The 72,089-nt window shown below is 46.6% G+C and overlaps 2 protein-coding genes across 2 annotated transcripts in view; one reads left to right on the top strand and one right to left on the bottom strand.

Annotated features, from left to right (window-relative positions):
* Nucleotides 1-29,358, top strand: part of LOC144168637 (secretin receptor-like) — a 223,913-nt gene extending 194,555 nt beyond the window's left edge. The window contains exons 7-14 of the mRNA XM_077697583.1: nt 3,849-4,005; nt 4,755-4,815; nt 4,904-4,973; nt 5,074-5,165; nt 5,739-5,880; nt 9,170-9,211; nt 9,880-10,216; nt 27,148-29,358. Of these exons, the coding sequence (XP_077553709.1) occupies nt 3,849-4,005; nt 4,755-4,815; nt 4,904-4,973; nt 5,074-5,165; nt 5,739-5,880; nt 9,170-9,211; nt 9,880-10,216; nt 27,148-27,167 (921 nt within the window). The 3' untranslated portion in view covers nt 27,168-29,358. The remainder of the gene's footprint in view (nt 1-3,848; nt 4,006-4,754; nt 4,816-4,903; nt 4,974-5,073; nt 5,166-5,738; nt 5,881-9,169; nt 9,212-9,879; nt 10,217-27,147) is intronic.
* Nucleotides 29,359-42,731: 13,373 nt separating this feature from the next.
* LOC144168636 (putative transporter YutK) lies at nt 42,732-61,030 on the bottom strand. Its single transcript, XM_077697582.1, has 6 exons — nt 60,892-61,030; nt 60,581-60,759; nt 47,839-48,060; nt 45,646-45,798; nt 43,767-43,947; nt 42,732-43,138 (listed from the first exon to the last, which is right to left on the bottom strand). The coding sequence occupies exons 1-6, from the start codon at nt 61,028-61,030 to the stop codon at nt 43,122-43,124; spliced, it is 891 nt and encodes a 296-aa protein (XP_077553708.1). The 3' UTR covers nt 42,732-43,121.
* Between the last annotated feature and the right edge of the window lie 11,059 nt (nt 61,031-72,089).

The raw sequence follows: 72,089 nt of genomic DNA, 5'->3' as shown, positions 1-72,089 counted from the left end.
ACGGTCAAAGCCGTTCAATGTGGAATGTTACTGGTTTCTTTATATCCTCGTTTACGCGTAGGCTGTGTGCGACGAGTGCGTGTTATTACAGATGAGCGCCTAATTGTATACAAACGATGATTCAGGACTCGCGCTACGCGTGGCTCTTTGTACTGTGGCTTTCGAAGGCGAATAATGTGGCTACTAATCAAAGCACTGTAGAGCCCAGTTGTTACGTTTCTCGGCACAGCGTCTTCGCAACAGCCCGCTTTTAAAAGCTTGGTTCCCCTGTAAATTCGTTTAAGTTTATTGCAATTCACGGTAATATGCTTCCCCGGGTGTTGGATCTAGTGGTTTTATATCGCAGTCACCTGAGAGACGTATCAAAGAGGCTCTAGTGTATTTCGACAGCGCTAGTGGGCACTCTCCTTATATTGGGAAACTCACGTCAGATAAAGTAACATTTTAAAGCAAAGCTTACTAGCTCTACCAGGCAACGGTTCTTTCGTTCCGTGCGGGACAACAAACTCCCAACGCGACGGAGGCGGCGGCGGGGGAAGCGGGGGAGGACGGAGGGTTTCACCCACGGAGCACACTAGAGATGGCGCTGCGAATTTACCCAGCGTTCCTCGCGCAGAAGGGCCTGCTCGCCGGCGGCAGCGTCGGTGGTACGGCTTTGTCGTCTGCTTTAGCGACGGTTTTTGGGGGCCTGTTTTTGTGCAGCTTCGCGTCCATTGCGCGGTGCCTTCGCACGGCTTGATTAACTTTTTCGACATCACCTACAGGGTAACCCACGCCCTACGTAATTAAGCGGTCGTACGGAAAACATACGTTACGGATTGGTTTGCAGGGCGGGAAAACAAAATGTACAAACCACATACAGACATCCGACCGCTAGAGAAACGCTACCTTTTGCGCACTGCTTGCCACGAATGGGTCTCCGTTTTCTAAATTGGTGAATGCCAATTCGTTTCTGTTTTAAGAGGTATTACAAAAAGCGAAAGTAGCAACTGGTTCTGACAAATAGTGATCATAAAAGTTCCCTCAGATTTCTCGCAATTCTCAAACTTACTAAACAAACTAGTTTAAATCACTATAAATCGGAATTACTAAGCTCACATGCCGAATTGTTTCGGTGTCTGCGCTTGTGTCGAGCGGTGGTGTAGCCCCAAGCTAGCCCCACATCGGCATGGCTAGGTTCCGCTGTCTCACCCTCCGAAAGACGCTCCTATCCGTTTTCTTTCTCCCGACTCACGGACGGGGTAGAGCGATGGCTTCCGCCGCTCTAGCCCGGCCTTGCCCGACACAGGTGCTGCGTTCGGGACGTCGCATGGACAATTGTTGGGATTTTGTTTTAAGCTTTGCTTTCCAGCCACCTTCACAGCACGGATTCTAGCCAATTTTTTTACGAGGACGCTACAAATTAAAGAATGGTAGACGACAAAATTTGGTAATTTTCTGGGCTCTCATGAGAGAGGCTGAGTGCCAAGGGAGAGGCATTGGGTCAGTTGAAGTTTCTGTAGGCTGTCTCACAATTATAAATTATCTTGTATCTAATTTTCGGTACTTCGAGCTGGCACAGCATCGGTAATTGGTGGTATGCTAACATATGCACGCTAATTTAAGCTGGCACATAAGCTTTCGCCTATGACTTTGCTCGCGAACAAGGTCACGGTGATCCTTGTCATGGTGATTGGTCACGGTGATTGGTGGCCTTGATTGCGTCGCACTCAAGCCAGACAGCGCTCGCGCTTCGCGCTCCTGCTGGTCGACAGTGCTATTTTTTTTAGTGCAATGCACTTCTTAAGCGACCCTGAACCTGCGTCCACCGGCGATGTCCGCGCAAGTGGAGATGGGCGCGCGCAGCCTGGCCGCTGACATGGCACATACCCACGTGGGGGATTGGCCAGGAATCTCCTCGTATTCCTTGGCAACGGGGGGAGATGGGCGCGCGCTGCCTGGCCGCTGACATGGCACATACCCACGTGGGGGATTCGCCAAGAATCGGGCGTGAGAAGGGCTAATGCACCTGCTTAAAGGAGTACTGACACGAAATTTCAAAGCTGAGATCCGCTCTAGCAATCAAGTACAACGACAACACAAATAGGTGTCTGTGAATAAATGCATCTTTCTTTCTTTGTAGTTGTGTGTATGTGTGTGATCTCTCTTTCGCGAACATTACCGAACCGCGCAAATTCAACTCGTGCATTCGCACTTTCACATTCTTCCCCTCGGGGAAATGCGGGGAATTTTTCTTTTTCTGCAGACCATCACGCCAGGATAAACCTGGATAAAATTTTCCCCTCCTCTACGCGTGATTGGCCACCCCGAAGTCGTTTTAGCGAGGTTACTCAACTTAAGGCCCCTATAATCCGCGCAGACGTCATGCAGTAAAAATTACCACGGGCGGAATACGTGAGCGAAGTGGTTAGCGGAAGGGCAACAGCAGAACTTCTGGAGTCCCTCGGGTGTGGACCCGAACGTAAACTGCAAGTTGAAAACGTCCCGTTTCGATGTCTGAACTCCTGTTTTTGACAATGTGGTGTCATAATTTTTTTTCCGAGCACCTTATCCAAGGAAACGACGAGATAAATGTCGTCAGGGGTGTAAAATACAGCCTTTTCCTCTCAGTTCTATCCCACCCTGATAATCACCTGAATACAAGATTAATTGGCAAATATTTCTTTTTCACAGAAAAAGGAGAGAGAGACAGAGAAAGGGAGCGAGAAATGAAGAGAGGGAAGGAGAAAGGGAAATTTTTGATTGACCCGATTGATTCGATGGATTATGGGGTTTAACGCACCGACGCTGTACAGGCGATGAGGCACGCCGTAGTGGAGGGCTCCGGATTAATTTTGACCACCTGGGGATCTTTAACACACACCGAAATCTTGAACACGCGGGCGCTTTTGCTTTTTGCCTCCATCAGAAAAGGCCTCCGCGTCGGGGATCGAATTCGCGACCACGTATTTTATAAAGGCTGCGAACCCCTACATCAGGTGAGTCGAAGTTTGGGGAAACGGAAAGGGAGTGTGGATGAAAGGGTGGGCTGAGTGTAGAGCCTTGCCACAGGTAATGTCCTGGGGACGTGCATTAGGAGCATTTTGGACACTTAGGGAGATCGAGAAGAGTTTGGACGTAGTGGCGCAAGAGATAGGTCTGTATAGAGTTGGTTCCCAGAACCCCGGAGAATGGTACTATTTCTTCGCAATAGGGCAGACGGAGAACAGAGAATGAGGATGGCGTTTTCGCGGAGTCCTTAGAGACAAAACTCTCCTTGCGTACCTGTTCTCTTATTCTCCGGGGTCATACTCAGACAGCTATAAAGACGTAAGAGCTGGAATATTATTCACGCAGCTGAGCTGGTGAGCTCGTACGCTTTCCTTTATGCCCTGACGTGCGTGTATCGGCTACATGGTAATATGGGGGAACGGGTGGGAGCCTACAAGTTTGAAGTACCGGTTATCCGTTTATCCCGCTGCCAATGTTACATACTATTTGTAGAGCTGGATTAAGGGACTGTATTTATAACATTTTGTCAGGCCGCCGTCATCCTCTACTGCAATGCTCTACGGTGACGTTACTCCTTATGTAAGGTTTTACATTGAAATTATACAACACAGTGTGGCACACAGAGGCGGGAAGGAATGAAGACGGCGCAAATCTACTGAGTTGAGAACCAGCGCCAGTGGTGCATTACGTCCCTCTGCGCCGTTCGCGTTACAGCATGTACATTGCTGTTGCAAGCATTATTCCCATTACACATTACCTTCAACAAACAAGAGTTTTCCTTCTAACACTGCACAGAACTAAAGGAACTTCGCTGGTGTTTCCCTAACCACCTCGCCTGTGTTCTCTCGTGCGTGCAGAACGTGGACTGCAAGGTGTTCACGAGCTTCTGGCACTACGTGCTCATGGCCAACTACTGCTGGATCCTGATGGAGGGCCTCTACCTGCACAGCCTCGTCTTTCTCGCCTTCTTCACCGACAGCTCCAGCATACTGAGATACGTCGCGCTCGGATGGGGTACGCGGATCGACGTGTACTTTCGTATTGCACCGGCTCTCCTTTTCTTGGTTCATCATTTAGTATTGGTTAGAGTTGGCTCACGTTATTTCGTTATCTGCTGCTCGCTTTTACATCGAAATCAATGGTGTCTGTATTTACCATCAGTCTGTTTGACTTTGTTTTAGTTTTTAAATAAATTTGTGTACGCCTGTTGCTTCCCCAAAGCTTAGCCTTCCCAAACTTTATTTTCTTTTCATCGTTATCCTCTGCGTGACATCTCACCGACTTAGTCCGTTTGTTGTATTATGCTTTCTGATTCCCATTCTTTTAGCGCGAGTTATTACCAAGTTTTTTTACCTTTATGTTGTTTCTACATGTCCGATTTTTTAACATCAGCCGAGATTCAAACATTAGTATGCAGTTTGAGTTTCCCTGAACTGGAAAATACTAGGGTCAACGCTTGCAGTCAACGAGTGGTGGGAAGTTTGAGTCTTTGAAGAGTTCGAAGCGAAATTCCTTGTGCTTTACTGAAGCATAATAAACTAATACCAAAGCTTACACGTTTGCAAGATTTCAGTCATAACTGAAGCATTTAATCTGTGAAAACTATAGCCTAAAACTACTGCATAACAACGTTCCTGATCGTACGCATCTTTTCGTTGCTCTAAGTTGAACGTAAAAACCGCCAGCTTCCGCATGTGCTGCTGTAATGTAGTGCATCAATAATCACCCTAACGGAGCGAATGTTTTTCTCATTCGCTTTTCAGGTCTTCCGATTCTTTTCCTTGTACCATGGGTTGTCGTGAGAGCGACTCTTGAAGACATATTGTAAGCGTGCCTCAGCTACTCTTGCACCATTTTCATATCAAAGCGCGTGCCGTAATTATTGAGTGATACAAAAATTTTATTTTTTAAGGTGCTGGACAACAAACGACACAAAGTCGTACTTTTGGATCATCCGCGGACCAATAACCGTCTCCATTGTCGTGAGTAACGCCTTTTTATTCAATGAGAGTGGTCCAACACAGTAATTTTTATAAGGCGGAAGAACAGGCACGCTATGTAACAATGCTTCCTCCTTTTCAGGTTAACTTTGTTCTCTTCATTAACATCACGCGAGTTTTGTTTGTCAAGTTATTTACGACTCAGACTCAGCAGGCTCGCAAGTACCGTTACAGGTGAGTCATCATCGGTGCTCCTTTGTGGGTACACAGAAAAACAGATGGTAGTGACTGTCGACCAGCGTCGAACAATGGAACAAGAAATTTAGCGTACTTTTAGAAACAATTAGATTCAGGATATGAAGTTCGCATTGCCTGGATTACACAGTGTGCTTCGGCTAAGTGGAGCAGAGAGTTTTAAATCTGCATTGATGATATACTTTTGCTGTACTTGTAGGTATTCGTCAGTCCACCATTGTGCTTCATTTCTTGCCATTTCAAGTGTTGATCTCAGTTTTATAGCTTGCCTGGGAAAAGCGGATCTTGAATTTCGTTTTATTTGCGAGATGCTTTTAATGCGATTAAGCAGGAGAAAGTGAAATTGCAGTACAATTAATAATATACACTCCAATTCCTCACAGATTGCCATGTTTAAGTTATGTCAGGGAAAAAAATGTCCATATTGTCAGCAGTAGCAATACGTAAGGCCAGCTCACAAAGAAAACTTTTGTTGCGCTGTTAAGCGGAGTAAGCTTGGTTACATGACCGAATACAAGACTTTTTTTTATTTCTTTGGCACTGCACATCCAGGAAGTGGTTCAAATCTACGCTGGTGCTGGTTCCTCTGTTCGGCGCACACTACGCCTTCTTGCTCGGCATGTCGCTGGCCGCGGCAGGAGACATGCTCGAACTGGTCTGGCTCTACATTGACCAACTCTTCTCATCTTTCCAAGTAAGTATTAACGCTCCCCCTCCACAGACTACCGATGCATTACTACAAGGTAACAAAGGCAGGCAAGGGCCACTAGATCGCTGTTACCGGGCCAAGGGGAACCTAGCGCCGCTTGGTTTATCCTGGGTACGCTGATTTTTAGTTTTTTTTAAAACCATTTTATGGGTGGGGCAATACCCATAGGAGCTTCTGTTTGGGTGCCTGTCCGCGGCTCCTTCTTCCATCCTCTTTGAATGTCCTTTCTAAAGTTCGAGCAATTCTTTTTTCTGTCAGGCGGCTCGGTTTTTATGTCGTTGCAAGAGCTTCTGTGTTCTAAACACCCTTCCTCTTGTACTGATCTTCTTATAGCAAGCTCTTTTGCTGCACAACAATGCCTCACAGGCAAAGCACGCTTTAAAGGCGGTTGGATGGAACGGGATTGGAAGCTCGTAGGTGAAACACATAATAAAGAAAGGGAAGAAAAATCCAATTCCGGTGTTTTACGCGCTGAAGATGCACATGTGGCAGGAGGAACGTTTCATTTGAGGACTACGAAACAATTTAAACCACCTGCATGGATCTAGAATATGCTGTTGTGTCGGTACACAAGCATTTTTGTTTTAAAGACGATATTCTTTGGACTAGCTAAACGCGCAAATGACGCTGTTCAAGTATTCCGGAGTTCAAATATCGCGACACATAAGTTAGATGCTTAAAATACTGCTATCAATATACCTTTCATTCTAGCGGGTTGGAATTTTTCATTGATATTTTTTGCAGATACAGTAAAAAGTATTCCGGATTGCAAATAAAAGATGCACATACCGATACTGGTATACTTTTGTAAGATTTCAGCAGCTTCGTCTTCTCTGAGTACATTTTCCTGTCGGGTTAAGCATTTGAAACCAAATACATGACGCGGAATTTATTTACTGTTACAAGAGAATCGTCAACAGCAGTAAACGACTCCATTTCACACACAACGAAGTGCCCCTAATTGAATCTAAGTGAAACCAGCATCTCAAAAGGCTTTGCAGACTGTGCGGGTCATCATGTTTGGCGCCTGCATTGACATTTGGCCTTTCGGCGGTTTATTTCGGAGTATGAGTCGGCTCCGATAAACTCGGCCGAGTGGAAGAAGCGTGTGTCTTCTTTAATTTCTTGGCAACTCAGCATGCACACCAGCGTCTTATGGAAAAATGATCCGCGGGGAAGCCTCACTGATCCCTGGTTAGCCTAAAAATTAAGGCCTCCCGGCATAGGGAATTCAGCTTGTGTAAAATAAAAGGGAATAGCTACGCAGAACGCAAAGAAAAAAAACAAGAAAAAACGGAAGTCCTTTTTTCTGCGAAAAATAAATCGCGGCTAAAATACAAAAATTGTACCGCGATATATTCAATACGCCTTAGTAGTATCTGACTAGTCGGGTGCAAATGCATCTCGATACATCTAAGTGCATCTCGATACAGAAACAGCAAAACTCAAAAGTATTCCTTAGATACTAACGCGCTATCCCAGTATCGCAATACTGTCCAGCGCTGTTCCGAACTAATAAAAGTGCTGGCACGCCTCATTAACGTATGAAAACATGACGCATGCTTGAGACAAAATATAAGTGCATAACTAAAACTAGCAGTTTTTTTTAAATTAAAAACGATGTGGTCTGGCTATTCCAACACAAACAAAAAAACCGGCTAAAATAGTGTCGAAATAAGGCGTGATATACTAAAAAAATGAAAAAGTTTGAGTTTGAGCACCAGGCGCTTCAAGGCCCACAATTGCGGGAAAATTGAATAGAGAAAATCTCCATCGCGTATCATGTGAGGAGCGAGAAAGGAGGGTAAGATCGTGCAGGGTGGGAGGAGAGAGAGAGGAGAGGGCGTTACGTGCTGGCGCGTGGGTGTGATCTTACAAAGTTTCCAACTGGCAAGTGCATTTTAGATGCAGAGCATCTGATTCACTCGCCTTGTCCCTCCGGCGTCGTCGTCGTCGTCGGCGGCGTTGTCCGCCCCTCCCCCATTCTCCTCGCCGCGCCAGCTGCGCTCTCCGCCGCTCACCCCCTCTCCTCGCCGATAGCGAATACTCTCTCGCGTAGGGCATTGGATTGGATTCGATTGGATTGGCTTGGATTGGATTGGATTGGATTGGCTTGGCTTGGATTTAATTGGATTGGATTTGATTGGATTAAAGTGGATTGTGTTGCGTCATAGCCGCGGCACGTTGCGTCATAGCCGCGGCAGACGCGCTGGGGCCGGCGCATGTGCAGTACTCTCTCTTACGCGGTTTCCTCTCCTTCGGGCGCGCTGCGCATATAACCGGTGTGCCGTTCTCCGGCGAAGCAACATCCACGCTTGGCTCAAACGCCTAGAGTCCACGCCGCTTTACAAGTACGCCAACGTCGTCATCGACTGGGACCGGCTTACGCAGTCCCCTCAACGTTATGCGCGCTATAAAACGAGGTCCCTTCGCCGCTCCGCCTATGCGTCGCATCTACACAGGGGTTCCCGCGAGGGGAGGTGGGAGTTTTTTTTTGCTTTCTAGACCTGTGGTCGTCCCCGCATACATCGCGACACCGGTAAAAGACACATACGGATGCACACAAGGTGGCAGACACAAGTCAACAAAAACACTTCCTATAATAAACTATAGACATCCGCTACTGTAAACAAAGGTCACCCTCTGTGAAGCTGTCGTATTCTGCAGCTGTTAAAGTTAAAAAACAGGGAAAAGGTAACGGATAACTGGAGAGAACAATCGTAGATACAGGCGGCGTTGTGTGTGAAATCTGGTGACCTTAGAAATTCAAAGCACAGTGTTCTCACCCATGTATTGATTGTCTGCTTCGCTATTCTTTTAACTGAGAACGGTTTGTTTGAGTCCGTGCCGCCTGCAGAGGTCTAATATTTGTCGTGCATGTCTCAGCCGCAGCATGGGTATTCCAGGCTGAATATCAGCTGTAAAACCAGAATTATTTTTTTATGTTGTATGCTGCCTTTCCTCTATCTTCAAAAATATAATCTGGAGACATCCCACGGGGGTTAAAATCAATCAAGCCGGGGTATACATCACGTCAGCAATGTCAACGCTTCTATGAGAGGTGTACGTTTGGTATGGTTGGCTTATGGGGCATTGTTTTGTGCGAGATCTTGGAAATGCCGTTCAAGTGGAGCGGTGGGGCGATGAAATCCAACGAGGAAGTAAAGTTAACTAACAAGCAACATTGATGTGCCCTATATTTTGTGTAAAGGTAGCGTTAACACTATGGTCATTTCATTGCATAGCGTAAAGATTTGATTGCATTCCTTTTCAGGGCTTTCTCGTGGCGACACTGTACTGCTTTCTCAACGCTGAGGTGAGCAAGGCACATTTGGAATTTTGTCCTATACAGCATTTCGATTAGGTTGTACGATGCCCTAGCGGCCGACATAAAACAAAGCTATTTTAAACCTACATTGCAGGACGTTGCGCGACACGACTGCTGTACATTCGGACTACGTGTGCCGGTCTGCCAATCATTCCTTCTCTGTTTTATTGTTTAGTTTTTAACTCTCTAACTTCACTAAATCCGTCCGATTGGTTTTGTTCGTTCATAAGAGAAAAAAAAAAAAAAACACACGACAGCATTGAGGTGCGGGTCGTTCATTTTGACGCGCCGCATTGATACTGCCGTTGTTTTGGCCGTAACACGGAAATCCGTAGCTTTTTTTTTTGTTTCAAAACAGCATTTTTACATATTTGTAACTAACATTCCAATGTGCAATAAGTGTCGGAATTCTTGCCGTCAAGGAGGGGACATTCATTATCAAAATGATTAACGTCGGAACAATTTATAACAGGTAAGCTCCAGTGGAGACGGAACCAGTCGGTTTCATTCAGATTATGCCGTAGAGCGTACTTGCGCAAATTAAAAAAAAAAAAAAACAAAGGTCAGCTTCATGCTGGCCTATATTTAGCCCCCAGCAGCCAAATGACCTTACTGTTCGAGCGGTGCCTTACAACTCCCCACGGCTTGCCTTGCAGGTCGGCACCGAGGCCCGGTCCATCGTGGAGCGACTGCGTGACGCGGTTCCCTGTCTGGCCGAGAGATACGACGGCGCCAACGGAGACGGCGGCTCGTCTCGGCGCTCCTTCCCGCGCCACCAGGAGCGGTACGGCAGCCAGCGGCGGACCAAGCGCGGCAGCCGATGGTGCCCGGCGTGCCTGCACTGCCGGCGCCAGGAGGTGCGGCCCCTGCACCCGTCCCCGACGGACCAGCCCAGGGCGTCGCGCGGCCGCCTCTCCTTCCTGGCGCGCTCCATCACGCTCATCACGCGCGTGGACGACCGGCCTCTGCAGCGCAAGGACGACTTCGACCTCGGTGGGTAAACGTGGCGGAGCTCGTGCATGCTTGCTCCCACACTGATCAAACCTAGTGCTGCGCCGGGGTGGTTTAGGGTGACGCTGGATATCAGCGTGAGCTATGCAGCTTTTGGGAAAATGCGCTGTTGGTTTTATTGTCCTCTTAGCGGTATTTATCGCCACTGCCCTTAATGGGATAACCGATTTGAAAAAAGAAACGGTATTTAAAAGCCCTGCATAAGATACTTGAAAAAACCAATTGCGCTGTTTTAGGAGACAAAAACGCACCAAAAATCGAAGAACATGAAAGCAATATAGTCGTTCTTTTTTTGCTCCTAAAACCACGCAAAGCTGTTTAGCAAATCGCAAATTTTCGTGTCCGCAGTTAAAAATACCACGAAATTGCCGAGCGCGCGCACGCGATCGCGGTCTTCGCGGCGACTACCCGGCCGTTAACAAAATTAAGAAAATGCCTAGAGCTCGTGTGTGCGTGCCTCGCGACGACCGTCCAGCGTCCCTGGCGCATGTTTGTCAACCCAAGCCGACTAAATTAGGGAGATGGGCCAAGTTTGGCGAACAAAACAATGTTCTTCATAATGGTGGCAATACTTGCTTGGAATGAGAATGATTGATTTATTGATTGATTGCAGGGTTTGTTGAATTGATTGTAGGGTTTAACGCGCCGACGCAGCCCAGGCGATGAGGCACGCTTTAGGGTATGGGTCCGGATTAATTTTGACCACCCTGGGATCTTTACCGTGCGACGAAATCTCGTGATTGTAGGGTTTAACGCGCTGACGCAACGCAGGCGATCAGGCGCACCGTTGTGCAGGGTTCCGGATTAATTTTTTACCACCTGGGGATCTTTAACGTGCGCCGAAATGTCGCATACACGAGCGTTGTTGCTTTTCGTCAACGAAAAAGACTCCGTAATCCGTAATCATGTTCTCCGTAATCATGGTAACACTTGCTCGGAACGAGAAAGAAACGCCATCGCGTACGCCCGTCCAAGGTGATGTCCAATGATTATCACTTCCGAAAAAAATGAAGGAAGCTCATTCCTATAGCAGCGGTGATGGAGTAAAGGCCGTTGCGGCAACGAAGAAGATGCAAATCGGCTGCAATCGTGGACTTAAACCTTTGTAATGGTCGTGAAGGTTGCGTACAGCTTCGCTACGTTCAATTATTAACCGTTAGTGTGAGCTTCATTAATTCTTTCTTCAAATAAGGGACGCCAACCAGCCTCAGTTCTAGGTATGCTCTAAATTAATTACGACCGATGATCTCACCATATATAATGTGCCCATCAATGCAAATATGTCGAATCTACCGCACCTTGTAGCACGATTGGCTTGATAATTATTTTATTTTTCTGACTTTTTTTAAATTAATGAATTGGGTGGGCACCCTATTCTCCTCACATTCAAAATATTCCTACCAAGCCTATACACTCACCTCCCCAGAAATAACACAAAGTGTCCCCGTCACATGACGACCTCCTCCGTCCTCCCTTCCTCGTGTGGTCAGCTTTTGTCCGTTTCTGCGGTGTGACGGAATCTGTATACTTGCCTGTTTGAATTACCGGGAAGATGTTTTTAAAAAAAATATACATTCATTGTCGTAAATAAGATTTCAAACTGTTTATACCACTATTGATCCTACGCAGGAAGCAGGAAGGGAAATATACACTGGCAGGGTCTCCGATGCACTGCATGGGGCTGACTAGGAGAAAAGAAAATATAGAGTCAACTTTTAAATGCGCGTTTTGTGAATCCTCTTGCGCAGGCACAACCCGCGCCGTTTGCCGGTTACTTTTTCAGCTCGTGCCCGGGGGTGGCGTGTTTCCAAACGCTTCGCTGCACAGAGCACCCACGTGACATGTGTGACGTCACTGCGAGTGCTACCCTTTTGAACACCTGCTAAAAGAAGCCCACCGTTCGGGCTCTGCGGCCTCGATGTAGAATACTAAGTTCTCGCGCTGACGGCTTGAGTTTGAGACCCAGCAGGTGCAACGTCTAGTTTTCTTTTATTGCTTACTTGTTTTTTAAATTAACTTTTTTTTTATTTACACAAATGTACGTGTTGTTTTTGTTAATAATAGTGATTTGGTATGTTTTAGGTCGCTTTAGGTTTGGGGCTCACCCAATTACGACATTTAATTAAATTTCCGCATCGAGCAAACAGATATGTCACGTGGGTGTGCTGTGCAGCGAAGCGTTTGGAAATACGCGCCCGGATGCTTCGGGCGGTGTGCCACCGGCCGGCGGTTTGCCCGTGATCAGTAGCTGGCTGTCCACGTGTGCAAGGCGTGGCATTGAATCTAGTCGTCGGTAATTCGCTTGGGATTCTCGCGGGAGGGCAGCTGGGAGGCGCGTTGCTGCGCTTTTCTTAGAGTTTTACTCCTGAGGCACCAGTTGGCTATCTTGACTGTCCCTGCCTGGGCCCTAAAAGAGTGCCCTCGTGTGGCGAGTTCGAAACAAAGTTTAGCTGGAAGTGAATGCTTTTGTACGCGTCTCTCAACTAATGTTATTTTGCGGGGATGAATGTCATGGCACAAGGACTTCATTAACATAGACACGGTGGATTTGGTACCAACTTTCAAGTTGTTTTGGCGACTTCGCTCTTGCTCTGCCTGATGCCAGTTCTTACCCTCTAACTGGCTGACCAAAATATGTGATGGAATTGGGCGTTCCAACCCTTCCATTTCCCCCCCACTTCCGTAGGGGAATAGGCAGTTCATAAAGAGCATCATTCTTTTCCTTGTCCGTAATGTGAAGTAAAAATAGCAAAGGAGTGAGAGGCGAGCCCTGCGGTATTTCTGGAATTATTTTGGCGACGGAAGGTGCAGTTGAATAGGTACAAAAACTGAGATTGGTTCTAAAGACAAATAAGAACTCCCCTACTACTACTGGTTTAAAACTAATATTTAAACTGATACTTTAGAATTGTTCCCGCTTTTGTGAGATTAGGGCTAAGTATTATTGTGGCTTATGCGCGGAATTGCTGGTCTGACACACCCAAACAAATTTCGGGGAGGGACGTAGGTTTGAATCAAACATCTTCTTGTGCGAGTTGGTTCATGATTATAAAACACCCACCCAGTCTTTTCATCTTCTGATCATCCTCGTCGTAACTGCACTAAACCTTATTTCACAATGTAGATTTGCCGTTTGCAGGTGTGCTCTGGGATGTTGACAACGAAACATGTAGTTCAAGAATCTATAAACCGGCCGGTGTTCGCTAAACGCTGCCTCCTTGCATATACCCAAGTACACAGAACTGGTGAGAACTAGGGCGCTCAGAACTGGTACAGAACCCAAGTACTGATATGCTAAACAATGTTTACGGTTCTTTTCTCGTTGTTCTGGATGTCTGTTGCGCGAGGCAAGAAAAAAAAGCTGCAGGTTATTAAGGGAGATGAAAGCCCCATGCACCGTTTGTGGGGAGGCGGGCTAGACACTGGACTCGTGTTTTGGGTTGACGAAGTTTCCGAAACTACACTTCGCTTTTCTTCATTCTGTGATGTGCGACGTTATTTATGCACGCGTAGACGCGAACTAACTCAGGGGAACTTAATTAAAAACGCGAAAGCGGGAGTTGTGCCGCGAAGTATGAGAACGGAAATTATTAGACAGGCTCTACGACTGACACTGTTTCGCACTGCGTAAGAAGTGAAATATTCTTAGGCAAAAGAAAATGGCTATCAAAACTTATTGCCCATTTGCATACGGAAGTGGGGGAACATGGAAGGGTTGGAACGCCCAACACATTCACATTTTATTTTCAGCCAGTTAGAGGGTAAGAACTGGCATCAGGCAGAGCAAGAGCAAAGTCGTTCAAACAACTTGAAAGTCGGTACCATATCCACCGTGTGGACGTTAATGAAGTCCTTGTATAATAACATCCATCCCCTCAAAATAACATTAGTTGGAACCCGCGCGCAAAAGCAATAACTTTCAGCTAAGTTTGTTTCGAACTCACCATACGAGGGCACTCTTTTAGGGCCAAGACAGGGACAGTCAAGTGGAATGAGTTCAGAGAATACCAACTAAATAACTCCCTAATAGGCGGGAAGTCCTATCAGTAAGGTGGTGGGTATTATAGTGCGCATAAAAAAAACCCATTCAGATGATAGTAATGGCACAACAAACAGCGTATGTGGGTGCCAATCTATTGTAGATGTGGGAAACGAGGAGTGCCCGCACAATGACATAGAAAAGATGGAGGCAGCTATGAGCTCCGTAAAAAAACGAATAATGTCAAAAGGACGGCAGCGGAACGCACTATTATTGTATTGCTACGATGCGAGGATGCCGTAGAAAAATGTATTTGTCGTATTTACAAGACCAGCGGCTGGGCGCCCCTAGCACACAGAGAGGAATCGGTTGGTTGTTTGGTTGGCTGGTTGGTCGCCTCACAGTGTGGCACATACCCACGCCGGGGATTGGACATGAAGCTTTTCACCTAATCAGGGTGTGACCCGTAATATTTTTGATGCCAAAATTAGAAAAGAAAATAAAGAGCAGAAAGTATTATTTTGAATGTTAAGGTAGAGTCAAGAAGAAAAATTAAACAAATGCGAACGCTAAGCTGACTAGCAGAGAAACCGGCCTGTAGCCGCAACATAAGAGGGAAGGGCGGACACAACACCCCTGTGGCAGACTCCTAGGGCGGAAGCGCCTAGTGACAGAACAGCGGAAGGTGGAGCCGATGATAAGTTGGCTCCAGATGCATGCATCGCATTTGGTAGAAGATGCGGTAATTAAAAAGAAAATGCTTTATATTTACCGGTTCATCGCGGAAAGGGCATTGATGAGGTGGAGTCAGATTAGATTTATGAAGAAAAAAATTTAATGGAGGAATTTCGCATCGAAGTTTATTTATTGCTACCTCGCATATCTTTGATTCACAAGACATCGGTTTCAATAAATGGCGAAGATGGTTATAAACTCTAGAAGAGGGAAGGGCGTCTTGCCGATTAGTCTGGAGTAGTTGTAAACGTCTAAATCTCGCCGCCAATAGAAAGCTATCATTTGGACATTGTAAGACCACAGGACCACCAAGAGACACACTGGCTAATTGATCGGCCGTTTCATTGTATGAGATTCCTGCATGTACTGGAGCCAACACTATCCTAACCTCACGATGCTGATGCGGAACGAATGACCGGAATGTACGGATAATTGAAGAATCTTTTTCCGAATGTTAATGGGGTACCCAAAGAGAGGGGAGTCAGAGAGACTAACAACATCCGATATTCTATGATGAAGCTTTTTAAGAGCCAAAATCATTGCCAATAATTCCGCCTGGAAGATAGGAGTACAAGCAGGGAACCTAATTAAAATGGGTCAATCGAGGGACTAAGAGAATATTCCGACCCCAGCATTCTCGCCACTGAGGCATGGGTAGCAATGCCGATATGCAAGTGAAGGGTGGTCAAAGGATCCTCTAACGAACCACTGAGGAATCGGGCTGGCAATATCTTTGCATTCGGGGAGAAGATATTATCAACATTATTTTCTAGAGATGACCCACTATTGCAAAAAGGGGGGAGCCAAAAAGATCTGCATGAAGTTAGTGAAGTCATGACTGTACGATATCCAACTGAAGGCGCTGGAAACGGGACCACTGAATGCTTTAAAAAAGGTCAGGCCTCAGATGGAAAAAGAACTGTACGTCGTGCAATGGGGACTCTCAAACAATTTGAGAAAGGTTAATATGGTCAATCATTGAAATCTGTACTTAAGTGGAGAAAATCGTGCTTCAAATTGTAAGATGAAGCCAGCGAAATATTTTGGTAATCTCAAGCATAATCGCAAAGCCATTACCTGAACCAGAAATACGGGATGCAATTTATACGGTGCACAACCAGGAAATAGGACAAAGCCAAACTGTAGTACCGGGCGAATATAACACCAATAAATGATTGAGTGTGGTCGCTACGCAACCCGAATTTGTGCTTACTTAGCCTACAGAGCAGGCCTGCACCTCTTTCTTCTTTAGCAGCAATATGTTTTTCATGAGGGCGCTATGTAAGGTTGTCATTTACCCCGAAATATTTATGTAACCTGAGGGATGGATTGTTGTCAGTACAAAATGCATAAAGATATGGAGATCGTAACCGGAAATACTAGAACAGCGAATTTCCGAACATTAGAGGGGCCATTTTGTTCATTCAAAAGGTTGTCTCATTAGAATCATGATGACACCCTTTTGAACGTAAACTTCACTCAAATAAGCTCAAAAATTGGGAAAAATGGGAATGGCCATGTGACCCGCTAGCTCATTTCCCTCCACAGAACCTATGATGTCATACCAGCCTGCTCTGCGTTTGGAGGAGGCCGGAAAAAGCAAACGCGCATTAGGCAGAACTTATGAGCTTGGCGAACGAGCTATTTGCGCTTAAATTTAGGGAACAGACTTTTTATATCAGTAAGAATGATGGGACAAACAGTGGAAGTTACGAAAGCACACGTAAACATAGAAGTACCGATGCGTACTGCTGTTGGTACTCCGTGCACTATGCTTCGTTTAGATGCACAGCACTGCGGGGCTTTGGGGTTGTCTCAGACGGCACTGGCCGGCCGATTGACGCACGTGACGGTGGCTTACGTGACCATATTTGTCGAGCGAGCCCCATGTTTCACGCAACGATTATTTTCTCCATAAAAAAAAAGCCAGGTTTAAATACGGTCACAAGCAAACCAAAGACAGAAACCGGCTTGCCGCGGTGGGGTGACGCCATCTAGGTTGACTGACGGTAAGCAAGTCTCCGCTACACGCCAAGTTTAGCTGAAAGACCTGTTCTTATGATGTAATTGCAAACGTCATTCAAACACACGTTTTGGCCCGAGAATAATAATTTTAGTTTTAATTGATTGATTTCGCAGGGAATAAAGCATCGTTTGCTTCCAGACAAGCGTCGGGGGCACAATAGAACACGCAATCTTTCGAATACAACAAACTTGTATTAAATGCAGAGCATTTCTTTAACTCGCGATGTCACCCGGCGTTGTCGGCGTGCCTCGGCGTCCGCAACAGCCGTCCCAGGGGCGCCCTCTCCCCCACTCCTCCTCTGCCGCATCACGCTACCCTCCTCTCTCTCAACAACAGGTTCGCACCCCTCCCCCTACGCTATATAAAAAAACAATACTTACCGGCGCCTGGTTTCGATCTCACGACCCTGCGGGCGGAACGCAAGGTACATGGTGCTCTACCCACTGCGCCACAAAGCCGACACAGAATGGAAGGCTACGAACGCGCCTTATATCCTTGACTTATTCAAACTACGTCAAGAAGCTGCTGATACAACGCATTCACTACCTGTGGGCGGAACGCGAAGTACATGGTGCTCTTCCCACTGCGCCACAAAACCGACACAGAATGAAAGGGTACGAACGCGCCTTATATTCTTGACTCATTCAAACTACGTCAAGAAGCTGCTGATACAACGCATTCACTACCACCAACTCCCCAAACACTAAACGTTAACGCAATACACCCACCCCCTATGCGACGCATTTACTCGAGTCCCCCTCGCGGGGAGATGTGCCCTTTTTTTATCTTCAAGGCCCCTTTAAGCGATAAATGAAGCCTGCATTATCCAGGGCGACCAGATTGCTGTCTAATCGTTGACACAAGTCAGAATGCCTATGCCCGAAAAATAAAAATTGCGCCCACCTCTCCGCGAGAGGAACCCTGTGTAGATGCGACGCATCGTGAGGTTCACTTGGTGTTTCCGTTGGATTGATTCTGAAATCGCGTGAAACGTGTCGGGAACGCGTATGATTATTATGTTTTATGATTATTATTATGTTTTATTGGCCAATCTTGGTCAATCTCTCTAAGTGGTATGCTTGGGGCTTCGCTGTCGCAACGACCTTTACTCCATCATTGTTGCTGTAAGTGGGAGCTTCTTTTCTTTTATTACAAGTCTTAATCATTGCCCCATCATGCGTTGTATCAGTAGCATCTTGACGTAGTTTGAATGAGTAAAGGATATAAGGCGCGTTTGTAGTATTTGAATCTGTCTCGGTTTTGTGGCGCAGTGGGAAGAGCACCATGTACCTCGCGTTCCGCCCACAGTGTCGTGGGATCGAAACCTGGCGCCGCTAAATATTTTTTTTTATAGTGTAGGGGAGGGGTGCGGACGACGCCATATGGAGGGACAAGGCGAGTGAATGAGATGCGTCGCATCTAAAAGCAATATCATCTGCATAAACGTAAGTTTATATGCTATTCATAATCAGAATTGATCTCCGAAGAATGTAAAAAAGAAACCGACAAAGGACTGACCCCTGAGATACTCCACGAAATTGTTGATATTGCGAAGATGATTAGCCATCTTTGGAACAAAAGAGTGTCCTTCCAATTAAACGCATCCAGGACTGAATGCATACGGGCATGTCGTTGTAGTCTAGATGTGACATTATGGTTTTATACCCTACGCTGTCGTAGGCCTTCGTTATATCCAGAGTAACATGTGCGCCGAAGTGTTTTAGGTGACGGGATAGTTTAACGCGGCTCTTGATGTTAACATGAGCCTTCCAAATAGAATTTCCACGTCTGAAGCCGATTTAGGCGCGGCTTAAAATGCTATTACTCTTTAGGAAACGCACAGGGCTCCCATGTAGTATCGTCTCGATCAGCTTTACCAAGTTGCTAGGTAAGGAAATCGGTGTGATGTTACCTCGGATATACCTAAAAATTCATTTTTTAGCAATTGCACTATCTCAGAAAGTTTCTATTCCGTCCGGCGGTAGCCAGCTATTTTTCAGGGACGTGTTTACTGTGTTGAGTAAGCCTTTAGGGGATTTCTTAAATACAAACGTAACATTGGCAGAGTAATGGCGTCTGGCCCCGGGGCAGCCACAGACAGCTGTGAAACAACGTCAGCCAATTCCGACATTGTCAAAGACTTGAAGCAAACTTGACTGGAGCGGAAGAAACAGAATCATAGCGGGATCGAAGTTTTTGTGCAATTTGTTGGAGACTCCTGTGTTGATTGAATCACTTAATATATTCATATGAATCACTGAACTTAACTTTTATATCGCAATTACCTATTCTTCGGCTTTGAGAAAGCGGCAAACTTCAGGGTATTACGGGCTTCTTTCGCTTTAGACACTCCATTTGAATATGGCGGCTGCAAATTTGTAATTGGTCCAGTTAGGCGGGCATTGCTTTCCAATAAGAGCTTCTTTCCAAGCCGCTTGCCTTTGATTATACGTTAGTTCGTAATCTTCATTCCGCCGCAAGATATTCCCATCTTTCTGGAAGATACAGTGAATTAAGAAGTCTTAGCAGAACCGGAAAGGACGAATGTAGCTTGAACTGCCCTGTGTTCATCATTACCGGATAGAAGTGACTGAAGTGCTACGTTTACTTTGTTTTGCATACGGTGTAAGTTGGTATGCCGAACCATACGAGCTCGTTGGGACGTAGAGGGGCACACAATATCAAATACAATGGGAATGTGGTCACTACTCCTAGCGAGACCCAAGTAGACCATGAAGAGATAATGCCGGCGTTAGAAAAAGCAAAGTCTAGGACTGAACTAGTCCTCCAACAAAAAAAGTGTTGCCGAACCGGACTTATAACTATGCATATTCTTATCATTCATCCAGACACGTAGCCGCCTACCACAGCAGTCTGTGCGGAACCTCTGTTGCATTCTGGAAGGCATCCCCGAGCTGCGCTCCGTCACCTCCGTCATGCGAGTGGTAGCGTGGGGAAGCGAGCGACCAGCCAATGTGGCTGCCTTGAAGATGACAACAAGAAGCCGAAGGCCAACCTAACTTGCTTACTGCATGGCGAGAGATGAGCCCAAGCAAGACAAGAACAATGCCTCGACGGGCGAGGTTACAGTACAGGACTCGAGCAGAGTGACAGCATTGAGTCACTGCTCCAACAAGAATGAATTTCATGGCCTAGGGGGTGGGGGGGATCATGTCTATACCCAAAGCACTAGCCGTCAAACAAGCGTTGCGTTCCCCCTAGTTTTTGCACAAGGCACGACATGGTACAGACACACACAACGCTCTTTCCAGAGTTCGTGAGGAGTCGGTAGTAGTGGCGCACGCTGAGTCCGAGAGAGGGGGAGGGAGGGTTTCTCTGCCGCGTCTTCCGCTTCCTCTGCATGCCTTGTCTCCCACCACCGAAGTTTGAATCCCACCGACAGCGATGTGCCAGCGATCCGGATTTCCCAGGCATGTAGCGGCACGTTGGGATCTGTTGGCTGCAAGCCAGAGTCACCGTCACAAAGGCGCCCACTCGAAAGGCGCACGTAGTGGAGGCTCGGCCAGACAGCCGAAGAATGCTGCACGAAGCTTGAAGCACAGCGGCGCGCTGATTCGTAACAGCTTCTCCAACGGGGGCCCGAGATCCCGATGGATAAGGGTATTCAACCGTTGCCCGGAGGAAATCTTTCGAAGAGGTGTGCTTGCCAGACACTCGACTCCAGGTCTGAGCTGTACAAAACCGTGCTGGAGCTTTACCGGGCTGGTCACTGGACGAATAGTGGCTTCCCAAGAACGTCTCTGGCTTGCTCAGGCAAGCAACACAACAACACAGGAAGACACAACCACATCGCCGGCAAGTGCGAAGACAAATCCACAGAAAAGGTCAAGCAGGATTTTAGCTGCGAAAAAAAAAAAACGCGAATAACTAACTATACTAGTTTTTGTTTTAGCCCAGCAGTACTTTAGCCAAGCACACAAACTTGAAAGGGGGCATTTCGTATGGTTGGAAATGTCCCACACAGAATGAAATGTAACCGTATCTGGCGAAGCCTGCCTTAGGAAAATTAATGCAAACGAGAAAAAAAAAAAGGCGTCTACAGGCTATTTCCCGCGGTGAGAGCTGCGATTTGAGGTCTCGTCATCGCCCTGAGCTTTTCCCTTCTCAATCGCACCTTAGGTGCGCCGGAAAAGGCGAACAATTGCTACTAGACCACTGCAATGACGTAATTACAGCGGTCGAAGAACACGAAGACCGGAAAAGAGTGAAACATTTTTTAGCAGGTTTCCAAGTTATCGGATGGACATAAAGATGTCATTTTTCCTGGGGTATTTTGCGGCCTTATAATCTAAGTAGTGGCTGTGTTGGTTCACTACGTTCTGCAAGCATTTGAGATTTAGAAAAAGGTTGAAAAAAGCGTTGCGGGGTCCCTTTACCGACAATCCATGCTCCCGTGCTCCGTAGTTTATGCAGCGCCCCATCTGACCGATGTAAGCACTCCCGCAAGCCAGGGAGATCTCGTTCACTTTTCCGGTATAGCATTTCACAAATGACCCAGCGTGTCTCTTTTCGTATGCACGCTTTCGCGCAGCAGAGATGCGGTGGGAAAGAAAGGATATCTTTTTTTCCGCTGCAAATACAACGGGGACACCGTGCCTTTTAGCTTCCTCCTCCATGTCGTGGCAAACTTCATGCACATAGGACACCATTTCAGACGTCATTTGGGACAAATTTGCCTTTTCGTTTCCGCCGCATCTCCTGTAGCAGTGTCTAGGATACCGCTGAAACTACCCTCCACGAAAAACCAGTGAAACGCAGCCTTTCCACCTGTTTTTGAAAAGCTTGCCGCATCGTGTGATGGCGCGACGTCGTGAAAGCCGATTCTAGGCACAAGAATCTGACTGCTTCGCCTTTCCCGAGTATGCGGACGTATTCGGGTATGTGGAGGGCTATGATGGGCGGAATATTCCATGGGTCTCGCATGTCGGCACAGCGTGCACAAGGATCCTCTATGGTTACTCTAAAGATCCCCTTCATCATTTTGTTTGGAGCCTCTGTATGCTGCCATGGTTGTCACGCAAATACGTCCGCTTCTTTTGCGTGTACTCTGTAGTTCACAGTAAAGAAAAACGGCTGTGACACGATAGCATCGGCTACGTCCTCTTCGATACAACAGCCTTGAAGACCAATCTAACAATTGTACGTGTTAACTGTTCACGCCCTTTTTGTACGCAAATATCGCTCACTTCACACTACGTTCTATTATAAGGCGGATAGGCACTTGAGTGCACTCTAATGTACTAACGTATAAGTTATGGCCGGCTGTACGCGCTCAACTTGTCTTTTTGTTACTGAAAAACTTTTCCAACGTGAATGCAATAATGTCAAGGCTGTTGAAAGGGGACATTTGGACGTGTACTTCTGTTACTGCGGGCCAGCTTCTTTTATTGCGACAAAAGGTCTATCCCCAAGCACGCAAGTCGGCCGGATGCGCAAAACAACTATCGGGATGGCCAAAAGGTACTCTTAGGAAGCCCACGTGTAAGCCCGTCGTCTGTAGCACTTGCATTTATCCAAGACTGCAGATTTACAAAGCCCAAGCATGACCTTTAGCCACTAAAGGAGATTTCAACGCGACTGCGCTTAATTAAACTACTTAATTATGTCAAGAAATTGCAAGTAAATTTCTCACACATACCGTGCAGAACGCCACGCTTAGGCTGTGTGGACGACGTTTACGCAAGAAAGGCCTTGCAGCTTTAACAAAGCCAGCTGCCATTATAGAAGGGTGGCGCCGACACCTATTTATCTCGCATCTCACTCGGATGTTAAAGAGCACCCTAACGTTTTTTTCACCTAGTTTTTTGCTGCTTTTTCGTCATATGCTATTGGGAGGAGGACCCGAACTAGCCACGCATTGGTTTTTCTTTCGTTGGGCTTGAAGTGACAAACAAGAAAGTGCATTAATTAGTTTCCTTACTTCCCTTTGTGGTGCAGCGAAGACCTGGTTCCTGAGAGCAGAATAGATAACAATGGGATGCTTTGTTTGTCCTCGTTACCCTGCTACATTCAGCACTAGCACTTGCTTCCCTGTTAAACATCGATGGTAAACATCGGAGCTGTTTGCTTTCGCTGTTACTTTTAGCCTCTACAAACAGGCCTGCGTGAGTTCCCAGCAAGGGTGCCCGAGGTGGGGAACCGCCTGCGAACGGAAATCGTGGTACGGACAGAAGGCGCGGCGAGAGGGTTGCATAGCACGAAGTGTTCCATGCCACGAGCTTGAACTGGGCGGTAGCGAGAGGTAGCCGTGCACCCTTGCACACCGCAGGTGATGGGAGCGGAAGAACATAGTCAAATGAGCCAACAGACAAGCAGAGAAATTAACCGTCGTCGCCAAGAAACGAGCCGTGGCTCAACGCGTAGAACACAGATACACGCCATTCTAAAGCGCTAAGGCGAATCGCATAAGCAGGGCGTCCCAGATGTCAATACTACTAAGCCCTTCGACAATGCGAGGTGATAGCAGTGCAACTCAGGCGTTCAACTGGACATGCATGCTGTCTCCTTCACAACGAACAACAAGGGCTCAGGTGTCCTCAGACTCTTTGTTTTGTGACTGTATGCGACCCAGTGAAACCGGGGCAGCTCCGCTATTTAATCCACAATAATTGAAACGTTCGGCCTTGAGTTCTTAAATTTTCCGCTGTGGTGAAATTTTATGGTTGTCCTACTTACTGACCTGGGTTTAATAAACAAAAATCGATCCCTAATTGGACACCACTACCTATGTACGAAACTACAAATCACCAGGCTTAGCACTTTCATATGGCCTCACTTTTTTTCGTTTCGGCTAAGCGCACGATAAAGGTATGCTATGTACATGGTGTTTAATTACCTGAATTTGCCTAAAAATTAAGAGGTAATCCATCTATTCAACGCATCTAGTAAGTGTACAGTCAAGTGTCCTGAAGTCACCGTAGTGAGCCGAACACTTCTTTGCACGCTACATTTGTGATTCGCTGCGCTGGCCCTAGGATCACCAGGCTGCTGGCTGAGCTCTCTCGGAAGCAGGACATGCTCAATAGCACTCTCTGTCTAATCGACTGCTGTCATCTTGAGGAATCTCCTCAGACTTCTTAATTTTCATCGTGACACAAGCCCTGAGTTGGAATAGCAGCTTCGTGAACACGGATAAGGTACTTTAAAGGTACGGGCGGCGTTGCTCGAATGAATACTCACTCCTTCTGAAACAGCTGGCGAGAATTGTTGCTTGGATGACGTTCATGTGGAGAACCACGTTTTTCAGCCTGGTGCGATCGCATAAATCTGGTGGGCTCAGATTTTGACGTAGCTTCTTTACAGCCCCTTACGTTGAAGAGAAGCTTGCCGGCCTGGAGGCCAGGGGGGGGGGGGAGTTTTTAGGAACTATACATGTACGTTTACCGAGTTATCACTCTAAACTACTCAGTACCCACATTTGAGCTTTGTTTCTGGCATTTGGATGGTTTCGTAAAATTAGAGTAATTGACCACCGCGTTGTCGTGCCCGCAGAGGGTCGTGCCCGCAGCTCGCACTGCCAATCTGTGGACTTCTTTTTCATGTCGGCGATACGCGGAGAAATCACGCCAGTTAGTTCTGTCTCGGTAGACTCAATGAGAAGAGGCTTTCTGTAAGAGTAACTTTTCCGCCGTACCCAGATACTCTTTGTGCCCTATTCGGAGTACTAGCTTCGAGCACTTTCCTCTCAACTCGTCCCTCAGTCCTCTTTAAGACGCAGTTTTGTGATGAAAGGCTACAGGTATGACGCTCCTAGACGAGCCTTATGTCTTTCTAGCTAGAGATTACCTCCGCACAACAGGTGGAATGTATCTAAAATTTTCCTACAAAAAAGCACTGACCAATATAATGCTCCCTAATGCAAAATTTGTGCGCAGCGCGAACTGCCGTATTCTCGGTCACGGCGCATATTTGCTGCGCCTCAGGAAGTGATCTCGTGTCAGCGAACGCACGGTGGCGCGCGCTACTCTGGCGTCATCTTGCAGCGCGTCCCCATCGCAGAATATGTTTTAAATGCAGAGCATTTCTCACATAACACACACGAGGTACATGGTGCTCTTCCCACTGCGCCACAAAACCGACACAGAATGAAATGCTACGAACGCGCCTCATATCCTTAACTTACATGTAGCGTCCGATGTCCGTCCGCAACAGCTCAGCGCGCAGGCGCGCCCTCTCCCCCACTCTTCCTCTCCCGCATCACGCTACCCTCCTCGCTCTCAACAACAGGTCCGCACCCCTCCCCCTACACTATATAAAAAATAATACTTACCGGCGCCACGTTTCGATCCCACGACCCTGCGGGCGGAACGCAAGGTGCATGGTGCTCTACCCACTGGGCCACAAAGCCGACACAGAATGGAAGGCTACGAACGCGCCTTATATCCTTGACTCATTCAAACTACGTCAAGAAGCTGCTGATACAACGCATTCACTACCTGTGGGCGGAACGCGAGGTACATGGTGCTCTTCCCACTGCGCCACAAAACCGACACAGAATGAAATGCTACGAACGCGCCTTATATCTTTGACTCATTCAAACTACGCCAAGAAGCTGCTGATACAACGCATTCACTACCACCAACTCCCCAAACACTAAACGTTAACGCAATACACCCACCCCCTATGCGACGCATTTACTCGAGTCCCCCTCGCGGGGAGATGGGCCCTTCTGCAAATCTTGTTTGAAGCTCCCGCGCAAATGTCCCGCGGTACGGATGAGCGACGAATAGAGGAGCGTCGGATGAAAGTGGGAGGCTAGGGCGCTCCTCGGCGTCGACCGGGGTGACGACGCATGTCGAAAGTGTGAGGGGGAGGCAGAGAGAGAGATGACGCCATAGCAGCGCGTGCCACCCTCCGCCTCACACTTCCGGACAGATCCTAACCTCTGGCGAAAGTGTGAGGGGGGGGGGGGTTGAACGAGGGGTTAATGGCGTCGGACGTGCTGACAGAAATTTAAAGCCGCCGCGGGCACCAAAGTGCTGCGCACTAAATTTCTAACAAATCCAAACCCACGTGAATGTACGAGGTCATTACACTGACAAGAAACGGTTCCACGCCTTATTTAGATTGATTGATCGTAGGGCTTAACGCACCGACGCAACGCAGGCGATGAGGCGCGCCGTAGTGGAGGGCTCCGGGTTAATTTTGACCACCTGAGGGTCTTTAACGTGCGCCGAAATCTCGTAAACACGGGCGTTTTTGCTTTTCGCCTCCCTCAGAAAAGCGGCCGCCGCGGCCGGGAATCGAACCCGCGACCTCGTGCTCAGCAGCGCAACGCCGTAGCCACTGAGCCACCGCGGCGGGTTCCACGCCTTATTTAGTTAGAGACTATAGGAAACTGTGTAGCGATGGCTGGATTGCTGTGTCCCCTCTCTTTATGTGTGTAGCTATTTTCCTTCCTTATCTAACGTAGGCAGTGAACCGCAGATTGATAACTTGTTTCTCGTGCTTTTGGAATTCGATGGCGTGACGTCAGTTGTTTTTATCACAGTTGAAGTTGATTGCACTTGATATAACCTTCGCTAATATGGCGTAACAAAACACGACAAAAAAAATTAAAAGGCGTCGAATTCGTGTTATAGACAGGTTGTGCTTTGTGACAGTGAGATATAACCTTTGTATTACATTTCCAGGTCATAATCTGTATTGCCTTTTCATGTCGTACCAAGTCTGGTTGGAAGTTTTTTACAGGCGGCCGTATTTACACCATTTTATTAACAGTAAACCAGTTGGGTAGTAGTCTTCCTTGCGTACGTTTGCGCGATTTTAGAGGTGTTCCCTCTCATTTAAAGATTGCCACGTAAGAATGGTCGAGAACTCCTTTAAATATACTTAGAGTTGCGGCTAAGTTTTTTAAGAAATAAGTTGCTAAAAGGTCGGTGACTCGATGAAGATCTTCTAGCCAGATTCTTCTCAGAGTATGTAAACCTACCTAAAAAACCAGCTAAAATGTGAACACTACAATGTAATTCACGCATGCGTACATGGCTTTCAAGCCCTACAAAACGCTTGGAGGCCCCTTGATCTGGTTCAATTCCGCAACTCAGAGCTATTTCTGCTTGCTGTATAAACCCACGGAAATACCGCAGCTCCACTCAAGAGTCGCGGCATACTGACTAATCTTTGTGCATAAATTTTTCCCCCTCTTTGCAGCCATGCACCAGATAACATAACTGGCGTGCCATACCAGTCATCGACACGGCGGAGTGGAGGCCGCCGGTGCGGGAGTCATCGGCTCACGGGCATGGTAGCAGCAGAGTGAACGCCTTCGGGTCAAGGCCTTTTTGCGCACAGAGCCTGTATATCATTCACAGAAAGAAATGGTACACGCGAAAATGTCGTTCCAGGTTGATTTCAATGATGAAGCTGTAACCGCCAATGGGTGCGGAGTACCCATGCTGACCTATGATAAATGACTGGACGCATCATCTGCTGGGGCACCACATTCGTCACATAAGCTGAAAATTTTGTTGTACGTCCGCCTGCGAGCTTTCGCTCCGTTGAGGCTACGTGAACACTGTTCTTGTTTGGTGTTACCATCTACGCTATCGCGGCATGTGTGTAAGTATATTCGTTGCCTCCAGTGGTTCCTTTTTCCTGTTTCCTTTCTGTGCTCTATTCCCGTTATCTGGTTTGCTCCCTCTTTTCTTGATGTTTATCCGAAACCAATTTTTTGCGTGTACAGGCGAGAATTAGATATTCCAGGAGGACCAACTAAACACAAAGTCATCACACCCACATAATGTGTGCCAGCCTTCTTGTGAATAGTCATCGATTGTAGATGTTAAGGGAAAAGTGTATACAGGCAGATCTCCTTCACCATGTTCCACGGGCTATCGATGTCTTCGTCTGTTCACGTGGGAGGAAAGAACATATTTAGTGTTGTTAGTAGAATGTTGAATGTCTTAAAATTCATTTCCGGGTTTCGTGATGAAGTCGAAGTTGTTTGTCACGTGGTACACGCAAAACACGTTGGTAAGGCGACAACTATCTGAAGTGGGTTTTAAATACTCAGTTGTATGGATAGATAAAAAGAACCCTTTCTGAGTGCATTCGTTCCTGATGCTTTTCAATGTCATTGCTCAGTCATCACAAGCGATTGCAGGTTCCCTTGGTTAGACACATTACTTGGATGATAGCTTCGTCTCCCCGTTTACTTCCGATGTCACTCCGATTGATCGAACCCCCGGGAGCATTCGTTATTTCGTTTTTGATGGCTGCCCCTTTCTTTTATTTTTTTCTAGGTTTGTTGTGTCTACTCCATACTTGTAAGTTTTAATTTCGCTAAAGTGTGGAGCACAGCTATACAGAACACGGTGCATTTATTATAGCGACCAATGCAACAGAATTGACAGTATTCTAGCTTAGGGAGTGCAGAGTTCCCATACATTCGAACAAGCTTAAAAACATTGTTCAGCTGGTGATGACTTAGGCGTAACGCGAGATGTAGCGCTAATCGAGCCAAAAGAGAAATAAACTGACGAGCTTTGTTACTGCAGGTGTGTGTGGACATGAGTACTGACAACTAGAACCAAGAACTTGAAAAAGTCTTTCCTTGACTTATGTAATCAGGACCATGTCGACCAGTGATGGCGTACGGAAGGTGCCGTAAAAGTACGCAACTCAACATTTCTTGAGCCAGCGAAAAAAAATGTCATTTTATTCTATGAAAATCATTTCATGATAGCCAAACGATATAGCTTTGTTAGTAAAATTCTGGCCGTCAAGTTTTTAATTTATCTCAGCCATCTTCCGCTGCCCATAACACCAAAAAGTTATGAGGAAACCAGAGCATTAAAACATTTGTTCGCGCAAAACACAAACGTTACTCAGTGCATATCTACAAGCCTGAAAGCATTCAGCCCCCCTCCGTGTTGGCTGACTCAGCAACAAGAAATTTTTATATTTGGAAGTTGTGTGCCAGCTGGAGCAATAACATTCAAAAGCTTTAGGAAAGTCCTTCAAATAATGTTAGCGCATGTCATTTGCTGCTTTTCAGCAAACGGGGATAAATTTACGAAAAATCTTTCACTGGCAATGATGTTGTCACAAACATAAATGTCCGCTTTCACAAAGGGACGATGCTCAGATAACATGGTTGTGTATGTTGTTTCAATGCCTAGCCAAATGAAACTGCTCATAACCTCTTGCTGTACCCTCTTCCCCGCCACGCTTTCTAAGCACTCTTTTTGTGTATGCACATTTGTTCCGAAGCACTATTTATTGTACGCTTGCGTATTGTACAACGCGTCATCTTCTGTGATTTGCGTCCATGCATGGCAACGGCCACAATATGTACTCAGTGACGAGCTTTCAGACGAAGTTTTTTTTGTCATCTCTTTAAATAAAGCGACTCAAAGCTGGTGTTCTCTTGTCCTAGCGTGAGCTCGATGCCTGTTTGGGAAACTTGTGAAAAATGTGGACTACCTTACCTGACATGAGAAACGCCTGGAAATCGACATGCCTTCTCATTTTATGAACTGGATTTCTTGCCTACGTAACCCTACCCGTGCAAACATGCTTTCCTAACGCTAAACCCATTCTTTCTTAATAATATTATCTCGCGGCAGACAAACGAGACGAACGATAGTTCATGGTGAAGCGTTGTAAATAGGTCTTGCCGCAGAGTGATGTGATTTAAGCACAGGTGGCCATGATAGGTCTTGCAATGTGTCCGTGTTGTTGTTGTTGTTCCTTGAGGTTTGGCATATACCCAATCAGGGAATCGGCCAAGCATCAGGGGTTGGAAGAGAAAACGTTTCGTGTCCAATTACAGGGCATTATACAAAGATAATTTGACAAGGTTGGAAAGAATACTTCACTGATAAATTGGGAAAAATAACTGGCAAATTCAAAGTGAGAGGAAATATTTCAAATCAGATAGAGATTCGATTAGTATTTTTAATGAATCTCAGGAGGGCAGAGCAAACATCCTGGCGACTGGACCCCGTCTCAGAAGCCCCGAATGAAGTAATGCCGGCACGGAACATGGCAAACCCAAGGCTGCGGAGTGGCACTTCGAGGAGCTGGTACCTGAGTCTCGTAAAAGGTCTACAGAATAGTAGGAATGTGTCGACGGACTCCTCTTCGTTGTAGTACCTACACTGAGGTGTAGAGAGAGAGAAAAACTCTTTATTGAAGAGGAAAATGCAGAGAGCTTTGCCGACATCAGTTCGCCGGCACGCTACTCTGCGGGGAAAGGAGGAGAGGGAAAAAGGTAGTAGGTGTAGTGAAGAAAAGGTGAGTAGTAGTGGAGAAAAAAATAAAATATGATCCTTCTTCAGGGTATTGAGTTCAAAGGTTCTTGAGATGGAGGAAAAAATACAATTTCGTAGGAGCCAGACGAGACCTATGAGGGCACCTGTTTAGCTTGGGAAACCGACAGCGAAAAGCCGTTAGTATAACCTCCAGGTTGCGCGAAGGACAACAGTCGGATTACCAGGAGAACTTAAGGTGGACAGAATCTCTCACGGACAATAAAACTGATTTCTGCTGTCCTTGTAGATTTAGCATCCTGCGATACCTAGCAGCAGTGATACAAGGTGTTGGCGGAACGACATCAACGACGGGCCCAGAGGGCGCTATTCTTGCTGGAGAATCAGCGGCTTCATTTGAATAGATCCCCGCATGGCCAGGTAGGTACCAAAATAAGGTGGATTTCCCTAGGATAAGGTGGCAGGAGTGATTTAAATGTGCGGTGGAGAGGGGTATTTTTAGGGTTAATGAGAGCTCAGCAGATTCAAAGCCAATCTGAAATTGTAACTGGGGGCACAATTGATGCATCCAATTTACGCAGGACAAGACAATTGCCAACAATTCAACATGGGGTATCGGGATAAATTTTACCAGTCCGACTGAAAACGACGAAATAAAGGAGGGGGAAAATATACCTATTCCTGGATTTTCGTCGCTCTGAGACGCATCTCTATAAATTACAGCTTCTGGCTGCATGGAGGCCGAATGATCTTGGAACAGATCATTGAGTAGTCGCGGATGTAAGTGTTTGGCATTTTTGGAGAAGATGTCGTGGAGGGACAGAGACGGAAATACTCCTATGGAGAAAATTAGTCACCCTATTCATTTCTAGACTGAACTGGGAAATAAGACTTGGTACAAAAGTACTTTGCCGGCGGTATGATATGGGCACTGGTGCGTAAAAAACGCACCTGGCTCAACCTTAAAGACAGGCTGCAGCCTGTTAGCCCTTTAATCATAGGCTCTCAGAAAGCCTTCCACAGTAAGTATGAGAAACCTGTTTAGTAGACTCGCGCTTCAAGGTACAGGACAGCATCAGCTGCATACTTCGGTAGCCCTAAGCAGCAGCGAAGAACCTGCCGCTTCAGAAGGACCAAATGAGGCAGCTTATATGCCGTGAACCCAGAGAATAACACACAGCCAAACTCTAAAATAGGGCGAATGTAGATTTTATATATCATGAGAAGGGCATCTTTCCGCATCGCCCTCTTTCTATGGCTGAGACGCTTTAACATGGCAACAGCGCGTGCGTCTTAGGAGCTATATGAGCTATATGTGGGCGGCAGTCTAGATTACTGGTATAAATCATCCTGAAATATCTTAAAGAGTCCACCTGAGTGGTGATCCACTGTTGGTAACAGATATATTTACACGGCTGCTGACAGGAAAAACTAATGAAGAGGATTTAGTGGTATTTATAGAAAGATAAACACTATTTGACCAGGAGGAAATGATATCTAAATATGATTGCATTGATACGTAGAGGGCTAGAATATCAGAGGCTGATACAAAAAACGCAATATCGTCGGCATAGACATACGAAAAGGCAACCGGAACCACAGGCATTGAGCTTACCAGGATGTTAAAAAGAACAAGGGAAATAACAGCCCCTTGCGGTACACCTCTGATGGAACAAATATTAACCTTTACACAACTAAACTGTCTGTCTCTCAGAAATTCACGAAGCCATGCTATGATGTACCTTGGGAAATTTAATTTTTCTACCTTGTAGAATAACAATGGATATTCCACGCTGTCAAAATCTCTTGTAATATCCTGGGATCACTAGAACGGCAACCTGGTTATAGCGACAGGAAAGTTTAATCCGGCTTTCAAGGTCCGTATGCGCATTCCAAATCGAACAATCTGGTCTAAAACCGATTTTGGTCGGGGCTGAAAGTATTATCTCTAGACACAAATTGCATAATGCGCCGTTGCAAGATTCGTTCGAATCAGCATTCGACGTTAAGGCTATAAGTCTGATGTTTTAAATCCCGAGGCCCTGCGCAGCATTCTTAAGTATAGGATGTATTTTGACAAGGCGCCACACATTGGGGATATATGCATTACAGTTCCATGCATAATTCAGCATATTCAGTAAATGATCCGGAGCCTCATCAAATAAGAGCTTTAGCATGCCATCAGTAATGACATCCGGGCCCGTTGCCGCATCAGTCAATTTTGCCATGGCGTCAGCGGACTCTAAGAATGTCTCCTCTACAAAGTCGTCCACCACGTCAGGCGGAGGAACAGAGACTGTTAAAGGAGTGGGAAAACGAGCTTCGAGCCCGGAAGCAATTGACTCTAGGGACTCAGAAAGGTCATCTGGGGATAGCACCGCAGATTCTGTATTATTTGTTGAAAAACTGCATCCCGCGATCGGAGAAATCGGAAAAACGCACGCTGATTGTTAGACTTATAAATACACGAATAACGCTCGGAGCCATGCGCCTGTTTGACATTAGAAAGAGCACGTTTATATACAGCAGAAAATTGTTTGAATATATAATTGGGCAAAGGCTGTGGCAAAGCTTCTTCCAGGCTGCCTTTCTGCGTCTGAAACTGCGTGAACATTCCTCGTTCCTACAGGGACTGGACGATCCCGACTTCTTTGACAGGACTTCCAGTGACGAGGACTGAGCAGAAGTGGTAAGGGCCGCGCAAAAACCTGTAGGCCGTTCAGCTGGGTTTTTTGTGCCCACAGAATACATGGCCTCCTTCAGAGAGGTTTGGAACTTGGTTTATGAAAATTATACTCTGTAGATCAAGTGAGAGGATGGAACACACAATTTCAACAGCAATTGGGATATGGTCACCACTATACCCACCGTTCGCAGTCGACCGGAGGAGATTGAAACACCCTGGAAGATATAGTTAAATCCAATACAGATTGCGTTAGACCCTTGAAGTACGTTGGAAAATCAGAATTTGTGCATGTTAAATTGTTATCTGGAATAAAAGCGATGATCGCAGGACTCCGTGCGGAATCCCCAAGTCGCATGATGGGAAATAAAGTCTCCAGCAAAAATAATGGGAGGCACAGCTGAAGCAATAGCCAAATCAAGTGGTTCGGAATCAATGACACCACTAGAAAAGCAAACATTGGCGAACGAGAACGGGAAACAAGCAGGTAGCTCTAACTCCAACACTGAAGTTACACAGTCTGGGCGCTGAATTTGGAATGACACTTTCGCGTTATGGGTAAGCTTTGTAGAAATCAAATAAATGACCACCACCTCGGGAAGGTCGGTCTTGTCTGAAAGTGTGGCAACTAAAAACACCGAAGGTTTCGTTGCTACGCAGCCAGGTCTACTGCCGCAAAATTACTTCTGGGGAAAATTGGGAGCCCCGAGAAAGTAAATCAACAAAGCCGGCAGAAACAGAGCGACAATTTCACTGGAGAACTTTAAGAGCCCCTATGGCTCAAAGAGATTCGCTGCAGCAACTGCAGGTTTCAATATCCGATCTTTAGACTTGGAACCAAATTTGCCTCTCTTAGATTTTGCTCTTGGTTGCGTGTCCAAGTCTACAGTACTAGGCGATGCCGAACGTTTACTGGACTGAGGAACAGACCCTGCAAGGCAAGCTTGGAGCTCCACATACAAATCATCTCAAGAGTGGGAAAGGGCGGGTAAACACTCTGCATCGACCGTAGCGCGGCAAGCAGATGAGGCACCAGCCTCAGAGCAGGGAAGAGGCTCAGACCCACGCATGGCAGAAGTGAAAGCAGGCGGGGCTTTTAAGAGCAAAGCACTTTAGGGCCGCGCCTTGTCGTCGTAGCTCGCTCGCTGGACTCAAGTAGAGCAACAGGGCGTCCCGTGGTAACGCTGTCGTTCGCGGCGTACCCCAGAGGCTTCGAAAGCCAAGCGGGTTATTATATAGTCATAGGCGTTCGAAACTCGTGAACAGCTGGCGCTTGTCCTACGTCTCCCCGTTGTTTAGCGCAAAAAAAAACTATAGGTGCATTTGAAGAAAAATATACGTAATTAACCGTCCGCGCCCGCGTTTATTTAGTTAGGAACGCTCGTTGGGTTGGCTTTTACGTGTAAGCGAAAAAAAGCGGCCGGCGCGTTCGAAATGGCGCAGAAAGGCTCCAGCCGCGCAAGAAAAACATGGAGCGTTTGGCAAGACGCAAAACAGCTCCAGCTTACGCAATTAAAGCAAACACAAAAAGAACAGAGCCCCCGCTGGCGCAGTTTCAGGCAGGGGTCGCGCGAGCACTGCGAAGGCGGGAAATTTGAATTGCATGGGGTGGCAGCAGTGAGCGCATAACGGCGGTACAGCCCATTGTGGCGAATCACTGCTCTGAACTTCCGACAACTTTCACATTGAGTGGAACGACTTTAATTTTTTCAACTGTTTCCGAGGCGGGGCTTTTTTGTTCACTGCTTACAGCAGCCCGAAAGCTAGGTAGGAATTAAGACCTCTGAAATTACGATTGGTAGCCAAAAAATGCTTCTCTATACGAGCAGTCTCTATGAGACCAAGCTGACAAATAGTGAAGAGAAAAGAATTCGAGCATCATTGTTGACCACTAAGAACAATGCTCTAAGCTTGTGGCGCAGCTAGTCGCAGTAGCGTGGTGGGTCACTTCACCGGGATGCGTGAGCGTCAGCCAGGCGTGCGTTACCTGGCTCAGTTGGTGGTAAACTCTGCGTACCGACATCAGCGCGAACGAACAGCGTGGCCAGAAGCTGCCCGCAAAATTCTTCAAAATGACGAATCTCCTAGAAGGCACTGTGCATGCCCTCCGTCGCTGTCTTGCGGTCGATTCACTGGATGGCGAAACCTCGCTTAAGGCACGCAGTTCGTACCGTACCTAAGGTGTAGAAATCCAAAAGCAGCCATGGAGGGAGCGTCCAGATCGTCGTCTGAAACCACACCGTCTGTGGGCGCCCGCGGCACATGGCCGCACCGTGATCGGCCTAAGCAACTCAGCGACTGGGAGCCATTTGCGGACATGTGCATTTGGGGCATCATACACTCGGCGACACTAAATAAAACATACACACTTATACTGCGGTGACATAACGCAGCGAAACCTGATGCTCGTGAATTTTTACGTGAGAGAAATCTGAGGGGCCATGCTTTTCGGTTACGCGTGCTATGTCAACGGCGCTGCTCCTCCTACGTCGCGTGACAGGCAGCGTTTTAATTTTTGCAGTTATCTCGCCTCTTTTCCGTGGAGTTTTTAAATCTAAATGCGGTAATCGTAATTTTCTTTCATGACGACAAATCCAACGTACATATTTTTTCTGAAAATATATGGTGCCATGGGTTCTATAATTGCAGTTTGCCTCAAATGTGGTAAAGGTTTCCTTAGCGTCAAATCATCACATGTATAAACTCAGCAACCAGGGCCAGTAGCTGGGAAACACATATGGCCATACAGGGATCGTCTGATATGTTTGGTAAATTTTAATGAGAACACGCCACAAATCTTCCAGAGGACGTAACGGCTAGCCAGTGGTATTACTGTTCAACTGGGATCGGGCAGCACATAATTCAGCGGGGCACTATGTCCATTATGAGATTACTATTAGCTCGAACCCACACGTTGTTAAGGATTATATCTGTCATGCATGCGCTTCAAGCGATCATGTTAGCACCTGTCATAAAAATGATGAAAACAGAGGTTCCTCACCCAGGGATAAAAAATTTAAAAGAAGCAAACTTCGCGGATGAACACTGACCTAGATGAAGTTAGAAGGGGCTTCGCACTAGCTCTGATGTCGTGCATTCATGCATTAGTGAACATGAACGTGGCAGTGCATCGACTCAAGATGACGCCCCCACTGGGCATCCGGGTGAGGTCACAGTTCAAACGTGCGAAAATTAAAGAATTACCATGCAGGAGCACCTGAAAACTGTGTACGAGGTTGGCAATAACGTAGGCATGTCAACTGAGAGAGTGCTGAATATCATACATGAAGAATTGAAGATGAAGCTGCGAAGCTGTGCACTCAATGGGGCCGCGATTCTTGACTGCAGGGACACAAAGCGCGGGCGCTTTGGAAACAAACGTCGGACGTTTGTTTCCAGTGTCTGACGATGTTTAATCGTAGAGCGTAAGCCGTTTTGCGTCAATTCGTTAGCGCGAGCAGTGTTCCCATTAAACCCCCCGAGCCAAAGCAGCAACGAAAGCAGTGAAAACAGCCAGGTGGAAGTGCTACAAAAGAAGCTAAGACTTTTTTGTCCGCTGTGAAGGTACATGGCCACCGTTTCTGGGGACAGCCCTGGAATGATCTTTATCCGTTATTTGAGGAATGGAAAATCAGAAAAAGGCAATCTGAAGAAAAAAAAAAAAAAAGACTGGCCGCGTATCTGCTCCTTTCGTTGCAAATGTCGACGAAAGGCGATAGTCTACTGGTACCCCTGCCAAGTAAATGCTTTTCTTCTATTTCCCGGGCACCTCTCAAGCTGTTCCTCTCCCGCCTCGTTCATGTCAAGATAACACGCTAGAGGTTTGCTCAAGCCAATTTAAATTTACCGCGTTTTACTGCTCCAAGTCGGGTGCCTCGATGCCAGCGCGGTGGAGGCGCGCCTGAATCGAGGCACCCTACTACAACTCTAATAGAACCACGTTGCCCTACCCCACAAGCGTTCGAAGTAGAACGTGGATCCTAGCTAGTGGAAACTTTCATTGCTATTGCCATTTGATTTCTTAAATGCCACCAGAAGGTAGCGCTGGCAATAGGAGGCGATGGCTTTCTAGCGGTAATGTATTATTATATTTGCTATTGCAAAAACCAAGCACCCGTTAATTTTTTAGTAAAGGAACAGTCCAAATATCCCTCATGTACTGATTGCCTGATATTTACCTAATGTCTTGTTCTTGTTCAACAATGTTGACAAGTGTCAACATTAACACCTGAATTAGACGTTTAGATTTGGCTGTGGGTATATAAGACTATTGCGCAGTTTCTGTTTCACTTTGGCCGGAAGGCTGGATCGAGACACAGACAGACCGAAATTTCTGCGTTTAAGTAGCAAAGAAAGACTATCGTCTTAAAAACCTGCAGCACCAAGAAGGCATCACAAGTATGACGATACATATAGATGGCAGACTGAAAACACGTCAATAATACCGTCACACACACACACACGCACATACACAGGCACGCACGCACGCACACGCACACACACACACACGCACACACATACATGCGCACGCGCACGCACACGCGCACGCACACCCACACGCGCGCACACACACACACACGCACGCACACGCGCACACACTCACACACACGCACGCACACGCGCACACGCACACGCGCACACGCACGCGCACACGCACGCGCACACGCACACTCACGCACACACACACGCACACACGCATGCACACACGCACGCACGCACGCACACACGCACGCACGCACGCACGCGCACACACGCGCGCACACACAAAATTACAGGTCTGTCATTGTTATAAAGTGCGTCAGAAGCATAGCTGACCACAGCTCTTGGAAACCTAGCCCCCATCTCCACCCCCACCCCCCCTGCGATGCTGATCCCTTCACCCCCTCTACTCCGCCAAGTGCCATTACCAGTTGACAATATTCCTTTAGAGTTGCCTCTTCCTTTTCACTTAAAAGTTTATTGGAGCTAAAAGCTTAATGCATTATTGAATTGGCGCAGATGTCCATAGTCCATAGCCCCCCCCCCGTAGTCTCCGCCTATGCGTGCTACTATGATTCATCTAACTTACCGGGAGCTTCGGGGCAGACGCAAAATTTGAGTCGGCTACCGCCGACACATTTTCCTCCATGCCTGTTCGAGCAGCTGCCACAAAACCGTGGCAAGCGCAGCATGCAGCCACGTGTATCTCGTTTTTATTTGGTTTACACCAGTCCATAAGCGCATTTTTTTTCGTTTCGGGGGATACGTACTTTGTCATTAGCTGAATCGCGCGAATGAGTTCCTACATATGCCTACCTTCACGCCACTGCTAACTACTACGAGTTAATAATGCAAAAGCGAATGGCGTGAGTCTTTCGAGAAATAAAAAGGCTAAAGATGTTTCCACACTAAAAAGTTTGTAAACGCAATGATGGAAGGAAGAAAACGATATCACAATCAACAACCTAGAGCTGACGGTAATTATCTTTATTTCAGCAGCAGCAACCGCCGCTGTGACGCGAGAAGGTCACTCGCAATGAGTACTGCTGTGCCGCATTTTCATTTTCGAGTCCCACATAAATTCGATGCACCTAGGGGAAGAGCTCTCTACTGCTCATTGGGTGTGGCGTCGTCACAGCTTACGATTGGTGGGCTGTGAAATCTGTGCTTGGGAGCACCTTTTACTCCATTTTAAGATGCGAGTGGCGCAATCGAAAGCGTAGAATTATTAAACTTGCGCGGCTTGAATATTTAGAAAATGAAAAGTCTTCTTAAGAAACCGTCATCCAAAGAAGTCTTCATGTGTGTACATAATAATATGGAATAGATGTACTGTTATTAAAAAGGCACAATTATTTTCCAAGCATGCACTCTGGTTGTTCCTTATAGATCGTGGCGAATAAGACAAGTGATTTTGCCGACATTCTGTACACATTTCACGGGATGAGATTGGCAGGAAACTATGCACGGGGTAGCTGTTTCGGGCTTCATGGAAACAAAGCGAAGCCAGAAGCCCTTGAGCACGGAACTCGAAAATTATCACTCTACACCTACACGTATCTTCAATACGTGGCAGCAAACGTTGCAGTATTGCGGCCTCATTGGACTAAAAAATAAGCACCCAAATGACACAGCGATGCTGCCACAAGCTGCCGATATGATTGTGTGATTAGGATCGCGCACCACCAACAATACAATCGTGTAGCAAAAACAGGCGGCCCTTTTAAACAATTTTTTTTTCGTGGCTGAAATAAAGTTGTGAATATTTCAAGGATACCTTTCTTGTATAGGTTTCTACCAGTTTGTTCTAAATGAAGGACTTACTAGCATAGTTGCACCTATCTAGTGTACGCTCTAAGGTACAGAGAATGGCGTTTACTTTCGAACCAGGCAGACGCTATACCTGGGATATTATCACAGAAAAAAAGGAAAAAGTGAAACGACAAAAAAAAAAACGACAAAAAAGGCTAGCAGCGGAAAAAAATACAAAAGAGAGTGACAGGAAATCCGCCGCACGTGTGTTTCCATATTTCCTCTGCTCCTAATCGGCCCGTTAAAATGTCAGAGGGTGTTGAGCGAAAAACGACACAAAGTGGTGCACAAGTTCCGTCTTTTTTCTGTAAAAAAATTGAAATATAAATTCATAACGAATTGCAATCAGTGATTTAGCCCTGACCAACCCACCCTTGTGAGTACGTTCCACACGGCACGGCACGGTAAAATTATAGCATGGCACGGTAAAATTGCACGCATTTGGCCTTTACCGGGTTCCTCACTCCCACATTAAAGCGAATCTTTCTATGCCTCACTGATGGCGTCGATGTCCGAGCGAAACTTACTGGAGTAAAGCCAACTTTACGCCGTGGGTTTCACTATGCGATGATGACGATACGCGAAGGTACATCAAGCGCCCCAAGAAAAACGCGCTTCCCGGGGTCGGAATAGAACTTGGGTCCTTCGCGTTATGAAGCCGACGCCATCTGATCGCCCCATTCCGGCCAGGTCGAAGCCGTTCATCAACTTTGACTCAGGCTGCATAGGAGATGATAAGAAAACTTTATTTTGCACCAACTGGGGGAGGAAAGGGGACGAAAAGGAGCGTTCGACGGTCCTTTCCCGTCAGATGGCGGCCAGGAGCCCGTGAGCCCTAGCGGCATCTTCGGCCAGTTGGACAAGGCTGCGTTGAGTCGCCTGGTCGGAGCTGAGCAAAACGGCCTCCCATTGCTACAGAGTCCTTATCACTAATTTATGTGATGTGCGTTGTGGTTTCTCGGGACAGGCCCATACGATGTGCTGCAGATTAGCTCGTTCCGAGCACCATCTACATTGCTCTTTGTAAAGGTATGGGTATAGGCGGCTGTTGGCTACGAGGTTGGGAAAGGTGTTGGACTGCAAGAGTCACCGGGCCACAGACTGTCACCGACTGAGACAGGGATGCGCCGCCGGGTATTTCAGGCGGCCAAAGCGATAATGAGTGGTGATGTCGCTATATCTCACAAGCCTGTCCCTGCTGTCCCCCCCACCCCCCCCCCCCCCCCTCCGTATGTAGAGGTTTCTCATCAAGATAGAGCCGGTCCCGGTAGCTGACACTCAGGCCGCTTCGTCAGCATTCTCATTACTTGGCAAGGACGAATGTGCTGGCGTCCATATAAGAAGGACCTCGCGGAGTTTTGACCCAATAAAGGGGTGAAGAAGGCGCTGCGCTTGGGGTGAAATTCTACCCTTCTCAAAGTTTCTAATGGCTGCTTTCGAGTAAGTCATAATTATCTTTGCGGGTGTGGAGGATATGGCAAGTGCAATGGCGGCTTCCTCCCCGGTCTCTGGGTGAATTGTACAAACTGAACCAGAGGCAGTAGAATTACCCTGCTCATCCACTGCCACTATGCTCATGGCCGCTCTGTCTAGGTATTCCGCGGCGTCGACGTAGAACACTTGTTTCTCCTCTGGAAGGCGGCGGCGGAGAGCAGCCGCCCTGGCTAGGCATCGATCAACGTTGTATACCGGGTGCATGTTTTAAGCAAGGGGAGATTTACGGATATGCGCCCGCTGTGAGTCAGTAAGCATCACCTTTTCCCCATGCTGGGAGGCGTAAGTAATGTGGAGTTATTGAAGCATAGTGAGCGCCGTTTCGCTACTGGAGAGCTGTTGAAGTTGTGCTATGCATAGGAGGAAGTTTCGCTTTTTAACCACCTTTCTCTTAGGGGGCTTTTTCTCCGGGATCGATCGCTCGTGACATTTTTCTCTCAAACTTGAAAATCTGGCTCGACGGGAGGAGATTCTTATTTAGTGATTCCTGCGGTATATTTGTTTTCGCCACAATTAAATTAAAATGGACTGTCAGTGCATCGCCTTCACGAGAAAGTGTGCGCCTTTTTCGTGCTTCTTACCGTAAAAGTCCCAAGCGCAGTCCCTTCAAAAGGTGTTTCGCCAGCTAAGCCGAAACCAATCCTTCCTTACTTCCAATGGAGATGCCATCACAGTCGCCAACGCTCAATCCGATGCGCTTGGCAACTCTTACCTTAGGAAGCTTTGAGGACTTAATGCGTAGTCAATTGCGGAGACTATGCTGACCAGCAAAAGTTTCAAAAAAGGTCAGCACAGCATCATCATGCATTAAGCCCTTGGCCGACGCCTATTGCGTTTACAGTCTATTGGAAGCTACTCCTTTAAACTAATGGTCCACTTGTTCTTCACGCGCATGGCGTCTAAGAAGGAAGCTGAAAACCCAGCCAGAAGAAGAAAGCTGCGTATTAAAATAGTTCAAATCTTTTCGCAAAGCCGATTCTGGCACTTTCGAACTTGCATTAAAAATATTTTTTTGTGTGAACGAAAGGGACAGGCCACTTCATGAATGAGTACAGTACACGAGTATACACGGTGGACGGGAATAAAAGTTTCTTCTGCATCCTGAGCGGACTAGCGGTGCCCTCTATGCTAGGTTAGAGACGCGCCGCATCGCACAAATCCGGCGGTACAGAAGCCTTCGCCCAGATGGCGCGCAGCCTCCGCTATTGCTCGCTTTTCTTTGCTCCGTGATTGATCAAAACATTTCGCATTGCGAAATCTGGCAAGGCCCAGCCCACAACTTATTTGTCGAATGCGGATCCGGTTTCCGTATGCCCCGCTATCTCTGTCGTGTGCAGGTTTCCAATATAACGTTGGCTAGACATGCGATGAAGTTTAAAAGTCCGACGAACAGCCTTCTGGTCGGGCCGGTAATGGGTCTAATGACTATATATAAAGCTAAGGCGGAGACGCTACACAAGTGGGTTAAAAGTTAAATTCGGCAAGTGTCTTTGAATTTTGAAAGAAACTGTTAGAATGCGGTAAAGCCCCAGAAAGAGGTAAAAAAATTGTTTAGCTATTCCTCCCCATAGACACAGCCTTAAAAAAGTTGTTTTTTGGGACGTCATATAGTCAATTCACTCTGGGAGCTGCCCTCATGTGAGAAGCGCGTTGGCATTACAAAATAGATGTACTTACAAAGTGTAGTCCAAAGCATATCTTGTTCCCTTTCGCTAAGCAGTTTCAGAGGCTTTCACTGCTGACCAGAGCCACTGATGATTGAATTTCCGACCACGCTTGATGCGCGCCACTGCAATGAGGTCCGGTGTTTTATCCGTAGTAAAATGACCCCTAACGCGCCGGGCTGTGCCCCGCGGGGTTCTGGTATGCTGTCGCCTTAAGAGCGCGAAGATCAAATGGCGTGCAATAAAGCAGCGCAAAACTATTCATTTCAATGCTGCGGATACGCTTACCTAGCATATCGTCGCTGTTTTCAGAAGCACCGCAACAAAGCTTAAAAACAGCGCAATTTACACCACGGGACATACGAAGTATTTTATTTGATAATTGCGAGGTATTGGGTAGTGTTCCACACCACACGGTCACTTAACTGAATTTGAAAAGCAATAGATGCAATCAAGCAAAAGAAGCACTCCAAAAAAGAAAGTCTGTGAGTACAAGACATCACTTGAAACCGCATTAGAACTGCTTTATGCAATGAAAACTAAAACGCTAATACTGCGCACAAAACCGCTATATCTTGATAAGGTACCATTACCCTCAGGTTTTCTCATCAATAATATTTTCCTACCTATTACTCCCGGTATTTCTGTAGCAGTATTTTACAACGACTCATTAATATTAGGTTATCATTAAAACATACAGGTCATTAAAACATACACGTAAGGAACGCCCGGTATTTTCAAGTGGTCCATCACTGTCCATTGTTTTACGCCGTTGGTTGGTCAGTCGATAAGGCTCCCTGAAAAGTACCGCAGAGTGGTGTTAATTTTTATGAGTACGCAATAGCCGATTAAATCAAAATACCACCTACTGAATGTGCGTTTAGACAAGCAATGCATGTCAGCAGAAAATATATGGAGCCAGAAAAACAATGTTTTGCTCCAATGTGCTAGTGCGTTAACCACGAGATGCTTTTCCTTGCACAGGGCAGAGGCTTTTCTACTTTGGTAATATGACAACTTAATGTCCATGTGACCGCATTCAGGGTCAATAGAGCAAGGCTGCCCAATACGCGGCCCTCCGGGGACGGGGACGAGGGGGAGGTCTTCGAAGGCGTAATTTATGTAATTGAGGGTGGGGAGGGGGAGGAGTGTGAACTGGCCGATGCAGGAAAGGCTGTTTTTGCGCTTACAAAATTGCTTTTGTTTTAAGGTGTAAGAAGGATTATGATGGCATCATAGAAACAGATATTGCGAACGTGGGAAAGCAGAACACCTGCGGTCCCGTGCACAGAAATTATAGTTGACAATCTCTCGCGAGTAAACACGCCATTGGCGGTTTTCTTACTTTGAGAGAGGAAAGAAAAGAGAGTAACTTGAGCAAGAAGCTCGTTACGTAGCAAAGTTCTGCATCGCAAAGGTAATCACCGACGACGCAGGCGTTGAGCAGCGTAGCGGTGCAGCCGGCCCACATGGCTCGGAAGCTCATCTGGGCAACAGTGGCCAGGCGCTGCGGACACAGCGCCCCGATGGTGCCCAGCGCCGTCCCCACGGAGCACAGGTTGCCCAGTCCGCACAGGGCAAACGTCGCCAGCGCCACCGTCCGTTTCTGCGTGATACGGGCAGTATGCGAGGCCTTTTCCAGCGCAAGATGTTGGTGGAAGAAGAGCAAGAATTGAAGGAGCCTCGGAGTGATCTCGCGAACACCGGCTTGCACGTGTTTTTAGCGTTCGGTACATCGATAATGGAACGTGCAACCATGGTTAAGCCCTTCGGCTTAACCACGAAGTGCCTTAAAATCAAAAGCGGTAGCGCGAGGTTAAAACACGCACTAGATGAACAGTTTGGTCTACCCTTGAGTTCGTGCCAATGTTCGTCTTTATGATGATAGAAATGATGATGATGAAAATATAAAATCCCCCTGTGTAGTAGCGTGGCCTATTTCCCATTTGTGGTGGTTTTTATCTGGCTGATTGCCTGCTTGATTCGCAACATCGGCGCTTTGGCTAGTGTATTTCCTCCTTTGGTTGGCCGCAGTTCCGGGCTTCCCCGCTTCCTCTAACGCTGCATAATTTTACGATATTGTGCCTCCTTGGTTTTAGGTACTACAACACCTATCTATAGCGCTCACCAATCCCCGCGGCGCTTCACATGTGATCATCAACAACCCCACCCCCCTAAAAAAACGAGAGTTGATTTTGGCCTATCTAGGAACAAGTTAATTCATAAATCGAATTCATTATTTACTTTACTTTTTGAGTTCTCAGAAACGTGGTTGTCATTTTGCGTACAAAGCAGGACTTCTCCCGTGGCCTGACCCATTGGAAGCAACGTCAGATAACAGTGCATCGGCAAAACCCTTGGCCGCTTGCCGCCTTAGTGCGTCCACACGTTGCATTGCGAAGACTTTGTCTGTCTTTAAAACCATAAAACAAAATCACTTTTATGTCAGCTCTAGCTGCCTGGTCAGCTATTGCGAATACTACCTGATTAAAAATGACTAATTTGTGAAAAAAGGCGGTTGTACATAAATGTAATCTAAGGCTACGTTTAGACTACCGGCGCAAAACTCATACCGTGAACTATGGACGTAAAACACGGTGGGTCACGCAGTTCGGTTGCCTGAGACGTGAAATGACGTCATTCTTGATGATTGTAGGGTTTTAACGCGCCGACGCAACGCAGGCGATGAGGCGCGCCGTAGTGGAGGGCTCCGGATTAATTTTGACCACCTGGGGATCTTTAACGTGCGCCGAAATCTCGTACACACGGGCGTTTTTCCTTTTCGCCTCCATCAGAAAAGCGACCGTCGCGGCCGGGAATCGAACCCGCGACCTCGTGCTCAGCAGCGCAACGCCTTAGCCACTGAGCCACCGCGGCGGGTGACGTCATTCTTCAAAGTTATTTCGAGAGTTATGGCAACAGTCTGAACGCGGCCTAATTCTTTTGTTGTAGCTGCCAAAATTTCCCCAGCTGTCATAAAATAGGCAACTCTGCGTAGAATACCGCTGCTATCATATCATAAACATAATACCTGCCTGTGCCAAGTATGGCCAACTTTTGATAGTGCGTTTAGACCGAAGTTTTTTTTCGGTTAAAGAAAGGTCTTTCGTCACTGCAATAGCGCTCGGTAAGATACCAACGGCTAGTTCATTCAAATTGATCAATGCCGTATTTTGTCTCCATGGCCCATTTGAGAAACAGGCCCGTGCACGAAATCGTGTCTTCGAGTTAACCACGACGCTTCGCCGATTGAGCGCGTGTTTCCCCCATGGTACTCGGACGTGCTAACTAGCAGTGTGGATACCTCAAGTGCTTTGCGTCCCTGCTGGAGCATGATGAAGGCGATGCACTCGTTCGAGACGATCTTCACACCGACGAGTCTCCCAAACTCGAGGCTGTCTGCCAAGCACACACCCATGGCCAACGCCAAAGGCGTCATCAAGTAGCCGATGAGCTTCTGCCAAAGGAAAGAGAAACGTGTGATGTCGTTGGCTAGTCCAGACTGGGTAACCTTTACAGGGTTCTCCCAAAACGACGATGAGCAGAGCAAAGAACACACACCCTTAAGAAGAAAATAGAGACATATTCACGGAAAACTGCGCAACTGGGCATCAGTTTCCTCTGCTTCTGGCTCTCGACACCGAGCTCCGACGGGGGTATAGGTAGAGAATAATAAAGTTAAAGGGCTGCAGGAAAGGCAACGGTGACCGCAACGCGGAACGTATGGGCTCAACCATGTTCTGACATCTCGCATCGCAGTTTTTTGCAATCGCGATCTCTCCTGGTCGCTTTCTGTTTCTCGGAAGAGGAGCATTCCACGCGAATCCGCGCAAACCAACACAGCGCGGCAGGCGCGTTAGATCGTCACACTTTCCGGCATTGCAAGCAGGGTGGTGTGGGGTGACGAATGCGCCTCAGCTACTCTTTTCCAGCGTCTTGGTTTTCTCGGGTAGGGCGTATTGCGGGGTCTCAAGTCCAGTGCCAGTTGCAGCTGGACAATGGCGCCGGTAGCCTGGTTGCTGCGGTGATTCAGCGGACCAAATGCTCCACTCTTGCCGGGCCACGTTCGCTCCTTCGGGTGACCCGACTGTTTGCCAAAGCTCTTCTTTGAAGATGTTCACAAAAAACCGCACAGCTGCTGATAAGTGTCTTTACTGTAGTCCCCGGAGCTCTTTTCGGCTGACTTCTCCCACGAGTTCCCGGCGATGGATCCTTTCAGTCGGGTTACACTCTACATGGCGGCTTCATCGCAGTTTACATGAAAGTTTCATGAAGCGACCTTTCTATTATCGCAGCCCCATCAATGAACTGGGAAACTGTTCTTGGAGGACTTGGAAAGAATCGCCTGCTTGGTGTCCCGCATAAGGCGATGAACCATTTTATGTGCCCTAGCAGAGTCTGCACGCCTGAAGATACTCCTGTGTCCCCGACATACATGGCAACGCGCTCTGTGGGGCACTGATTTATGGCTAGGAGACCAGCCTCAGCCCTTCCTTTACGGCCGCTGTATGTAAGTCGCCAGTAGTTGCCGGCAAAACGAAATCACACTTCATGGTTCTCAAACCCCGCTGGCGCTCAGTGTCTCATAGCGAAGTACGCATTAAGAAGCCTGCGCCCCCTCGTTCTAGTCGTTGAACACGGCCACGTGCCTGAGCTGATTCTTCCAGTCCCCCGTGCCTTCGAAAGAATACCCATTAATGTCTTCTGTGCACGTGGCTGATGAACCACGTCCTGACGAGACTTGGTATATTCAAAGGGATGTTCACTGCCCTGACGTGTCCTCCCGAAATATTTGGCGAACAATAAGAGAAGGCCTGTCGCTCTGCCAGCAGTCGAAGTCGACGGTGGCTTGTCCGAGGTGTTACGCGTATCAATGTTCCAGCGTCCATTCCTGGTTTTAACGTCTAATCAACTTCTTCGTCTTTGCTCGCATCACCGTTACTTACCTGAACTTCTTTCTTGTTTTTGGCAGCCACTGCTTAGGTGCTTTAAACTCATCGGTATGCAGCTCGGGCTCTACTGAAACGTCTGGCGGCAATAATAATGCCGTAGCGATATCCCACAAGTTGTACGTGATGAATGTATGAGTACATTCAGCCAGCGTGTAGTATCATATAGAGAAAAGCTACGCGCTCGCATGTTCTGTGTTAGTGTGACAGACTATGTATGTACATGTCCTTAATTCCACACATCTGAAAATGAGTGCTATTTGGTAGTCCGAAAGTAACGCTAAAGGCGATAGAGAGCGCCGCTGTGTCGCGGTGCCTTGCATATCCAGGAAAGGCACGCATATCCAGGAAAGGCACGCATATTCCGGCATATCACCCTACACTTAGCCACTTACACGTCTACCCACTTACCCTACCTTTACTCACGCATCCACCTGACCTGACCTTACTTTGCCTTATCTTGCCTTACCTTGCCCCGCCCTGTTCCTGTGTCATGTGCCCTGCCCTGGCCAAAGCGGGACAAAGCAGTTGAGCGGGCATGCGCGTACCTCGAGTGTGATGCTTCCCAGGCCTATGCTGTCCGTGATGCCGGCCACCAGCAGGTCGCAAGTCTTGATGCAGCCCATGAAGGACACGACCAGGGCCACAATGTTGCCCAGCACTCGCAAGGCCACGCGGGTGCCGCACACGCCCGCCTCTAGAATGGTCTTCTCAGTGCTGAGCGGAACAGGGGCACGCGCCGCTTCATTGGAGGAGTCCTTTTCAAACCACTATAGACAAATGCCGGTACAGAGCACGAGGACGCGGATTCGATTCCCGCCGCGGCTGCCGCTTTTCTGATGGAGGCGAAAAGCAAAAACGCCCATGTGTACGATATTTCGGCGCACGTGAAAGATCCCCAGGTTGTCAAAATTATTATGCAACCCTCCACTGCGGCGCGCCTCATCGGCTGAGCTGCGTTGGCGCGTTAAACCCTAAAATAAATCAATGAAATGTTGGTAAAGGAAGCACAAGAAAGCCACATGACACGTAAGCACTTCTTAGGGGTTCTGAATCGTAAAGCGCTAATGCCCAGTTGAATGGCTCAGATTGCTTGCTGCCGCCCGGGTTTTCGGAGGGTTCCGTCCTTTTACCGCTTGAGACGATTTGCTTAGCGAGACACTTCTGCGCTACGCTTTCGAATGGCTTTGATCTGTCGCCTACGCGTTAGGCCGCTCCTCGTACCTGCCGACATGTATAGGTAGGGTTGACGACGATGGGGGTTTCCGCTGCCTGTCTGCTCACCTACATGATTGTGACAATCCACTCTCTTACATCGTTGACGGTATGCTGGCCGGGACGGCCACCTTTCGCTACCGTCAAGTGTAAGGAAATGCTTGGAGTGCTTCGCGCTATGAAACGCTTTAAGGCCCCGTGTCTGGGAACCGTTTGGCTGTTGCAAGTGTTGACACTGGCCTTTTTATTCAGTGTGCCATTTAATGTATTCGCATTAACAATAGTAAAACAACAAAAAGCGCGTTAGAAAATCTCTACTGCGCTCTACGAATTCAGGTAGAGCAGAATGAATTGGTTCGTCGCTCTAACTTCGACGCCACACCGTGTGGCTGAGTAGAACTAAACGTTCAAAGCAAGCCTGATAGTATCCTTTTTATCTAAAAACGCAATGAATGTCGGAATACATCACAAAATCACCCCAGACATAACTACGTGAATACCTATGGACATATACGTACATGCGTTACCATGTCTGTCCACCATACCCGTTACATATCTCGATGTACCGTCTGACCAAGGAGCAGCGGTCTCGCCTGGAAGACGGTTCAGGAGTTACGCTCCTGCGCAGTTTCCTTAGGAATATGATTTATACCCCTAGTATATATGTTCTTGAGTACGTAGCGTCGAATTTCCTCTGCCGTTGTGGTGTGATGGCACATTCTCAAGCGCCGCATCCGCCCGTATTCTGCCAACAAGGCTCGGCAGCCGTTTCACGATCTCGTTTTGTGCAAAGAACGCGGACGCCGCAAGAGGCTGTCGTCATCCGTGCCCGACTAGCGGCCGGCTCACCTCAAATACCTCTCTGTAACCTCTACCGCAATAAATGTTTTCTACCAACAATACAACACCTTCCGTGGGTCTGCGCAATATCGCTGACGCTGTAAAATTGCCCGTATGCCCATCACGACGCAGCGCCATAGACATCATCATTGGTCCCATCGGTACACTCCACCGTTAGGTAGGAGACCAGCCCCGGCTGGTCTTCTACCTAACGGCGGAGTGTAAATCTGTCAATAGAGAGAATTTAACGTCTATAACAAATACGAAAAGGTGTGTTATTTTCCAATATGACATGACGCACACTGTGACAGCAAGCCAAAAGTAAAAAAGTTACCGACGAGGATGGGACTCGAACCCTCGCGGGCACAGCCCAATGAATTAGCAGTCCATCGCCTTAACCTCTCGGTCACCTCGTATTTTTTTATTACCTTTTTTTTCCGCACACAATACACGTCACGGATAGATTAAAAACCGTCGGCCGAACTTCGGTTGACTGAAAAAAAATTAAAATAAACATCAAACGTACACAGTTCTTCTAGTACAGGTAGCTATTCCATATCGGGAGTCTGCAATTTGTGCACTTCATAGAGCAGACTAATACTCTGTACAAAGTATTTGCTCACAGTGAGGGTGTGCGGGTCAGCGTGGCGCACCGCCATCCTCGACCTCCAAATGGCATGCAATCCTAGAGCCATGATGAGGTCATACCGCACACTGTTGTCACTAGCTACGCAAAGAAATCGTATGCCTTGGGGTGAAACGGGCAGGTCTATCTTTAAGGTCCTTTGCAACACATCCCAGAAAAAGATGGCGTCCCAGCACTCCGCGAAGACGTGCTCAACAGTTCATGGCTTGTTGCACAAAGTGCACGTTGTAGGACCAGCGACAAACAAGCCTTTCTCCTGCATCCACGTCTTAACGGGAAGTGTACCGGTGTGTAGTTTAAAGAAAAATGTTTTCACGGCTGCTGGGACGGCCATCTTTTTAACACGAGATAACACGACCTGGCCATGAACAGATCTATACACTGATCGGCAAAGTGGCACACGTAACAACACATTCTTTAAGTCTTTAGTAAGTGCCTTTCTTGACACAGCTGCTAAGTACTCCAGTGAAAACCGTACTGCTAGAAACCAGAAAGAGTCTACAACCTCCTTCATATAGCCTTTAGGGCTGCTACAGGTTCCGTCTGCGGATGAGAAAATATATGTTGGCAACGCTTTTGCCAGCACACTTAGTAAAAATGTTCGCAGAAAAGGGTCATTCGTATCCCGTAAGAACAAAAACCGATTACCAAGTCGGCGAATGTAAAAGTGACACAAACCAACCCCGCCCTCCTTAACTCGCCGGAAAAGATTGGTTCTGCTTGAACGCTCCCACACTGAAGACCAAATGAACACGGCAAACACACGATGTATTTTCTGAACTTAAACTCTCGAACAATGAATGACTTGCATCACGTACCACAGCTTTGCTACCAGAAAAAAGGTTTCAAACTGTGGCGCGTGCGAAAACAGACAAAGCTCGACCTCCCCACTTAGTTGTATTTTCGCGCAGCCTCACCATTTCGGATTCCCAGTAATCGCGGCTGGGACGTGACGTCACAGCCAACTTGCTAGCAGCGGTGCGCGCCAGCTCCTGCATTCAAAGTACTTCATTTCGAACATATTGTCCGCACGCTTTTCCCTCGTGCATCCAAGGCCAGCGGAACATCCGGAGGACCCCTGCACACCAAGACATTACCTGGAAACGACTCAAGGCTCCGGAAAAAGCTTCGGAAGCAAGAGCAATCGGGTAAGCCTAACCCACCGCTTCAAATCTAACCCACCGCTTCAAATTTTCAAAACCTCCAAACAAGACAACAACTGCCAGGAGGATGGTGGTTAGGTCCTAATCGACTCACGAACATTTTCGGTGACATCGACGAGCCAATATCCGCCAAAATAGGCGCAAAAAGGAAGTAAAAGCCGTCTTACCATTCTCGGCCGACTGGACCCTGGGCGCAGCCATTACGGACAATGTAAACCATGGAGGAAAGAAAACCTTTTCTTTCCTCCATGATGTAAACAAACACATAGTTGCCGGAGGAGAGCCGGGTGGGCTCCGAATTTAGACGAAAGTCTCCAGAAGGGGAAAACGAAACCGAGGGGAAATTCTAACAGCTATCTGAACAAAAAAAAACTAATACAAGCTCACTCCCACGCTTCAAAGTCGGTTTCGCCTTGTGAGGCCGAATACGGAAGTGTAGCGCTCGCGAAGGAGACTCGTGGATACGGAAAAGGTAGAAAGATGCGAAAGCAAGTGGGAGATCCCCAGTAGTGAAAGGATGAAAAAAAAAACGCAGAAAGAAACAATCTGCAGACCCAACAAAAAAAGCGAAACCAAGCCAACTTCCACAAGCGGCAATGCAAGACCATCATCAGAACGCGACAGCTGGCAAAATGATGGCTCACAGCTAAGCGACACGGGCTCAAACGCTCCTCCTGAACCTTCGAACATGAGTAATCCACCCAAAAGAGTTGAGACTCAAGAAAGCGGTGAAGACCACCAACGATGTCTCCACGAACCAAAATCGCCGGATGGAACTGATATAGCTGAAGATTTCCCCCGCTCTACCCGCCAGAGAACACACTACGTCGGACATTCCGATCTGTGATGACAGCAGTGACCTGCTAACAAAAATAACCAGCTGTGATGAGCGTTTCATGAGCGCACTCATGGAAATCGCGACGTTTAAAAAAAATGTGAAAGGTCTGAAGCAAGGAGTCGACACACTGCTCAAAGAGTTCATCCAAATGAAGGAGCTCACATTAAAAGCATCTCACGACGTGCAGCGATTTAGAAGAGAGATCTCCGGCATGGAAAATGCTATCAGCAAACACAACCGAGGAGGTCTTAGTTATGCAAGAACTGTTCAAGGAAGTGAAGTGAAAGAACCAACCAACGACAAAGACCCAGTACAAACAAGAACCAACCAGCCGCCACCTCGCGCTGCGCTAGTGGTGACATCACCCACATTAAAATGAGCAAAGATAGCTGAAATACTCCAAAAACACATTGAACCAGAAAAAATCGGCTTAACCGAAGTCTCCCTTCGACATGGAAGAGAAGGCATCGTAGTGACCTCGACGTCAAAGGAAGGACTGAAGTAACTGTCTGAAGAAATCGCGAAAAATCCAGCAACCCACCAAATACAAACAAGGGAACCCAAGACAAAACTTCCCCAGGTTAAGGTAATAGGTATCCAAGACGACGTTTCAGTCGAAGACATTCCGACAGCCTTAGTAAACCAGAATCGACTATCCTGTGATCCCGACGACATCCAAGTTCTCAACCATTGGAAGGGAAAGAATGGCACAACAGCCGTTCTGTCAACAAAACTGCCAGCTTATCAGAGCATCGTTTTGAAAGAAAGACTCTACATCAGATGGACAAGCTGCAGGTACTTCAACAACGTTTTCCTCCCAAGATGCAAGCGTTGTGCGAGCTACGGCCACTCCGAAAAACACTGTGACATCAACAGGAGACCACGATGCGCCAAATGTGGGGGAAACCACTACTATCAGAACTGCGCTAGTGTAGAAACTCATTTTTGCATCTGTGCGGAAGAGAGCCAAGGAACGGTTGAGAAGATCGACATAAGGCACTCAATGATGGAGAACGTACATTCAGAGGCAGCGACAAGAACAAGAGGCGATTCTCTTCCGATTGAATTGAACCGACTGGTGTAGCTCTGCTTTGACAACGCAAGCGGCAAGTAATTGAACATTTAGCGAAGTTCAGTGGTGCGTGAAGTGGACTGAGGTGGACGCTCTAAAATTGTGAGTTGCTATGGATAGGTCAACGCAATTACACTCTCATCACTACAACACTCACAACACACACATACATAACAGTATTGCGATGAAGTACTCGGACCAGCGAAAAATCTTGCAGCCACGTTCATCACTACATATCATCCAAGTTAATTTGGCAAGGTGTGCCAAAGGGAAGGAGGCGTTAAGTTTCTACCATAACGAAAATCATAATCACATCTCAACAATACAGGAACCTTATCATGTTAAAGGAAAGGTTATAGGTTTTCCCATCCGACATCAAGTCATAGCACACAAAAATAACCCTAAAGTCGCTCTAGTAAATCATTCTCCAGATGTAAAATATTCCCGCTCATAATCGACCAAAAAATAATTGCGGCGAAGGTAAACTGGGAAGAAAAGGAATTCATTGTAATTAATTGCTACGCCCCTCCCAGAGACGATTTCGAAAACATGTTAAACCGATCAGAACTCTTCTTTCAAGATTTTTCTACAGACCACGTAGTAGTACTGGGTGACTTCAATGCGAAACACAGAGTATGGAGAGGAGATATAACCGATACAAGGCGTGACGATTTACTTGAACTTTCCCTTAGGCACGACCTTTCTGTTATAAATAGCCCTAACTCACCTCCGACATTCGAAAACAGTATAGGTAGGAGTTGGATCGACGTAACCATTTTAAGGCAAGCGTTATTACCAGAAGTTATTCACTGGGAAGTACTCGAAGATTACAACAGCAGCGACCACAAATTAATTAGTTTATTTTTATACGATATCGTTAACACACATAAGTACCGTCTCACCCTAAAAGGCGTGAAACATGTCCTAGAAGATTTAAAAAAGGACACTTGGCTCGAAACCGCTAGAAACCGGATTAAAACAACAGAAGAAATCGAAAATGCTGTAAACACATTGTATGATAAAATAGAAAAATTAGTAAGTAAACATAGCAAAAAAGTTAAACCATCCCACACACAACCAAAACCGTGGTGGACAGTTGAACTTGAAATCGAGAGAAAGCGAGTAAGAGCACTAAGAAGGGGGTATCAAAAATCGCGAGGAGAAATCAGGGAACAATTTAAGCGCGAGTACTATGATGAACACAAAGCTTTTAATGATAACTTAGCCACAGCAAAAAGATAAAGTTGGGAACAACTTTGTTCACAGGTTCATAAAAATCCATTCACATTACCGTATAAACTAGCCAGAGGAACAGTAAACCAACCAATCATCGTTTCAAGTTTCGAAAAAGAAAGTGGAGGAAAAACAAAATCAACCGAAGAAACAGTTGAACATATATTAAGAGAGTTATACGACGTCGACAAGGTTTGTGACGAAGAAGAAATTCTTCTTCTTGAAAGCGATAGCGATGAAGCTGTTATTACTGAAAATGAAATTAACGCAGTCATTTCCGAATTACGCAGAAATTTAGCTCCAGGACCAGATGGCCAACGGGCCACTTTTGTACAATTTCTATATAATTACCAAAAATTATTCTTTCTTGATCTTTACAATGCATGTATCAAAACAGAATACATTCCATCACGGTGGAAGGAATCAAATGTAATCTTAATACAAAAATCAGGAGATAACCAAGGAGCCAACAAATATAGACTCATAGCAGTCAACTCTATACTAGGAAAAATACTTGAAAAAATAGTTAGACAGAATATACTACTTCTTAACCCAGAAAAAACTCCATAGTACAAAACAATTCAGATTTACCCATAACACGTCGGCAACCATCGCCTTAGAGTTAAAAAAGAAAATTGATCAAGCAAGATTAGATAAAGCGGTATGTGTTGTCATTTCTTTAGACATAAAGAACGCCTTTAGCTGTGTCAAATCATCGGTCATTGTAAACTTTCTAAAAAAATCAGGGTGTCCGAGAAATCTGATCATTTCTACTCATAACTTTTTTAAAAATAGAAAAATTATCTATAACATAGAGAAATCAAGAATTCAACTTTATCTTAAGTCAGGGTCTCCGCAGGGGTCACCTTTAAGTCCATTACTCTGGAACATAACAATTTTAGATCTCCTAAACAGCAAATTTCCTAGCGATGTATATATTCAGGCTTTTGCCGACGACATAACCTTAGTAATAAGAGGCAATTCAAGAGATAATATCGAACAAAAGGCAACCGAAGCGCTCAAACTGGGGAATAGACAAAGAACTTACATTTAACACAACAAAATCAAAATTCACTGTAATAGGGGACAAGTACATTAAAAAACCTCCCATTATCAAACTAGGCAACAAAAATCTTAAATTCTGTAAAGAAATTAAAACATTAGGCGTATATATAGACAACAAGCTCAGTTTTATCCCTCATATTAACTATGTAAAGGAAAAAGTAAACCAAATAATAAACAGCCTAGGAAAATTTACAGCATACAACTGGGGGCTTACCAGCAAACACCTACAACAAATTTATATCAGAGCTATAGAAAGAATCATAGTTTATGCCGCTCCAATTTGGTATAAAAAACAGGTACTAATGAGAAAAAAACTAAGAAGTATTCAAAGAACAAGCCTCATTAAAGTTACCAAAGCATTTAAAACAGTATCGAATCCGGCCTTAAACATCATAGCTAATGTCCCACCAATTCATCTGATGATCGAAAAAGAAATCGAAACATTTAACGTACTTTTCGCCGAAAAAATGTTCACCAGGAAAAACCGCGCTTTTACGGGAGACCAAATAAGTAACAAAGTAGATATATGGCAGCTGCATCCAGCAGATAACGTATATTTTACCTATCTTACCCAACCAATTTCGCAGACCGATTTTGTAGTATTTACAGACGGCTCGCAAGATAAAAGCGACACAGGGGCAGCTTTTATAACTCTAGACAAATCCGGCAAAACAGTAGAAACCAACCAATACAAACTTCCGGAGTACAGCAATAACTTTGAGGCAGAAGGAATCGCGATTTTAGAAGCACTTGAATACCTCCAAACTAGCTTCAAAGAAGGTAACGTACAGTTGTATAGTGATAGCCTATCAACCCTAAAAGGAATTAGCAATCCAAATAATCGGAACCCAAATATATTTAGAATTAAAGAAATGCTAAACAAAATAGCAAAACAGGTCAAAATAACGTTAACTTACATTAAAGGTCACAGTGGCAATGTCGGCAACGAAATAGCAGACAAAATGGCTAAAAAAGCAGCAAAATATGGCGAAAAAATTGACTGGCCTATTTTACTACAATTTATCAAAAAACAGCTCAATATTATTCTAAGAAAACATTGGAATGCTGAGTGGCAACAAGAAGGAAATGAAAGCTACACATTCCAATGGATAAAGAATATTCACAAAATTTCGGACCACTTTCCCACCAACTATTACACGTCACAGTTTATCACTGGACACGGTAGATTTCCGTTTTATTTTCATAGGTTCGCCATTACAAAAAATAACATATGTAAATGTAACCTACGAGAGACAGTTTTGACCACTATTTACAGGACTTCCCAATAACAAACAAACACAGAGAACAACTTCTTGATATCCCTAGAAATCATCTCGTAAGAAGGAAACCAGAGCTAATAAAACATACAAAAACATTAAAAATTTTAGAAGAAATGACAATATTACTTAACGCTAATATTCAACAATACTAACCCCTCAAATATTTTGTCACAATTTCACTGACACGCAGAAACAAAGTCAGCGGCAAATAATGCGATAATAGCTTTTACATCTTTTGTATTTATCATTGTTCTGTAGTGAGCCATTTTCTGCATAATTATCTTATTAATTACCTGTTTACTTTTTTTAAAATTTAAATCCAAACATCCATTTTCAATGTATTTAATTTACCCGTTATACCTCGGTGGAACGGGAAGGGTTTCAGTTCATGAGCCCGTTTAATAAAGTAATCGCGGCTATCCTGATAGTTGTCCAGGGGAACTCCGAGATAACGCACTGGTGTGCGTGACGATGACACATTTTCAAAAACTGATGGTGCTGCCGCCCACTCCCCATGAAAAAAACCCACACACTATGCCCAATTAACAGAACTCTTTGTAACGCCACAAAATTCTTTTATCATTATTGCTTTGCTGATGCTCTCCTTGTCCTCACAAAATACAGCCACGTCATCCGCATATGTTAATAGCCTGACCTCACTCGAGTGGAGACGAAACCCGCGCAAACCATCATCATTGATTATGCGCAAACAAAAAGGTTCCAAAAAAATGCATAACAACAAGGGAGAGGCAGGGCATCCCTGTCTCACAGAAGATAAAACTGGAATACTTTTGGATACATGCTTGTTTACAATCAATTTTGTGAAACATTCACGATACGCCATACGTACACTCTCCTCCACAACATCGCCAACATTAACATAGTCCAGAATGCAGAACAAGATTTCGTGACACACTTTATCAAAGGCCTTCTCATAATCAATCTGAAGCATTGCTACTCTTCTACAGAATACATCACAACACTGTAAAACACTGCGTGCGACATGAACATTGTTTAGTATGCTTCTACCTCGTATACCGCATGTCTGATGTGGCCCTACTAGTGTGGTTACTATTCGCTGTAATCTATTCGCTATAATCTTCATCAGTACTTTGTTGTCTGTATTGGCTAAGGTGCTTGGCCTGTAGCCAGTTACAGACTGAAGTTCTGCCCTGTCGTCTGACTTTGGGATTAAGACAGTATGCGTTCGCGAAAAAGAAAGCGGCAGAGCGCCCGCCTCGAATGCTTTACATAACACTCTATGCAAAAAATGGTGCTAAGATGTTTGAAAACCTCCTGTAAAAAACGGCACCCAAGCCATCCGGGCCAGGAGACTTGCCTCCCTTTAAACTGCCTATGGCCCTCTCTACTTCGCCTAACGTTATGGGTTCTTCTAATGTATTTTTAGCATCGTCATCCAGACGTGGCATGAAGCGAAGGAAGCCTTGTTTGAAGTCTTCCATGTTAGGAATGGTAAGACTGAAGAGTGTAGTGTAATGTTGTACAAAAGCATCTTCTATGACCTTTTTATCTCGGGTAAGCTCTCAGCCTACCAGTATTTCATTAATCGTGTTGGCTTTAGCGTATCGTGCCTCATCAGTTAACGATCGTTTCGTGGTCGCTTCGCCCGCCAGATAGTGTTCCGCTCGCGCTCGCACGGTCGCCCCCCTATATTAGATGCAACGCATCTCATGCTCGCCCCTCTGTCCTTCCTGCGTCTGTCCGGCCTTGTCCGCACAGCTGCGCCTCTCCTACTCTCCTCTCTCCGATAGCGAACACTCTCTCCCAAGCAGCTGCGGGTTGGTGCAGCGCGATCTCACTCCGTTGCTAGGCGCCGGTGGGCGGCGCTGCGCTAGAGTGCCTCGATGCGCGCGCCCCAGCGGAGCGCGCGAGCATCAAGGCACCCTACGCTGCGCGCGCTGCGCATGTGCAGTACTCTCTCTCTCTCCGCGCTCCCCTCTCCTTCGGGCACTGTAAATATAAAGCAGCATGCAGCGCTCCGACGGTCTCAGTCGACGTTCGTCTGCATTACGCTTGTACTCTCTCGCAGTACTCGACGATTGCTTGATGCAATCGTCGAGCCCCTAACTGTGCACTTTACGGACCACAAGGCACTCATTCTCGTCTGCAATAAAGACCCTACCTTAGCATACGTGTACTGCATGTGCATTGCATGGTGAAAATGGAAAATTACGCCCACCTCCCCTTCGCGAGAGAATCCCTGCTATAAGCGTAATCAATACGATGGAAAACGCCAATGGAACCACCCATGAGATGCGTTGCATCACACCAGGGTTCCCGCGAGGGGAGGTGGGCGTAATTTTTTTGCTTATCTATTGCTTCTAGCTTGTTCTTTATTGTCCTTATGTCATCCCGGAAGGCGCCAGATGTTTCGCATTCCAGCCTCTGCATCTCCCTCAAATTACGCTGCAGGTTACTTTCGGTTTCCTTCTCTTTCTTTCTGAGTACAGTCCCCCTCTCTATGGCGTTAAGCTTACAGTCCTGCTTGAACGATTCCCACTTTTCTCCCCAACTTATACCTTCTGCGTTTGTGTGTTTACAAAACGCTTCTTTTACAGACTCCACGAAAGTCTCATCATCCAACAGCTTTATGTGTAACTTCCACAACTCCCATGTATATTTATTATACCCTTCTCTCTTTTCTCCCATGGAAAAAAAAAACAGTGATCACTGAAAAAAAAAAACGTCGTCTACGCAATATTTTTGGAAGCTAGATCGCAAGAAACGTAACCCCTATCTAATCGCGCGTGGCTCGCTCCCTGAAAATGCGTTAACCTCAGCACATTTTCATTTTCTGCGCAGTGTGCAACATCGGACAGTTCACACTCTTCAAGTAATTCACAAGGAATTTGCGCACTCTTATCCGCTCCCCGCCGTGGTCCATTTCTGTCCCTTCCCTCGCAAACACAATTGAAATTCCCTAGTAAAATAATTTGTCCTTCTGGTCTTAAGTATCGAGCGAAACTTTCAAAACAGGCCGCTCTTTCTTGCACGACGTTTGGGGCGTAGATACAAAAGGCACTGAATTCACCACCATCATATTCAAAATCGCAAAAAACTAACCTGCCCGTTTCACATGAAAAAAATTCTTTGTATTTCAATACCAATATTATTCCTAATGAACAGACAACACCCTCCCGATGTGCCAACCGCGTGGCTGACACAGACACTAAACAGGTTTTGAAAGGGCTTTATCATACTGGCGCTGCAGTTATCACTTTCTATCTTTGTTTCTTAAACAGCCAAGATATCTATTTCTTTTTCCAGCATAATCCTTTTCAGCTGGTTCGGTTTGCGCCTGTCACCAAGGCCTCGCACATTTAGTGTGGCGAAATAAAGCGCTCTTCTAAAGCCTGCCATATTTTATAGTAATAACTGCACCGTCGGCAATAAATAAATTAACATGGGAGTGCTCGAAAAATCCACAATATAAAAACAGAAAAAAGCAATAAAAACAAGCAAAAGGAAAACCAAAACGAACCCATTTCTGGAAAAGCGGGGACCCGACGAGGGTTCCCGACGTCTCCGTGCTCGAGAGGCCTGCCACACATAGCAGTCCTCGGTGACCACACCTTCTAAAACTTCCTCCCCCCTCTCAACCCCACAGAACCCGCACTTGTAGCGCCGTGTCAACGATCCGGTCACTTTCCCTTGGGTGTGTCCGGTGGAATATTGGACAAACAAGCCTTGGCTCCAGGACGTCTCGACTGCGGCACGGCCATCGCTGGAGGCTCCTCGGGGCTTGGCCCTGCGGCGTCTCCTCCCTTAGCCCCACTACGTTCCCTTGCACGTTTCCCCGACACAGCACTTGCGCCTGGGGTCCCGTCTTGGTCTTGCCCGTCAACGCTCATGTTGTCTGTGTGCAGCTCACCAACCCTTTTGCTGGCGTTATACGCCTCCGGTACGGCATCTTGTACCTGGGCTGACTCAGGGTCTTTCACCGACTTCACAGGCGGGCTGCGCTCCGGCGGGACGACGCGAGCTGATTCAGAAGGCGCCACCTCCTTCGCCAGCACCTCTACCTTGCCCCTTGCAGCTTCCTCTGCCTCCTCTTTATCCATGATGAACTCGGACGTCTTGTCAACCCCTCCTGGTCCTGCGACGTTTACGTAGGTGCGAACGCATCCGCTCTCGTCGTGGCCGAAGCGGCGTCAAGGAGCACAGCGGGGCACCCTACACTCGCGTCGAATGTGTCCGCTCCGGTGACAGCTGAGACAGAGAGGCGCACTCCCGGGCACCACGGCCAGGGCTTGCTCGCCGGCGACGCGTACCTGGTGAGGGATGTCGTCCACACTGACGCCCGACTTCAACTGCAGGTGACCAGGCGTGTAGTCGAGAGCTGCGCAGAGCAGCCTGGCACACGCCATCGGTCCCGGGTCACTTCCGTGACCTTGCCGTAAAGCCCAGGGCACATTCGCACTCCGTTGTCGGGGACGTTGTGGAGCACTTAGTGGAGCTTTAACCGGATGTCCTGGTGGCGGGGATCGATGACGAGGCAACGACGACCCTTGACTTGGAGTTCCCCGACGGCAGCAAGTTTCTTCACCCCTTCGGGGTCTTTGAAAGTAACCGCCCACAAATGGTTCATCTGGTACGCCCCCAAGGCGATAACCTCGGGGAACAGCTCCAGACGAACCAAAGTGTCGCAGCATTCTTCGACCTTGTACGGCCTGGCTCTCAAATCGGCGTGCAAAAAAATCGTATTAAGCACAGATGGTCTGTACGGCAGTTGCGGCAGCATAACTTGATAATCCTGGGCGTTATCAATATCGGTTGACCTGTTACCGCGAGCCGCAAGGCCTACCAAAGCCGCTCCTTCAACGGAGCTCGCCATCCTGCGTCCACACTGCGCAGTAGATGGAAGCCCGCGGTCACCTCGTCTGATCTGATCTGATTGTGGGGTTTAGCGCGCCGACGCAACGCAGGCGATGAGGCGCGCCGTAGTGGAGGGCTCCGGATTAATTTTGACCACCTGGGGATCTTTATCGTGCGCCGAAATCTCGTACACACGGGCGTTTTTGCTTTCCGCCTCCATCAGAAAAGCGGCCGCCGCGGCCGGGAATCGAACCCGCGACCTCGTGCTCAGCAGCGCAACGCCTTAGCCACTGAGCCACCGCGGCGGGTCCGCGGTCACCTCGTCTAAACGAAATCCGCTTGTCGTAACACAAAGCCAGTTAAAAGCCAGGTTATAAGATCGCCAAAAGCTATTTCAGAGTAATTTACACCAGAATTTCAAACCAATCTGAAGCGGGCAATATGCAGTTGTACTATATTCTCACTACATATTCTCACTCACTTCTTTATTGCCGTTTGGGCACAACAAAACAAGTACTACACAATCAGCCCTCAGGGCTGAGAAAGAAAAGGAAAGGAACATACAAAGAATCCGCCGAGCTTTTAGCTGGCGGTTACGTTTTTGTGAACTTTTAATACAGCTAGTTCGTTCATAGCAGTGATCACATCATCATCGTACTCCAGCTTAACAAAAACTTCGCGCAGTTTACACACGTGCTCTACAAAGTGGTTGTCCACCGATTTTGCATTAATATCTGCATTTCTCACATCCATTCTGCTTCTCCAGATGCTATGTAAACCCAAACAACAAATCGTATGGTAAAACATCAGTTTTCACATCAAGGTAGCGGATTCCCCGTGCCGTGATTGGAAGGTCTTTTTTAAGGTACGTTGCAAGACATCCCAAAAGAAAACAGCGTCCCAACAGTCGATGAATACGTGTTCAACACTTTCTGGTTTTTTTACACAATTAACATTCAGCACCCCACGGCAAAAATAAACCCTTCTCTAACATCCATGTTTTAACGGGGAGTGTATTAGTATGCAGTTTAAAAAAGAAGGTTTTACCAGCACCTGGCACTAGCATTTTCTTCACCTTTCGTAGTACGTCATGTCCGGAGCCAACTTTATACAATGATCTATACATCGGCTCAGGGAACAGACAATCGATAAGGTCACTGGACCGTTTTTTACCGTTCACAGTTGACAAAAATTCAATAGAAAAACGCGCAATTAAAAAGCGGCAAGAGGAAACAACTTCTCTCAAAAAGAGACTAACTGAGTAACGGGTCACATTCGCTGACGACACTATGAAGTTAGGTAAAGCACTTGCGAGCGTGTGCTGCAAGAAGGTGTGTATAAACGGATCCCTCTGATCCCTTAAGAACAAGAAACGGGAAACAAGTTGTCTTACAAATAGATGTGGGAGTGACAGCCCTCCCCGTTGAACTTTCCTAAACAAGTTGCTCCTACTCGTCCTCTCATAAGTTGATTGCCAGACAAAGACCGCAAAAATGCGGTGAAACTTTTGAACATTTAATCGAGTGCATGAGAGGGCCTGCATGATATACCAAAGTTTTGAGACCAGGAAGACATTACAAACTGTTGCACGCGCAAAGATAGAAAGGCTGCGGCCCTCCCACTTTGCTGTATGCGCGCGCATTCTCTGAGCTCTTTCAGCCCAGTACCCGTTACTATCTCGATAATTAGCTAAGGGTACTCCGAGATAAGTTGCCGGTCCTGTTGACCCAACGCCGCCTGTGTTAAGATTGCCTGACGCGTCACGCGCTTTTCAATGGGAAGGGTAGGGACGCTTAGTTCAGGCACTGATCCGCTATGTGGCGCGTGCCGGCGGACATCTCGCCTTACGTCACTGCTCGCGAGTCGCGAACGCTGCACCCACTTCTACGACGTGTGTCTGTCAGCTTGCCTGTTGGGCTTCCAGGGCCGTTTCGCTTACATCTTAGCCGCGACGGAGCGCTAGTTCTGTGGCGCACTGGGGATCTCGTTCAACGTGTCGCTCGCTTCATACTTGCTGCATTTTTCCAAAGATAAAGACGGAGGTGGACTTAAATAGTGTAAGAACATACTGATTGTCGGGTAGACATATAGCTAACAGAAAAACGATATTTTCGGATGGGGCAGCCATTATTTTACTGATATTTTTCTTTCTGGTGTATTTAGAGAAGAAAAAAATTACGTGCACGTTTTTTGTTCAGGCGCTCACTTCTACGTTTACTTTCCAATAATATCACGTGCTTGTAAACTTCATAAAATTATAGGAAACAAAAGGATAAGCAGCTGGGATCCCGCCACGCTGTCCGGGCGCTTCTACAGTAGTCCTCAATTTTAAAAGTGCGTACCGATGCGGAGTGCGAACAGCGGGGTCAAAACAATACCTAAATGCGGAGGGGATAGAGGTGGGATGCCCCACTCAGAAAATTTCAGGGCCTGTGATCCGAATAGATAAGCGCGCAAAGCCGGCATCAGCCTGCGGCAGCGCAAGGAATTTTGCTTCGTGACAAAGGAAGTTTTATCAGTGACAGACTAAGACAGACAGGCATGGTGAAAAACAAGCACGCGTAGGAGCGCCTCCTCCCCAGGCGGCACAGAAAGTGTGCCCGAAGACCGGCCCGTCTATGGCCGCTTTCTGGCATGTCCGGCCAGCATCCAGGTTCTGGCAGCCACTGATCATGCGTTGAACGGCCAACATTCGGCAACCAGCGCTTCGGTATTTTTCCGTCCGCCCGTGTCCGGACGCACAACGGCAGCTAACCGGCTGCCAGATATTCAGTTCTCTTACGGCTGCCGATGTTGACAAAGAGAACGGCCGATGTACGGCCTTAGGGCATCCGTTTTTTCTTCGGGAAGCGGTAATCGGCCGAAGCACGGCAAGCGACCGGCCACAGAATATGCGTATTCTTGCGGCAGTTGGTGTTCGAAAGGAGACCGGCCGGAGCGCGGCTGCGTGCATTCGTTGTTTCAACGGTGAACCGCGCGTCCGGTGGTAGAATATATTCGTTTTATTCGGGCAACCAGTGTTATGAAGGATACCGGCCGACGTACGGCCACAGAATATGCGTTTTTAATTCGGTTAGCTGTCCTAGGCCGAATTACGGCAAGCGAATGGCCACAGAATATTTGGCAACCGGTGTTCAAGAGGATACCGGCCTACGTAAGGTATCTGGTTATACGTCATTTTTCCGGCAAACGGCATACAGCCGAACAACGGCACGCGCCTGGGCGCCGAGAATTCATGCACAGACGTGTTTGGAAAGAGACCGTTTTTTTCCTGGCGGGAGAAAAAGCCGTTAGGGAGCCGAACGACGGGGACACGTTTTTCATCCACTCCGTGTTTCTACGTTTTAAATGAACGAGCATCGTTTGTCAAACAGTAATGAGTGTTCTCGGTGAACGGGCAAGGTGCAAGGACTCACTGGACATTAGCAGGGAACCTTTTAGGTCATCGAAATGTCATTTATTGCCACAAGAAGACTGTGATACACCGACGGGTGAGCTAAGCCTCGCCAGTCATCGCCGCTACCACGCCTCGGCCGCCGACTTCGTCGACGCATCAGCTCGAGGCTATTCGCCCCCTCAAGAAATGGGGAGCACTGGAGACATCGACCCGGCAGAGATGACCGATCCGAGATGGAGATTGTTCACTAAAATAACTGGCCTTCAAGGGCGCCGAGCAAGCGGCCACCACGCAGGAGCTAAACCGCCACCTTGTCAAGGACTCCCCACCAAAGAAAGGCAAGTGCGAGCAAAAGCGCAAGTTATTCTGCTTACAATTAAACTGTGACAAGCAATGTTGCACTATGTTGTTGGCGATAAACGTAGTAGAGACTCGCTCGTGCATTGGTAGGATCAACTTCATGCCCTGCACCATGTTACTGCATAGGATTTTACGACTGCCTATTTAGAAAAAAAATTATTTTAAATTTTCGATAACAACAGACCCTTGTCACTGACGAAGCCTAGCTGTTAATTTAGTTCCGATGTTTGAAGGTGAGCTTAGCGACTCTTGGGATATGACTCATTTGGTTAAACATAATCGCCAGCATCCTAGCAAACACGGATTTTGTCAGGATTTTCTTTCTCAACGCAGATTGTTGAGTTCACGCATGATTTGGCTCTTGCAATAGGTAAGCCTAAAGTGGTTGACTGTATATTCTTGGACCGCAAAAAAGCAAATGATGTTGTTCCATATCACCTTCTGCGTAGTACATTTCATCCTATGAACTGAATGAATCTTTTTTTGCATTGTTATTACTATTGGCCCTATAGCTTTGTTCAAAAGTACTGTGTAGTTTACCGGACTATTGGCGGTGAGATGTTTGAGTGGCGCGCCCTGGCTCTGACGTCGGCTTAGGGACTCGCTACGCTGTCGTCTGCTACACTCCGCTTGTGAGGGGCAGCAATGCCTGTGCTAGAAATCGCCCACTTTGTTGCTGTAGTGCTTTAAAAAAGCGTATTTCTAGTGACAGTTCTTTTTCCAGCTTCTGACGCACCTGAATAATTTGAAGCTGTATCCCCCACAAGTTTACAACACACGAGGAGATGGAGAACAACTTTCTTCAGAGAATCGGTCAGACGATCGTGTGCAACTCGTCCTTTCTAGCTTATTCGCGAGGATCAGCGATCAGAGCTTCTCGGTAAGTATTCGAAATGCCTAGGCTTCCCTGCAGTATTTTTTAGATGCTCTTATGAAGACTCAACAGCCTAATGCTACGTACCAAGCAGAGGGCCCTACACGCACATCGCACAGCAGGAAATAAAGCGGCTTTCTTCTATTTCTTTCGTTTTTGTTGTCTTGTATCAGATTAATGTTTCTTGCTTTTTTTTCTGCTCAACGCATTAATTTTTCTGCGCTGTCACAAACGTTTTATTAGGAGGTTTTTGGATGTTTGGGAGGCTCACAAAGATCGTGTGGATATTTCCTTCATGTTGTATGGCATGCATTCCCTTCTTCACAAATTGGCTTTCATTAAGGCTGCGTGCAAGAAGGCGCATATCCACTGCGTGCTCTGTTTATTCACATGCAAATACAATGAGAAGGTTTGTGCTACGCCACCGCGATCGCGCCCTAAACAACGTTGTCCACAGTACTCGAAGGTGGCTTTTGTGCTCCAAATTTCTATCGTAATCATATTGTTGTCATAACGAACTGACTCTCAACCCGATCCATGATGACATGATTAAGGCGTTGAAGGCATTATATACTCGCTAACTCACGCAATAAATAGTATACCTGCATATATTACAAGAATCGAAACCGAGGAATAATTCTAAGTAGCTCTTTATTGCTTTCCAACCCTTCCAGGCGCAAAGAACAAATCCTATTCTACTCGGGATGGCGTTCTATGAATTGAAGAAAATTACTTTTACTCTATTGTCCTCAACTGAGGACCCGGCCCACTAACCAGCTCGATTTAATTGTTAAATAAAGTTTTCTCCTCCTCCTCCTACTCCTCCTCCTCTTGAGTGCAATTTTCCTATAACCCTTATCCGAATATCGGGAAGATATGGCTGGGGAAAATGTACGGAAATATCCCTCCAGGTCTGAACAAACATAGTGTTACTGTATATTTAACGTAGACGTGACTCGTTTTGCTCCATACTGGTTAGATGCCTGGTATAAAATCAGCACGCGCCTATATACACAGTGGGTTATTTGGAACTCAACCTACAGTTTTTGCAGTCTATGGAGCATGTCGGCAAACTTTCATGCCTTGACAACGTAAAGTGATGTGACACAACACGTCCGAGCGTTCGGAAAGGTTGCAAAAACTGTTTTACCTTACATATGATTACCGGGAATCGTAATGCCTTCTGCCAAAGCCAACAGCCCTGAAGACCTAGAATTTGTTTTGGTCTTCCATTTTCGCTGTTGTCGGTTATTAGAAGCTGACTGTTCCCTTTGGTCGAAAGATTGCTTAATTGAGAAGTTGAAGCCGAACTCCGACTCTTCGTGCTCCGCACAGGACCGGCTTCGCAAGGAATAGGGCGACGCTGGCAATGCTTCTTCCGCAGCGGTATCCAAAACTATACTTTAACTGACACCATGAGCTAGTGTATGCGATTTTAAGCCTATTATTATGATAAAAAATTACCCACACGCCAATTCTGGCCCGAACAAGCATCAGACGTTGACCGAGCGCAAATAAACAGCAGGAAGAGCGAGCATGAGTCAAGCAGACGACAAATGCGAGAATCCCTAAGCTGACGTCATGGAGGCGCGCTTCGCAGCGCCGCCCGTGTTCGCGCTCACCGCCAATAGAGAATGAACGTGATTCCGTACACCTGCAGCTTTATTCGAATTTAATAACATCCTGGTGTGCTGATTCAGAAAAAATTTTGGATGTTAAACAGTGTGTTAACGGCACCTTTACAAGAAAACCTTCATTCGAATTGAATACGTATACCGTAAATTAGGCTGCTGTAACAACGGCCGGGGAATATAAATACTAGGAGTTTATTTAGGGAGTTGTTAGAGGTTAAATAGGCAGGTTCACACCATAAAAGTTACGGCTGCATATGTTTTTGGCTTTCTGAGACTAAATTTCAGTGAACCTCCATCTAACTGAAAAGAACAACCGTATTGCACTCATGTGCGCTACATCTTGGAGTACGCATGTGTTTTCGTGGATCCCTACACCAAAGAGCTGGTTGATACGCTCGAAAACATACAGAATATGTCAGTGCGATCCGTATTAGGTAATTGGCACGCTCAACTTAGCATGAGAGAAAGTAAAAGTAAACTGAAATGGCAGGACGTGAAAGATCACAGACGAAACCACAGGTTGAACTTTTTTCGTAATATCTATTATTAGAAAACTGGAGTAGAAGGGGAGAAGTATGTCCATTCGCCATTCTACATATTGCAAAGTGGGACAGCTAGCTTAAAGGAGCCATGAAGACAAAATACAAGTTGGGTTTATTAGAAAGACTGCTTAGTCCCGATAACAATGATACCAATATCATCGCAATCTTCGAACAAATAACGGATATATTAAAGAAAACGTGTGAAGCAGTCGCGACCCCCTAGCCAATTTCCCGCAACTTTTCTATGACGTCACGGAAACTTGTTTGTGCGATTGGCAGCCGCCTAACTCACCTGTCGCGACAACGCAGGACTGGACGTCTATGTTGGGGCCTCTAGTTCCATTTGACCGCATCACTTGAATGCTAACCTGCAGTTAACGCACTGAAAATTGTTTTATTATTGGCCCGTATGACGTCATTCTTGCTCATAACACGTTACTGTGGCACAAAATTTGAAATTTTTAAATACTTCTTGCTTTTTTTCGTTAAAAAAAACATCTTTTGTGGCTGTAATGGACCTGAGTGTGATACTGAATCCTAGTTCTTTCAAATTAAACCAAATTGTATTTTCTCTTCATGGCTCCTTTAAAGCAAATTATTAACTTTCCTTTAAAGGTGACGCCTTGCCCGATTCATTTTATCTTACATCAATACTGCAGTGTAATTATCTTCCACGTATGATTGCATTAACTTTTTATATTGACGATTTTCAGCGTGCTTTGTAGAATTATTTTGTTCTTTTGTCTCATATTTAATGCTTAGTGTTATGTATCTCCCTTCTGTAACGCATGCAAAGGCAAGCAGGCATCAAATAAATAAATAAATAAATAAATAGAGCAATGAATAAATAAATGAATAAAAATAAATAAATAAACTTCCAGAGGCGCAAGTTGGCCTCCGACGTGTTGAGAACGCTACGCATTCAACCTTGACCAATAAAATATTTATTGCCCTATTCGTTGCAGTATGCAAGGTTTCCTGTATGCATACTACCATTGCTATGTTATTCGTTTGAAACAAATAATGTAACTCTAATTTTACGCCTTTCCTTGCGTGAACACAGAGGGATACAACTGCAGCCACCTGAAGCAGGGCGTCATTCGCAACGCGTCTAGAATTTTTTGAACGTAGTATGACATTAGAAGAAAATTAAGTTCTTTTGGACTATTAAGTGGTGTGGACGTAACTCATGAAAGCAACATTAAAATAGATTGAAAATGAAAGTACCTGTTCGCTCCTTCTTAGGATCAGCCCTGCGCGAGGGCATCAAAAAAGTTGATCGAGTAGTTTGTGAAGGAGTTATTTTAAATGCTTCTGAGAGTTTTGTTGAGAACCAAAACGCTTCGTAAAGGCATTCACGCCGATTTTATATACATCAAAACTGGTCAAGCAACTGTTATAAAAATAGTTTATGTAGTCACAGCATGAAAGTGTTCCGGACTATTGCCCTAAAAGAAATTGGCTAAAAGCGGCGCAATTTATCTCTCTGAAATTCAACCCAGTACAGCCTTCCGCCTGATGATGATGATTTCTATTGGTTTCCCCTTTGTATCGGGGTGATGACATGTCATCTTACCAAAAAAGACTAATATACCTATGTTTTACACTTTTGGTTCAATACTAACGCTGCTTAGGGCAGGCACATAAAGCTTATTCGGCACAAAATACTTTTTTTTTTCTGTTACAAGTGGTAACTGTCCTAGGCAATATTCCCCTCTCTGCTTTTCGTCCACCAGCATTCTAATCTTCTTTTCGTCCCCTCGACAGCCTTGAAGTTAACTTCCTCTGTGATACCTTTAAATACTAGGGCTTCTGGCAGCCCAATATTCCCTTCATGTAGATTTGGATGGATACCCTCACATTCTGGCACGATGTGCCGCATAGTTTCTGTTTCTTTTCCGCAGACCACGCATACCCCATCATTTTGTGAATACTTCCCCACAAAACTCTTAGTTCGCAGGCAACCTGCTCTAGCCTCAAAAAGCAAAGCACTGCCCTGGGAATTATCGTAGAAATTTTCCTTTCTGATGTTCATCTTCTCAGCCCTGTACATCTCTAACGACGTTTTGGCTTCCATTTTTTCCCTCCATTTATTCGTTTCAATCTGCCTTGCCTCTTTTTTGGTTACCTTGGCTGTTTTGGATTCCCCACTGTTCTTTCCGTATTTCATCGTTAGCCTTCTAGTCTTTCTTAACCACTGCGTGTCCACGCTTTTCAAGTATAGGTACCTAAAAACCTTAGCTGCCCACCTTCGTTGATCCATTGCCCTCAACCTCATCTCAAAGCATATTTTACTCTGAGCTTCTCTAACTTCAAACGACGCCCAGCCCATATCTCCCTGAACTGCTTCGTTAGTTGTTTTTCCATGCGCGCCTAAGGCCAGACGTCCTACCGTTCTCTGGTTTACTTCAAGGCGTGATAGAACGTCTGATTTTAAGCAGAGTACAGCATTCGCAAACGTGAGACCCGGAACCATTACTCCTTTCCACATTCCTCTTACTACTTCATATTTGTTATACCCCCACAGAGCTCTATGCTTCATTATAGCTGCGTTTCGCTTTCCCTTAACCTTAAGTTGCTCCTCGTGAGTACTTAAGTAGCTATCCCCTTCGTTTATCCACACTCCCAAATATTTATATTCCTTGACTCTAGGTAATTCGCCTTGCTGGATAGACACTACGTCGGTGGTAGCGTCATTGAAAACCATTATTCCTGATTTTTCTGCACCGAAATTTAACCCGAGGTCAGTGGCTTCCTGGCCGCAAATATTTATTAGCCGCTGCATATCGGTTTGGTTATCAGCTAAAAGAACAATGTCGTCTGCGTATAACATTCCCGGAATATGCTGTTGTACCACTTCGCCTTGCAGCATATGGGTTAGGCTAAACCCTACTTGACTTTCTTCCAGTTTCTTTTCTAACCCTGCCATGTAAAGCATGAACAGTATTGGGCTCAAAGGGCATCCCTGTTTCAGTCCCCGATGGATGTTGACCTGCCGGGCGCATTTCTGTCCTTCCCAGAAACGCCACCCCCCCCCACCTCCTGCCCCCCTTCCTCTTTTCCCGTTTATTACAGGTAAGCCGCCCCACAGAGGATATCAGGACCTGGACAATACATCTATTCAAGCTCTACAAAGAACTGAATATTTTCTGTGTTCGGCAGTAAAAGAGGCACAGCAATAAAGGAACGACAATTTGTGAGCACTGTTTAATAAATGAATTTTGCTGTCAACTGAGGCTGGTAATTAAGCAAGGCTGCGCTGAAAGCTTGACGGCTGGTGGTTGCGCGCGAGCTCACTTTGATGTGGCTGCATTGTACCCAAAATGCTCGGTTTGTGCTGCTGCTGCACTGCCCGAATGAGTCATCTGCTTGCGCGACATGCAGTGACCGCCTCACAGTGCAGTTAACGTACTGAGGCTGAACTCCAATGCCCGTAGCACGGCCGTATTTTTGGCAGCTTTAGTCCGGCTGGAGTCCGACGACCGCATCTCGGCTGTCCTCCGGCGGCCGTACTTCGGCCGTACACGGGTGGCTTTGAAATGGCCGGAGTGCTACGGCTGGAATCTGGCTGTATGAACGTAAGCCGGTCGACTGGCTGACGTACACTGGCCGTTGGACAGCCATGGGAGTACGGCCGTATACGGCCAAAAGGCCCACATTTCGACACGGGCCGAACATGGCTGTCGGAAAACGGCCGGACAGAAAATCACCGGCCAAAGTACACCGGCCTGTTTTAGGCCGAACAGTCCTGTGCTGCCTGGGTCGGGAACGCTAAACAAACTTTCCACTATTTTGCATAGTTTC

This window comes from Haemaphysalis longicornis, unplaced genomic scaffold, assembly GCF_048455015.1.
Source record: "Haemaphysalis longicornis isolate Haplotype H1 unplaced genomic scaffold, Haemaphysalis longicornis Haplotype H1 scaffold_2, whole genome shotgun sequence".
Classification (NCBI taxonomy): domain Eukaryota; kingdom Metazoa; phylum Arthropoda; class Arachnida; order Ixodida; family Ixodidae; genus Haemaphysalis; species Haemaphysalis longicornis.
Note: the sequence above shows the minus strand (reverse complement) of the source record. Positions and strands in the feature narration are given on the sequence as shown.

What these genes read in the sequence shown, in the direction of transcription:
- LOC144168636 (XM_077697582.1), bottom strand. Translation starts at nt 61,030, where the DNA reads ATGGCGTGTGCCAGGCTGCTCTGCGCAGCTCTCGACTACACGCCTGGT. An exon ending in CCTGGCCGTGGTGCCCGGGA is followed by an intron (nt 60,760 to 60,891) that starts GTGCGCCTCTCT and finishes TAAACGTCGCAG; the next exon opens with GACCAGGAGGGGTTGACAAG. An exon ending in TGGGAAGCATCACACTCGAG is followed by an intron (nt 45,799 to 47,838) that starts GTACGCGCATGC and finishes TTCCTTTGGCAG; the next exon opens with AAGCTCATCGGCTACTTGAT.